At 46.2% G+C, this 72,089-nt stretch overlaps 2 protein-coding genes and 1 pseudogene across 2 annotated transcripts; all 3 read left to right on the plus strand.

Annotated features, from left to right (window-relative positions):
- Positions 1–28,568: 28,568 nt before the first annotated feature.
- LOC144259687 (olfactory receptor 52N2-like) lies at positions 28,569–29,508 on the plus strand (annotated as a pseudogene).
- A 10,959-nt stretch (positions 29,509–40,467) lies between these two features.
- LOC144278980 (olfactory receptor 52P1-like) lies at positions 40,468–41,958 on the plus strand. Its single transcript, XM_077840385.1, has 2 exons — positions 40,468–40,513; positions 40,976–41,958. Exon 2 carries the CDS (start codon positions 41,020–41,022, stop codon positions 41,956–41,958), a length of 939 nt encoding a protein of 312 aa, XP_077696511.1. The 5' UTR covers positions 40,468–40,513; positions 40,976–41,019.
- A 13,732-nt stretch (positions 41,959–55,690) lies between these two features.
- LOC144278989 (olfactory receptor 52P1-like) lies at positions 55,691–57,183 on the plus strand. The gene is made up of 2 exons (XM_077840397.1): positions 55,691–55,736; positions 56,201–57,183. Exon 2 carries the CDS (start codon positions 56,245–56,247, stop codon positions 57,181–57,183), a length of 939 nt encoding a protein of 312 aa, XP_077696523.1. The 5' UTR covers positions 55,691–55,736; positions 56,201–56,244.
- The last annotated feature ends 14,906 nt before the right edge of the window (positions 57,184–72,089 follow it).

Raw genomic sequence — 72,089 nt, forward strand, 5'->3', positions numbered from 1 at the left:
TAATTACCCGCTTTGAGCGCGTCTTTGGAGGTACGTGACAATAAGAAGGTGTGGCCTACAGCCCCTTTCTTGTGGAAGCAGCCTTTTCTCAAAGCCTCCCTGTGTGAGCCTGGGTCCAGTCACCACTGCGCTCAGCCATGTCCGTGTTACAGGGCCAAAGTGTGGAGCAGACCTTTGCCCTGAGACTGCTTTCTCCCAGCCAGACCATCTTAAATGAGGCCCCCATGGCCTTTGCTTCATTGTTTGGCAGTTAGACCCATTAAGCCTCAATGGCTGGCAAACACTGGTCGGGTGACTGTGTTGAAATGCTCAGCATCCCTGTGACGCTCCCCTCAGAAATCCACTACCTACCCCTCACTGCTACCTCCGAGCAACCCCACATCTGCCACAGACAACACAATGCTGGAGTCAGGGAGCTTCCCAGAGGCCAGCTGTCACAGGAGGCTGTGGTAAGAGGCCTTTCACAGACAAATGTCAGGGGTGTTGCTCTGTGGAACCCTGACACCGCCCTGATCTCAGGGTCTCAGAGTATCTGAGCACCTGGAATGTATTTATCCTTCTGCCAGCACTGTGAGGCAGCGTAGGGCTATTATCAGAGACAGCCAATGACTTGCCCACAATCACACTAGGCAAGGGAATCAAACCCAGCTGTCTTGAGTCACAGAGCCATGCCAGATCACAGGACCAGCCATCTGAGTGGTGACAGGCCCGGCTGGATTCTCTGCTGCACCAGCAGAGCTCCCCCCGGCACTGCAGAAAGTGGGGATGGCCAGGAGTCAGTTGATTCCTTGGCCTGTTCTCCCATTGCCTCAGCGGAGTTTAGAGCAGCCTAGGGGTTGGGCTGACCTCTGCCTGGTGGTAACGGCTTCCAAGAGCACAGCACACACTGGCCAAGTCCCTTCTAAGGTCCTTGCAATGACTTACTCTCAGCCTGGGATATTTAAAACAAGAGTCCGCTTTGTGGGGTAGCATTAATTCAGTTTTCTCCAAAACACAAGGTCTCCTACCCTCCAACTTCTCCCTCCTCCTTTACTCAGGAGCCCCCGCTTGCTGGGGTCAGTGTTGGTTCAGTCTTGCCACAACCTCTGCTCCTCCTTTTCTCCCTGAAGCCCCGCTTCCTGCCCCATCTTCCTCTGAGGTCCCATCTCTGCCCCATCTCTTCCCAATATGCCCTGCCCCCCACTCCTCCACTTCCCTTGATGCTCTGCCCCCTGCCAGGTCGAAGCCGGGCTACAGTACGAGCTACCCCAGGATCCCAGGCCACTGTGGAGAGACCCAGACTCTCCTCCTTCCCTGGGTTGTACATCCTGGGGGGTGGGGACACAGGCTGGGGGCTTCTCTTGAGCCCGCCAGCCTCCTGTCCAGAGGAGGTGGAGGGTCTGGAAATCCTCTCAGTGGCTCTGGCTACCTGGGCAGCTCTTATCATGGCCTGGCTCTGGCTTCTGCACTGGAGAGGCGGCGGAGCTTCAGGGGAAAAGGAGGAGCAGGGGTGGGGTCTCGGGGGAAGAAGATTAGTCGGATGTAGGGTGTCAAGGTGGAAGAAGAGGGGCAGGGCGGGGACTCAAAGGGGACGGGTCTTCTGCATGGGTCCCTCTTTTGCCTTTTGAAGAGGTGGTCACCCTACACTGAATTGGCTGGGCTGGAATAGGAGCCAGCTGTGCCTCTGTGGGGGAGCTGAGGCCTGTTTCCACCCCTTTGCAAGCAGCTGGGGCAGCACAAACGGAGGGGCCAGAGAGGGAACCTGGGCCTGAGTCTCTTGCCAGGACTCCTGTGTGTCAGACCCTCACTCGCACATGCAGCTCTGCCCTACCTGAGGGGCATGACAGTTGGAGAGGGGTGGGCTCAGCAGATGTGCTGTGTGCAGAGCCATCAACGGGGGGACGGGTTGCCTGAAGGGCTTCTCCTGGGGCTCCTGCGTTAATCATGTCCCTGAGACGACTCAGTCTCAAGCACCTGGGTGAGGGCATGGGGGAAGGGTGCGGGACTGTGTCCTTTGAATAGCCCCTGTCCACAGCTGGTGCAGCCCCCAAGGATCACGCAGCTCCCAGAGCGCTCAGGAAGAGGAAGCACTGTGACAGCAGAACAGCTCTGCAGCTTTTTTAATGGCCCCTGGTTGATTAATCAGATACGGGACAGTGACAGGCCAGGTGTAATTGGAAACAACATCCACGTCCCTTGTTTTTATGGACTGTAATGATGGGAATTCTGAGGTCGGAAGAGCCATCAATACAGCTCTTTATGGGCCAACATCCCACCTGTCCTCTGGCTCTCCATGAACACAGTCGCTCTGTAAATGTTGCTGGCTGCCTTGGTCTCCTTCCCCAGAACACTGTCTTCCCTCACCAGCCCCTCTCCCTTTGCTCCAGGCCTTAGAACCCATCTGAAACTTTCTCTACAGTATGGAGGTCAGAAGCTCATGTCGTCTCAGATATAAGCGTCCAGGACACACTAGGTGGCCCGTGTTTTTCATCTCCCATGTAATCAGCACTGGAGGAGGGTGATGAACTGACCCTTCACTTGACGAACACCCTGATTATCCTGGCACGAAGATGTTTGCTTTTCACGCTGTACACAATTGGATTAATCAGGGGCGGACAAGCAGGGAGACGTAGCCCAGGAGAATCTGAAGCAAGTGAGAAGAGCTATTCCCAAATCTGTGTATCACAGCAAGGCCAATCTCTGGTGTGTAGAAGAGCAGGACGGCACAGAGGAGGGAGATGCAGGTGTTCAGGGCTCTGAGGCACTCCCTGTGGGATGTGATGCTCAGCACTGTTTTGAGGATCGTCACATACGAGAGAAAGATGAGCAGTGAATCCAGCCCCACCGTGAAGAATGTAAGAAACAACCCATAGATGTAGTTGACTCTGATGTCTGAACACACCCTCTTCATAACGTCTTGGTGCAGGCAGTAGGAGAGGAGACATTGGCTCGACAGTATTGGAATTGTTTCAGGAGAAAGGGGTGTGGGAGTATTACAGCCACCCCTCTTAGTACAAGCACCAGTCCCATCTTGGCTATTCTTGGCAGGGTTAAGATGGAGGTATATCTCAGCGGGTTATGGATCGTGATGAAGCGGTCAAAGGCCATCAACAGGAGCATGGAGGATTCAATTTTTGAAAGCAAGTGGATGAAGAACAGCTGGGTGAAACAAGCATTGAGGCTGATCTCCCTAGAGTTAAACAAGAATGTGCCCAGTGTTGTCAGCATGGTGGCTATGGATAAGCCAAGGTCCGTGATGGACAACGTAGAAAGGAAAATGTACATGGGCTCATGGAAGCTTGGATCTGTTTTTATAATGAACAGAATGACTGAATTTCCTACTACTGAAATAATATACATTAAACAGAAGGGGATAGAGATCCAGAGATGGACGTCTTTCAGCCCAGGTATGCCAGTGAGAAGGAACACTATAGAGTTGGATTTGGTGTCATTAACAGCTGACATAATGTACTGGGCAGGTCTGAGGAGTTCTGAACTTTCCTTCCTGAAAGGAGAAAGAATAAGAGACTAGATGATATTTAATGAGACATTTTTCTGCTCTCAGTGGATATTTAAAGACAGCAAAGAGCTCAAGGAAGATCAGCAAAAACATAGTCTTCGATTTACACCACTGATAGTAATATAGGCATTCCCAGACTGGATCAGACTTGTAGTCCATCTAGCCCAGTATCCAGTGGCCAGTTCTAGATGCTTCAGAGGAAGGTGGAAGAAGCCCTGCAATGGGCCGCTATGAGATAACCTGCTCTCAGGGAAAATTACCCCTGACACCCACTAGTTAGACATATTTTGTGGTGTAAATCAGGAAGAGTTTATTGGAATTCTAAGACTTTTAAAAAAAAATCTTCACCAGTATAATTGGATTTTTTGGTTACCCATATAAACATCCCATCCCACTTTGAATCCTGCAAAGCTCTTGGCCCCATTGATATCTGGTGGTTTGGAGTTCCGCAGCCTACTTGAGCACTTTGTGATTTTACAATTGTGACCTTCCTACAGACACTCTTTCTGGCCCTCCACTTCTGAATGTGGCCCATTGTAGCATGACATGTGTGTAAACACATGGTAAGTGCATGGTGAAAACCGTCAATGTATTTCTCTGTCCTGCATTGAAAGTGTTTATAAATGTGTTTCGTTGCATCATTATATGTATTATTTTTTTTATTTTCTCTAGTCCTGAGAGTTCAATTTTTTCCACTGCCTCTTTGTAGCACATGGGAGAAATTCTTAGGGCCAGGTGCTTAATTCAATAACATTGATTTTAACTGCATCACGCCAGATTTACATGTGTAAATTCAATATATGTGCTGATCCCCAAGCATCCCTCCAAGAGAAGCTGAAGTGCTTTCCCTGGCCAGTGTTGACTGAATCTAGAGAGTTCAATCATCCTACAGACTTCCCTTCATCCTCACAGGATCTGCATCTTCTCCCCATAAAAGTGTTTGTAGAGATCTGGCAGGTTACAAGTTAACACAGACAGTTACTTCAGCTGGGCAGGTGACAGGTTGGCGTCACAAATGCATGCATAGTGCAAACACTTGGTCTGCACTAATATCCAGTTGAGTGTGTAAGTTACTTTAGCTAAGCTCGTATAACATGTGATAGGAGTTAATGCTGTACAACCACTATTACACTCCCCTTTCCACCACCTCAGCTCTACTCTTTGCTGAAACACAGGCCAGCAGTCCTGGCCTCTCCTGACATGTTGGAAAGACTTGCACAGGTATTGCAGAGTTATTGAGTGCACGACCCTGAATGTAAGTGTTAGAAACAGCTTCTGGTCGATTACCAGGAAATAATATCATACAGCTGTTCACTGAACAAAGAGTTAATAGCACAAACCCTTTGCAAACAGTATTTGGAGCACTTCGGAAATACTTTCTACAGTAAAAGCCATTAAGCAGTAAACAGGTTTCAGAGTAGCAGGAATGTTAGTCTGTATCCACAAAAAGAACAGGAGGACTTGTGGCACCTTAGAGACAAACACATTTATTTGAGCATAAGCTTTCCTGAGCTACAGCTCACTTCATCGGATGAATTCAGTGGAAAATACAGCCTGTTGCCAACGGTGCCCACATATCCATTCAGGGCTCACCATCACAGGGCCTAATCACATCAGCCACAATATCAGAGGCTCATTCATCTGCACATCTACCAATGTGACATGTGCCATCATGTGCCAGCAATTCCCCTCTGCCATGTAAATTGGCCAAACCGGACAGTCTCTACGTAAAAGAATAAATGGACACAAATCAGATGTCAAGACTTATAACATTTAAAAAAACAGTTGGAGAACACTTCAATCTCTCTGGTCACTTGATTACAGACCTAAAAGTGGCAATATTGCAACAAAAAAAAACTTCAAAAACAGACTCCAATGAGAGAATGCTGAATTGGAATTAATTTGCAAACTGGATACAATTCACTTAGGCTTGAATAAAGACTGGGAGTGGGTGTGTCACTACACAAAGTAAAACTATTTCCCCATGCTCCCCCACCCCCACTGTTCCTCACATGTTCTTGTCAGCTGCTGGAAATGGCCCACCTTGATTATCACTACAAAAGTTTTTTTTTTCTCTCCTGCTGGTAACAGCTCACCTTACCTGATCACTCTCATTACAGTGTGTATGGTAACACCCATTGTTTCATGTTCTCTGTGTCTATAAATTCCCCCTACTGTATTTTCCACTGAATTCATCCGATGAAGTGAGCTGTAGGTCACGAAAGCTTATGCTCAAATAAATGTGTTAGTCTCTAAGGTGCCACAAGTCCTCCTGTTCTTCTTGAGCAGTAAAGTTCCAATGCTCCTTCCCATAGAGAGATTCCAGCAACTCTTCTGCTGGCTTTCAATATACATACATGTCATGAAAGTTTGCTTTGTATTATTTGTATTACAATGTTTTGGCATAACATTCACACAACTGTACTTTAGTACACACATGTCAACTCATTCTTTCCCCTCTGATCTGCTTTCAGAGATGAGTTCTCAGGTTAGAGTGGGACTTAAAATGTAGCATCTGTCTTCTGTATTTCTTCACAACCTGAAAAGATCGCAGCATCTCACCCCTCATTCAGTCCCTTGTCAGCAAACAGAAGTCTAGTAGCTCCCCTGTCCCTGGGTTAATAGCTGACTGGTTCTCGTCAGGTTCTGTTCTGTCTGTCTGTAGTCTGTCTCCGGAGTGGTAACAGGCACTGGGATCAGTGTAGAAAATATTAATTCCCTGAGCTCTCACTCTCTAGTACGTAGTAACCCCAGGACTGGTTATTCAGGCACGATGGGGGTTTGCAGGAAGTGGATTTCAAAGTCAGATGCATGAGTATTCATGGAAATGAAACTGCATTTCACACATGAGAAGAATCTCTCTCTCTCTCTCTCTTCTCCTACCCTCTCTGCCCCCCCTCCACCCTGAATTCATAAAATAAGTAGCACCTGGGAATGGCATTGGGACAGACATGAAGCTGAGCTGCCATAAAGAATGTGAGTACTTGTGGCACCTTAGAGACTAATGTTAAGTCCAGTTCTTGGGATGTTTGCTGTGTAGCTACATTGGGTTAACTATTCGGATATTTTTGTTATGGCTATATTAGGTGAAACCAGTTTGGATCTTCTTAGTTTAATAGCAGGCTGCGAAAAATAAGCAGAAAGGGAAGCAACAGCTCAAGAAAAGCCATCACTCAGTCAGCACTTCAGGGAGAACGAGAGACAACACCAGAGCTGCAAGCTGTGAGGAGCATATTCCCAGCACTGGGAATCTGTCCACAGCTGGAGCATCTGTTGCTGAGAAACAATTCAGAGCTGACAGGCACAGAGAGCGCTGGGGAAATCTGAAGGTCCTGGGCCTGCCTGCATCCCTGTCAGAGCGGGAGGGTTTGGGGTTACAGATGTGTACAGACTGTTGTTTGAAAACCCTCTTATTCTGCCACATTATGTTTTATTCTTACTGTTCAGATTAAACAGTGTTTTGGTTCAAGAAGGCTGGCTGGTCACTCGTCGCACCACTAGTCACAGACTCCTAAAGGGAAGAACCACAGGTGCCGAATGCACTCGGTCCAGTTCGGCAATCACAGTCGTCAAGCAGTGTGCTGTAGCCCAGGGCTCAGTCTGGGGGTGGAAGAATGGAGGGATTTAGCCCCATCACAGGGAAGGCTATGAGGCCTGTCATCTGGCACTCAGAGACCAGAGAGGGGGCAGAGATCCAGGTAGCCCTGTAACCGTGAGGGGTAGCTACAGTGCAGAAGGCTGGAGACCTCAGCTAGCCAGGAAATAGAAATATGCCTCATCAGATCTGTTGTCACAAAGCAATCAGGTCTGAATTCCTGTGCTCACAATTAAGTCAGAGAATAACATCTTTGAAAATTCATTTGGTGATTAAATTTCCAGGTGCAAATAAACCTGAGGTGATTTGGGAACTAGTCACTGATATTCCGTGGGGTCATGTCTCTCTCAGCCCCTGGCAGGATCAGGCACAGAGCACAGGGCACCTCTAGACATGAGACCCCTAGAGAAATCCTGACTCGGGGAATCAGGGTTTGAACATTACAACTTTGCTCTGAATGTCAGATTTCTGTGTAGCTTGAATAGCCCACCCTGGAGCATGGGCAGATGTGGGGGAGGGGTTCCCAAGCTACCTAGCGCTGCCTGCCCTCCAGCCTTGTCACTGAGTCACCCCGACAGCCCCGCTAAGTCCTCTGCCTCTGCACAGAACATCTGCCAATGGAAACGGTTTGCAGCCTTTCCCCTTCACTTCACATTTTAAAGGTAGTGAAACCTGCCGGCGTACCCAGTTCCTGCTGAAGGGGAGCTGCTGACACCAGAGGTCTTCACCGTAAAGGACAGAGAGTCACTGGGGAGATTGCATAGGCAGCAGGCAGTATCTGTTGAGATCAGGGAGGCAACTTCCTTTATGAAGCCTGCTTACACAACTCCTTGGGAGCCACTTGGCCATCAGTGAACCTCACCTGCTTGGCTTATTGTGCACCAGATTTAACCCCCATCGTGGCCAATGGCAAACTGCAGGAGCCCAAATCACAGGGGACGTGTGGTGATGCTGCCCAACTGAACTGCAGCCCAAGCCCTGCTGCAGGTTCTGCTCCTGGAATCTGGGCTTTTCATCACAATTCCTATGGTTCTGATTCATCCCATGACTACCTCGGGGGCAGCTGAGTGGTAAATCACAGCTGTGATCTTTCTGAAATAATATAAAAGAGAATAATAATAATAATAATATAGGACTAGATTTTTCCCCAGCAGCCCCCTTCCGTGCATTACAAACCCAGGGTTCAGGCCAGGGATGGGAGAGTCCACATGGCTCCCTACATGGAAATTTCCCTCCGATCGTTCCAGGATGGGAGGTCCCCTCCCTTGTCCCTGAGGAATGAAAATGAAAAGGGGGCCCCAGGATCTATGGTCCCCAAAGTTATGCACAGATCTCAGTGATCTAGCGAGGCCCACCCAAAATCACAACCCTCTCCAGCTCCCTGCTAGCACAGGTTCATCAGAGATGTGCTACCAGGGCCTGTCACTCTAGCCACCTCCAGCAGGATCTGCTGAGGGGGCGTTGTACACTGTGGAGGAGACTGCACAGAGATGGGAGGGCTGGTTAGAGTAGCAGATGGGCACAGTACCCCAGCCACGGACTGGTCGGGAGGTTTCGACCTTTCCATACCCAGAGTGCAGCCAGAGACTCCGTCAGCAAAACCTTCACTTACATTACGAGGGAGATGCAGATGAAAAGCCTCCAATTTCTCTTGGAAATCCAGGCAGCTGCAGCTTGGCAGCATCATGTCAACTGAGGTTTCAGAGAATGATCCATTTTCTATGAAACCTCACCCCAAGAAGTGAATGAAAAAGGAAACATTTCAGTTTGGGTCAAAATATTTCGGGGGTTGGGGGGAGACTGTTTTCCAGCCCAGCTCTAGATCAGACCATGAGCCTCTGTCCTTTGTGCTACAGCACCACACCCCTAGGTGGCAGCACTAGCTCCCCATCACCCTCCCACACTGAGCAACTCCTGGACATCTGCTAGGGTGGCTAAGCCAGCTCTATAACAGAGGAAGCCCCTGGAAAAGGCTTGATTGCAGGAGCCCATCCCCCAGTGGAGAAATTTAAGAACATAAGAAAAGCCATATTAAGTCAGACCCATGGCCCATCTAGCCCAGTGTCCTGTCTTCTGACCGTGGCCTGTGCAGATACTTCAGATGGGATGACCAGAACAGGGCAATTATCAAGTGATCCATCCCCCATTGTCTGCTCTCAGAGGTTTAGAGACACCCAGAGCATGGGGTTGTGCCTCTGACCACCTTGGCTAACACCTATTGATGGTCCTATCCTCCATGAACTTATCTAGTTCTTTTTTGGATCAGTTATACTTTTGGCCTTCAAAACAACCCCTGGCAATGAGTTCCTCAGGCTGACTGTTCATTGTGTGAAAAAGTACTTTCTTTTGTTTGTTTTAAACCTTCTGCCTACTAACTTCATTGGGTGACCCCTAGCATTTGTGAAGGGGTAAATAACACTTTCCTTATATACTTCCTCCACACCAATCATGATTTTATAGACCTCGATTATACCACCCTTACTCATCTCTTTTGCAAGCTGAACAATACCAATCTCTTTTCATATGGAAACTGTTCCATACACCTAAATATTTTTTGTCACCCTTCTCTGTACTGTTTCTTATTCCAATATATCTTTTTTTGAGATGGGGCGACCAGAACTGCATGCAGTATTCAAGATTTGGGCATACCAGGGATTTATATATAGGCAATATAGTTTCTGCCTTATTACCTATCCCTTTCTTAATGATTCTCAACATTCTGTTAGTGTTTTTTGACTGCTGCAGCACATGGAGTGGATGTTTTCAGAGAACTATCCACAATGACTCCAAGATCTCTTTTTTCTCTAAAAACAGCTAATTTAGACCCCATCATTTTGTATGGCTAGTTGGGATTATGTTTTCCAATGTGTATTGCTTTGCACTTATCAACACTAAATTTCATCTGCCATTTTGTTGCCCAGTTAACCTATTTTGTGAGATCCCCCTTTGTAACTCTTCATAATCTTCTTTGGATTTATGTATTGTCATAAATATAAAGAGAAGGGTAACAACCTTCCTGTATACAGTACTATAAAATCCCTCCTGGCCAGAGGCACAAAATCCTTTTACCTGTAAAGGGTTAAGAAGCTCAGGTAACTTGGCTGGCACCTGACCAAAAGGAGCAATAAGAGGACAAAAGACTTTCAAATCTGGTGGCGGGGGGGGGAGGCTTTGTCTGTCTATTCTGGGTGCTTGCTGGAGAGAGATCAAGAAAGCAAGCAATCCAACTCCATTAGAATTAGTAAATACTAGCAAGGAAATGCATTAGTTTACTTTTGTTATGGCTTGTGATTTTCTCTGTGCTGAGAGGAAGGTCTATTCCTGGTTTTCTTTTTGTAGCTTTAAAGTTTTGCCCAGAGGGAAATCCTCTGTGTTTTAAATCTGATTGCCCTGTGAGATTAGCTTCCATTCTAATTTTACAGAGGTGCTTCTTTTACCTTTTTTCTTTCTAATAAAATTCTGTTTCTTTTAAGAACCTGACTGATTTCTCTATTGTCCTAAGACCCAATGGTTTGGGTCGGTGATCACTTTGTAATCAATTGGTTAGGATATTATTCTCAAGCTTCCCCAGGAAAGGAGGTGTAAGGGCTTGGGGAGATATTTTGGCGAATAGAAAGTCCAAGTGGTCCTTTCTCTGATTCTTTGTTAAATCACTTGGTGGTGGCAGCGTAACCTCCAAGGGCAAAAAAATTGTGCCTTGGGGAAGTTTTAACCTAAGCTGGTAGAAATAAGCTTAGGGTGTCTTTCATGTGGGTCCCCATATCTGTACCCTAGTGTTCAGAGTGGGGAGGAAACCCTGAAGTATATATTGAGTAGCTTTGTATCATCTTCACATTTTGCCATCTCCCTCTTTACCTCTTTTTCCAGATAATTTATGAATATGTTGAATAGGACTGGTCCCAGTACAGACCCCTGGGGGACACCACTATTTACCGCTCTCCATTCTGAAAACTGACCATTTATTGCTTCCCTTTGTTTCCTAACTTTTAAACAGTTACTGATCCAGGAGAGAACCTTCCCTCTTATTCCATGACTGCTTACTTTTCTTAGGAGCCTTTCATGAGGGACCTTGTCAAAGACTTTCTGAAAGTCCAAGTACACTGTGTGCCCTGTATCACCGTTGCCCACATGTTTGTTGACCCCCTCAAAGAATTATAATAAATTGGAGAGGCAGGATTTCCTTTTGAAAAGCTGTGTTGATTCTTCTCCAACAAAGTGTGTTCATTCTGTTCTTTACTATAGCTTCAGCAAATTTGCCTGGTACAGAAGTTAGGCTTACCAGCCTGTAGTTGCCAAGATCTCCTTTGGCGCCTTTTTTAAAAAATCAGCATCACAGCTCCAATCATCTGGTACAGAGGCTGATTTAAGCGATAGGTTACATACCATAGTTAATAGTTCTTCAATTTGGTATTTGAGTTCTTCAGAACTCTTGGGTGAATCCCATCTGGTTCTGGTGACTTATTACGGTTTAATTTATCAGTTTGTTCCAAAACCTCCTCTACTCACACCTCAGTGTGGGACGGTTCCTCAGATTTGTCACCTAAAAAGAATGGCTCAGGTTTGAGAATCTCCCTCACATCATCTGTAGTGAAGACCGATGCAAAGAGTCCACTTAGCCTTTCTGCAAAGGTCTTGTCTTCCTTGAGTGCTCCTTTAACCCCGCGATCTTCCAGTGCCCCCCCTCAGTATTTGGTAGGCTTACTGCTTCTGATGTACTTTAAAAATGTGCTTTTAGTTTTTGTGTTATTTGCTAGTTGCTTTTCAGATCTTTTGAACCACGTACACACGATCACCAAGCTGCACACAACAAGTATGAGTCATGCCCACCAAAAAAACCATTAGATTGATTTAAAAATAATGAGATTTTAAAATATACTAATGTGGGGTTCACTTTCATTTGCATTGGTGTCTGAACCTTTGGGGTGCACCTGCATCAGGTTTTCTAACTTTTCTGCAACTCACTTTAAAAAAAAACAAAAAAAAAACTTTTTTAAGAAAACTGAAAGCAGAGATTCCTGTGTGGTGTCTAGATCCCAGAAGTTGGGGCTTTAAGAAAGACAGGAAATAGTGGGAGACTCCCAATAAAATCCCCAAAGGGGGCGCTTCTGGCCCTACCTCAGGTGGAGCACCCATAAACGAAGGCACTGAAGGTCAGTTAGTGGACATTTCTGGTCACACAATCCATTAGTGCAGAGACGTTATTTCCCTCTGCACTGGGGTACGGAACAGGGTTATGCCACAGACATCTGGACATAACAGGTACTGTTCTGGCAGGCACAGCTCAGAGGGTCTCCTCCTCTTGATCAGGCATGAGACGTGCCTACAAAGGGTAAGCAAGGCCATGCACATTCTTAATAGAAAGGGGTGTAACCCAAGCCCAGCTCCAAATGCCTGCTGCTAACTTTCTATTGCACCAAAACAACCCCCTCCCCCTGATCCTGCTACCCCCAAACTTGGTGATGATGGAAATTTGGACGCAGGGTGTGAGGTCGATCTCCAGCGCTGGAGCAGCTCTCACTGCTCATGGAGGGGGTGGGGGTCAGGATCAGACTGAAGGGCAGCCCCGCTGGGCTCTGTTCAGCCAGGCGACACTCTCCAGACCCTTCGCTCTCTGAAACCACATCCTGATTCCCATTATTGCTGCCGAGCTGGAGGAGGGGCCCAGAACTCCCTCATCAAAGGGGGCTGTGCTGATGACAGGCCTCATCACCAAGGGGTGTTGGGAAGAGTTCAGTTCAGTTCTCCAACCAGTGCCCCAAATTATTATTATGAGGCACACAGAGCTGAAATCTCCCTAAGGCACTTAGCTCTGGCCCCAGTTATTGCAGTGTCCGAGCGCCTCTCAGTCTGTAACATATTTGTCAGTACAACACCCCATGCAGCAGGGCTGTGCTAGTAACACCACTGGGCAGATCCCAAGACCAGAAGACACCACTGTGAGCACCTTGTCCGACCCCCTGCCTAGCACAGGCCAGAGACCTGCCTCACAATAACTCCTATAGCAGAGCTGTTAGAACAACATCCTGCCGTGATTTAACAGTTTTCAGTGCTGGAAAATCTACCAGGTCCCTTGGTAAATTGTTCCAGTGATTAATTACCCTCATTGTTAAAAAAATTACTACTTAGTTCCAGTCTGAATGTGTCTAGCTTCAGCTTCCAGCCATTGGATCCTGTTATAACTGTCTCTGCAAGACTGAAGGGCCCATTGTTAAGCTTTAGTTCCCCATTCAGGTACTTACAGACTGTGATGAAGTCACTCCTTAACCTTCTCTGGACACAGTTTAGATGGGTCATTCAATCCTTTGTGCAGAGCTTCAGTAGGTAGTAATGGTCCTCCAGAGGTAAGAAGACAAAATGGAGAAGACAAAATGGAGAAGATGCAGCTGCCTTTTATAGTCTTTTGCCAGAAGGCTTGTGCTTCCTTTGTTTCAAACAGGAGCTGCCCAGCACATGGCTTGGAAGCCTTTTCTGTCCATAGGCACGCCCCTGCATGCCTTGCTGAGTCATAAGGTGTATCTGCCTTCTCTCAATGGGTCAATTGTACAGCTGATGGTCCTTTAATGGGCCATCAAGCAGGTTACACAGTGCTGATGCCAGACTGTCTGAGGTGTCACCCAGAAGCATAGCACAAGTTTGAACTATAGACATACATACATGTCTATAACTCATAATACAGAGGTGATACAAGCATATAAACAAGATTATCATATCTGGCAAATTATAACATTTTTGAAGATATCTTACATGGCATATCTAGCATAACTCATTGCAATTTTACAATATTGTTATTCATAATATTCTAAAGTGTCCCCCAGATTCCATACAGCGTCACAGCTCCATCTGAAAACAATCTCAGCTTTTGTCCCCCAATCTCCACTGGTCCTGTTGGGAGGCTGTTCCAGAACCTCCCTGCTCGGATGGTCAGAAACCTCCTTCTCCTTTCCAGCCTCAGTTTGCTCTTGACCAGTTGATCCCCGTTTGTTCTTGTGCCAACACTGTCCTTCAGCTTCAGGAGCTCGTCTCCTGCCCTGGTGTTTACCCCTCCCCTGCCCCAATGTTTTTATAGAACAATCTGATCCCTGCTCAGCCTGTGTTGTCTTAGGCTCAACCAGCCAAGCTCTTCCAGTCTCCTCATAAGCCAGGCCCTCCATTGCTCTGACTATCCTAGGAGCACTTCTCTGCACCTGTTCCAGTCTGAATTCTGCTTTCTTGAATACGATTGACCAGAAATTTACAGTTTGCCAGAGGAGGTCTCACCAGTGTCTTGTATAAGGATATTGTAGTGATGCGTGGACTCAGGACCAGCTGTCCTGTTGGTCATCCAGGGAATTAGCTGACCAACTGTCAGAGCACCCTCTGCCGGCCGATGTCCCACCTGTCGCTGACCCCATGTCTCTCCCCCGGATCCCGGTGCCCCTTCTCTCGAGGTCCTGCCCTTGGCAGTATGCCCACAGTCTCTGGGTCTCCCCTCCCTGGGAAACCCCCCAACCCTCTATCCCCACCTCGCCGCAGTCAATGGCTTCTGCCAGTCACCATCTACTGGGGCAGACTGCAGTGTACAAGCCATTCATCATCGGCCAGGAGGGTTTGGACCTGCTGCCTTTGCCTCACCTTTGGCTGCCCCTCTGCAACCCCAGTACCTGCTTTAGGCCTTCAGCAAGGCCTGGAGTTTTTTCCAGCCTGGAGCTTCCCAGCTCCTCTGGCCTATCCCCAGCCTTGCTTCACTCTAGGTACCCTGGTGAGCTCCCCAGCAGCCAGGCCCGTCTCTCTCAACAACTAGAGAGAGACTCTCCTGAGCTCCTGGCTCACAGCCTTTTATAGGGCCTGCTGTGGCCTGATTGGGGCATGGCCCCAGCTGTGGCTGCCTTCCCCATCAGCCTAGCCATTCGCTCACAGCCCCAGCCCTCTCCCAGGGCTGGCTGTAACCCTTTCGAGCCCGGAGCAGGTGACCATCGTGCTACAGATATATATATATATATATAAACACCCCACCCCCCGAATACATTCCACACATCACCAGGGGGGCCCGCCCTCAGTTTGAGAATCTCTGGACTACATGATCTAATGGCTCCTTCTGGCCTTAAATTCTATGAATTTCATGAATCACTATCCTGAGTGGATCATTATCTTGGATGCAGCTTGAACAAGTTGCTACTCTGAATCATGATAGGCACTCAACAAGGATAGACACTGGACAAGAAGAATCAGAATTGTCACAATAAAACCGGGATATATCATCCCTTTACCCTCTAAACCCAGTCTTTCCTGTCTTGGAGGAAGTCTCACAATTGTCCCACTCTTCGAGCTGGGAACAAAACCTCATCTATGCTAAACGCTTATCACCAAGCAGGTCTGACTGGACACCTTAGTCCCTTCTCTTCAGGTGCTTTAGACCAGAGCTATACAGTCACCCCCAGACTCCTTAAATCTAGTAGTTTTATTAGTAAAGAGCACAAAGCATTAGAGAAACAGAAAGTTGGCTAGATTTTTTGGCTCAAAGGGTAGTGATCAATGGCTCCATGTCTAGTTGGTAGCCGGTATCAAGTGGAGTGCCCCACGGGTCGGTCCTGGAGCCGGTTTTGTTCAATATCTTCATAAATGATGTGGAGGATGGTGTGGATTGCTCCCTCAGCAAGTTTGCAGATGACACTAAACTGGGAGGAGAGATAGATACATTGGAGGGTAGGGATAGGATACAGAGGGACCTAGACAAATTGGAGGATTGGGCCAAAAGAAATCTGATGATATTCAACAAGGACAAGTGCAGAGTCCTGCACTTAGGACGGAAGAATCCTATGCACCGCTACAGACTAGGGACCGAATGGCTAGGCAGCAGTTCTGCGGAAAAGGACCTAGGCGTTACAGTGGACGAGAAGCTGGATATGAGTCAACAGTGTGCCCTTGTTGCCAAGAAGGCCAATGGCATTTTGGGATGTATAAGTAGGGCCATTGCTAGCAGATCAAGGGACGTGATCGTTCCCCTCTATTTGACATTGGTGAGGCCTCATGTGGAGTACTGTGTCCAGTTTTGGGCCCCACACTACAAGAAGGAGGTGGAAAAATTGGAGAGAGTCCAGCGAAGGGCAACAAAAATGATTAGGGGGCTGGAACACATGACTTATGAGGAGAGGCTGAGGGAACTGGGATTGTTTAGTCTACTGAAAAGAAGAATGAAGGGGGATTTGATAGCTGCTTTCAACTACCTGAAAGGGGGTTCCAAAGAGGATGGATCTAGACTGTTCTCAGTGGTAGCAGATGACAGAATGAGGAGTAATGGTCTCAAGTTGCAGTGGAGGAGATTTAGGTTGGATATTAGGAAAAACTTTTTCACTAGGAGGGTGGTGAAACACTGGAATGCGTTACCTAGGGAGGTGGTGGAATCTCCTTCCTTAGAAGTTTTTAAGGTCAGGCTTGACAAAGCCCTGGCTGGGATGCTTTTAGTTGGGGATTGGTCCTGCTTTGAGCAGGGGGTTGGACTAGATGGCCTTCTGAGGTCCCTTCCAACTTCCCCAGCCACTCCACTCTGCCAGCTGTCCCATGAGCTGCTCCAGCTGTCCCGCAAACTGCTCCGCAACATATCTTCAGGCTCCCCCACTACTTAAAACAACACTCAGTGATTTCAGCTCTTAGTAATTTTAGCTGTTTTGTGAATTCAGCTCATAATAGGGGAGCCTCAGTGCTGGTGCACCATTGGCCCAAAGTGAATTCAGATCAGCAGCCTGTAACTAGACTCCTAATGGAATCAAAATTAGCTCTGACATTCCACAGTGGAGGGAGAAGGAGGTCCAATTGGCATGTAGGGCCCTCACCAGGGGCCCATACCACCAGGTATTAATACCTGTCCCCAGCTTCTCTCAATTAACTGCATTTTGGAACCCATGTTCCTTGCCTAGCAAGTGCGAGTCCCTCCATCATAACAAAAACAAGTACAGTTCCACTGTCCTTGATTCACATAATCAGGATAATAACAATTTATTCTTCCTGCCCCAATAAGAGAGAAACTGGGGATCTCACAGCAGCCAAAGTGACCATTTCGGCAGTTATGGGCTCATGCTAGGCGGGGTGGTGAGCCTATGCAAATGAGATCAACCCCTGAAGTTCTTTTCCACAAGTTGCCACAACTCACCACCGGTTGTCAGGGTGGAGCTCATCCTGACTTTGCTTACCCATACATTAAGCAGAAGGGGATAGAGGTCTAGACATGGACGTCTTTCTGCCCCGGTATCCTGGTGAGAAGGAACACTGCAGAGTTGAATTTGGTGTCATTAACAGCTGACATAATCGACTGGCCAGGTCTGAGGAGTTTTGAACTTTCCTTCCTGAAAGGAAAAAGAACAGGAGACTAGATGATATTTAACAAGTAGAGCTGTCAAACAATTAAAAAAAAAATAATTGCAATTAATATTGTGATTAATCACACTGTTAAAAACTAATAGAATACCATTTATTTAAATATTTTGATGTTTTCTACATTTTCAGATATAGTGATTTCAATTACAACAGAGAATACAAAGTGTACAGTTCTCACTTTATTTTTATTAAAAATATGTATGCTGTAATAAACAAAATAAATAGTATTATTCAATTCTCCTCATACACGTACTGTAATTAAATCTCTTTATCATGAAAATTGAACTTGCAAATGTAGAATAATTTACAAAAAAAAAAACACATTCTAAAATAAAAGAAAAGGAGTACTTGTGGCACCTTAGAGACTAACCAATTTATTTGAGCATGAGCTTTCGTGAGCTACAGCTCACGTCATCGGATACATAACGTGGAAACTGCAGCAGACTTTATATATACACAGAGAATATGAAACAATACCTCCTCCCACCCCACTGTCCTGCTGATAATAGCTTATCTAAAGTGATCATCAGGTTGGGTCATTTCCAACACAAATCCAGGTTTTCTCACCCTCCACCCCCGCACACAAATTCACTCTCCTGCTGGTGATCATAGAATCATAGAATATCAGGGTTGGAAGGGACCCCTGAAGGTCATCTAGTCCAACCCCCTGCTCGAAGCAGGACCAATTCCCAGTTAAATCATCCCAGCCAGGGCTTTGTCAAGCCTGACCTTAAAAACTTCCAAGGAAGGAGATTCCACCACCTCCCTAGGCAACGCATTCCAGTGTTTCACCACCCTCTTAGTGAAAAAGTTTTTCCTAATATCCAATCTAAACCTCCCCCACTGCAACTTGAGACCATTACTCCTCGTTCTGTCATCTGCTACCATTGAGAACAGTCTAGAGCCATCCTCTTTGGAACCCCCTTTCAGGTAGTTGAAAGCAGCTATCAAATCCCCCCTCATTCTTCTCTTCTGCAGGCTAAACAATCCCAGCTCCCTCAGCCTCTCCTCATAAGTCATGTGTTCTAGACCCCTAATCATTTTTGTTGCCCTTCGCTGGACTCTCTCCAATTTATCCACATCCTTCTTGTAGTGTGGGGCCCAAAACTGGACACAGTACTCCAGATGAGGCCTCACCAATGTCGAATAGAGGGGGACGATCACGTCCCTCGATCTGCTCGCTATGCCCCTACTTATACATCCCAAAATGCCATTGGCCTTCTTGGCAACAAGGGCACACTGCTGACTCATATCCAGCTTCTCGTCCACTGTCACCCCTAGGTCCTTTTCCGCAGAACTGCTGCCTAGCCATTCGGTCCCTAGTCTGTAGCGGTGCATTGGATTCTTCCGTCCTAAGTGCAGGACCCTGCACTTATCCTTATTGAACCTCATCAGATTTCTTTTGGCCCAATCCTCCAATTTGTCTAGGTCCTTCTGTATCCTATCCCTCCCCTCCAGCGTATCTACTACTCCTCCCAGTTTAGTATCGTCCGCAAATTTGCTGAGAGTGCAATCCACACCATCCTCCAGATCATTTATGAAGATATTGAACAAAACCGGCCCCAGGACCGACCCCTGGGGCACTCCACTTGACACCGGCTGCCAACTAGACATGGAGCCATTGATCACTACCCGTTGAGCCCGACAATCTAGCCAGCTTTCTACCCACCTTATAGTGCATTCATCCAGCCCATACTTCCTTAACTTGCTGACAAGAATACTGTGGGAGACCATGTCAAAAGCTTTGCTAAAGTCAAGAAACAATACATCCACTGCTTTCCCTTCATCCACAGAACCAGTAATCTCATGATAAAAGGCGATTAGATTAGTCAGGCATGACCTTCCCTTGGTGAATCCATGCTGGCTGTTCCTGCTGCCTCTCCTGCTGGTTTGTGTGTGTCTGGGGGTGGGGGGGATGTGAGAAAACCTGGATTTGTGCTGGAAATGGCCCACCTTGATTATCATGCACATTGTAGGGAGAATGGTCACTTTGGATGAGCTATTACCAGCAGGATAGTGAGTTTGTGTGTGTGGTTTTTGGGAGGGGGGTGAGGGGGTGAGAGAACCTGGATTTGTGCAGGAAATGGCCCGACTTGATTATCATGCACATTGTGTAAAGAGTTGTCACTTTGGATGGGCTATCACCAGCAGGAGAGTGAATTTGTGTGGGGGGGTGGAGGGTGAGAAAACCTGGATTTGTGCTGGAAATGGCCTAACCTGATGATCACTTTAGATAAGCTATTACCAGCAGGACAGTGGGGTGGGAGGAGGTATTGTTTCATATTCTCTGTGTATATATAAAGTCTGCTGCAGTTTCCACGGTATGCATCCGATGACGTGAGCTGTAGCTCACGAAAGCTCATGCTCAAATAAATTGGTTAGTCTCTAAGGTGCCACAAGTCCTCCTTTTCTTTTTGCGAATACAGACTAACACGGCTGTTACTCTGAAACCATTCTAAAATAAAACACTGTAAAAGTTTAGAGCCTACAAGTCCACTCAGTCCTACTTCTTGTTCAATCGCTCAGACAAACAAGTTTGTTTACATTTGCAGGAGATAATGCTGACTGCTTCTTGTTTACAATGTCATCTGAAAGTGAGAACAGGCATTTACATGGCACTGTTGTAGCCGGTGTTGCAAGATATTTATGTGCCAGATTCACGAAACATTCATATGTCCCTTCATGCTTCAACCACCATTTCAGAAGACGTGTCCATGCTGATGACAGGTTCTGCTTGATAATGATCCAAAGCAGCGTGGACCAATGCATGTTCATTTTGATCATCTGAATCAAATGCCACCAGCAGATGGTTGATTTTCTTTTTTGGTGGTTCGGGTTTTGTAGTTTGTGCATTGGAGTGTTGCTCTTTTAAGACTTCTGAAAGCATGCTCCACACCTTGATCCCTCTTATATTTTGGAAGGCACTCCGTCCAAAAGAAGATTAGTAAACCTTGGGTTGAGTGCTGTAGCTATCCTTAGAAATCTCACATTGTTACTTTCTTTGTGTTTTGTCAAGTCTGCAGTGAAAGTGTTCTTACAATGAACAACTTGCTGTGTCATCATCCGAGACTACTATAACATGAAATATATGGCAGAATGTGGGAAACACAGAGCAGGAGACAGACTATTCTCCCCCAAGCAGTTCAGTCAAAAAAGTAATTAGCATATTTTTTAACAAGAGTCATCAACATGGAAGCATGTCCTCTGGAATGGTGGCCAAAGGATGAAGGGGCATACACATTTTTAGTATATTTGGCATGTAAATACCTTACAATGCTGGCTACAAAGTGCCATGTGAACACCTGGTCTCACTCTCAGGTGACATAAGTAAATGAGAAGCAGGAAGCAGTATCTCCCATAAATGTAAACAAACTTGTTTGTCTTAGTGATTTCCTGAACAAGAAGTAGGACTGAGTGGACTTGTAGGCTCTAAAGTTTTACATTGTTTTGTTTTTGAGTGCAGTTATGTAACCAAAAAACCCATACATTTGTAAGTTGCACTTTCACGATAAAGAGATTACATTATGGTACCTGTATGAGGTGAATTCAAAAATACTATTTATTTTGTTTATCATTTTTACAGTCCAAATATTTACAGTGCAAGTAAAAATAATATAAAGTTACCACTATATACTTTGTATTCCGAGTTGTAATTGAAATCAATATATTTGAAAATGCTGAAAAAATCCAAAAATATTTAATACATTTCAATTGGTGTTCTATTGTTTAACAGTGGGATTAAAACTGTGATTAATCATGATTAATTTTTGGTTAGTTAATCATATGAGTTAACTGTGATTAATCAATAGCCCTATTAACAAGACATCTTTCTGCTCCCAGTGCAAGTCTAGAGATTCTCAGGAGCTCAATTAAGATCAGCAAAAACGTACTCTTGGATTTACACAACCAGTAGGAAAATAAGCACTGCCAGACTGGATCAGACCTGTAGTCCATCTAGCCCAGTATCCAGTAGCCAGGTCCAGATGCTTCAGAGGAAGGTGAAAGAAGCTCTACAATAAGCAGCTATGAGATAACTTGCCCCAAGGGAATGTTTCCCCGACACCCACTAGTTAGACATATTTTGTGTGTCAGTTAGGAAGGTTTAGAGCCCTTGTAGAACTGATCAATGAAATTGTTTTTAATTGTTCACTTTTGTTACGAATTACACCTGGTAGGACACGCACACAAGTGCTACGAATTACACCTGGTAGGACACGCACACAAGTGCTACGAATTACACCTGGTAGGACACGCACACAAGTGCTACGAATTACACCTGATAGGACACGCACACAAATGCTGCGAATTATACCTGATAGGACACGCACACCAGTGCTGCGAATTATACCTGATAGGTCACGCACAGTTCGAATCTAGGCTGAGGCACAGAAACAAAGTCCACAACTGCAGAGTTCCCAAAAGACACTAAGTTTATTACGCTCGAGCGTGGTGCCCCCCTGCTAGCCAGGAGGGGACCCTGAATGCAGATTATACAAAGATTATATACCTTTTAGCAAAGCATGTTGCCCTCGTGCATCGGAAACCTTAGCCAATAAACAAACCCTTGTTTTATCTACCACCTATCCCTGCTTGGTGCATTCCTCGTGCTATACCAGTATGTTAATTACACAGCATGGTCCTAAAGCCATGCATCAGTAACTTTTATTATCAGGATGGGAGGCCTCACATCAAGGCCAAGAAACCGGGAGTTAAAGACTGACAGAAACCAGATACTGGGAGACAAGGCAGGCTGGAGACAAGGAGGAGGATTTTCACAGGGATTCAATATCTAAGGATTACTCCTCCTGGTGTATGATGTGCTGGCATTTAAACAATGGTGGGCCCCAAACCAAAATGGAGTCACATGTGCTAACTTTTCCTTAACACTTTATTAATATAACTTCATAAGTAAAGTTTTATGAATGAAACTACATTCGTTCATAAAAACAGGTACCCCAATAACTGGCTAATTGAGTTTCACTTTCAATCCAATTGCTGCTTAAATCGCTGAAACTTGCACTGTTTCAACATTGTAACCTCTGCTCACTGTTTGTCGTTCATTATACTTGTCTATATTGTAACTCAAACTCCATTTTAACTTGTCCCAAACTCCATTTTGAAATGCTCACTCCATTTTGTAAAAGCTTGCTGCAACCTTCATTTTTGCAAAACCCGGCCGTAAACTTATTAGTTTAGTTTAGGTGTGTGAATGAGGTATGTATGGATAATGGAATCAACCTCCAACCCCAGCCAGACTTGATGAAATAAAGTTCAAACACCAATGGCTGAAGATGCAGACAACAGCCCTAACCAAGTAAGAAGGGTCCACCCTAAAAAGAAAAGAACAACAAAAGTACAATGGAAGGAAGATCAAAGTCAGGTTCCAGGCTGAAAGTCATGTTTGCAATTGATGGGTGATCAGTCACACTGAACCCAGAGGCAGTGTGACACAGCAAAACCTATAGACTTTGGATTCAAACTAAAAACCTTTTTCTGAAAAGTCAACACCGTATTGAAATGTGATGCTTATCTGATGCAGAGAGTAGATGAAATATTAGAATAGTTGTGAGCTGCCAGATAGATATCCACTTTAGACCTTACAAAGGGATATTGGCAAATACTTTTGATGCCAGAATCCTGGGAGAAGAAAGCTTGTTCCACACCCTTCAGCTTGCATCAATTAAGGACCACTTCATTTGGCCTTCACAGAGTGGCATTGACTTTTCAGAGGCTAGTGCACTGTATATTCCAACTGCCTGGGCAGTATGCAGCGGTACACTGCTACGATCAATTGAAAATGGTTTTTGGTCCCCTGTGTGGTAGCAGCATTCCCACACATAGTGCAGATGGCAGTACATTGCACCCAGAATAATAATAAAAAAAAAACAACTATTGTCAATTGCTAGGTTGAACAGTCTGCAAGACTCAGTTTGCCCTGACAATCTGAGCTCCTTTGTTATTGGCGAATATTTTCTTCTGTCCCGGGGGAGGCTCTCAAGCTGTAGTTCTCCAGGGTCTATTTTCTGCTCTTCCCCCTGCTCACGGAGCTAAGGGAATTGTCTGTGAGTCCTGGCCAACCAGAGAGTTCTTAGGGGAATCATAAAGGTCACTGTCCGGCATGCTGAGTGTCAGATGTGAGATTCATACACTGATACTTAGGGCTCCGCTTTCCTGTCGCAGTAAGGATATTTCCTCTCTTTGCTGAGTGGATTTTGGTGAGTTGCCTGTTTCTGCATTAAAGTTAGTGCTGAGGGTTCAGGAAGGGTTCCAGGGTTCAAGTCAAGAACCATCTAGCCAGGAATTCACCAGCGTGGTGACTTGAACTGTTTAGTATTTAGTAGTACAATACTAAACAGTTCATGAGATTTACAATGGGAAATACAAATGTATTGGAAGTAGTTTAGACAAATATTTGTTTTTCATATCAGTGCCTTGTCTCTTACTGTGTCCTTCTATCTGTCTTTTTTCTATCTATCACTTTCTTTTTTGGGCTGTGTGGTTTTACCTCTGTTCACTCAAGTTTTCCAGTTCAGCAACGTCATTGTCCTTTTAGGAAGTTCAGCCAAAGCCTCTGCAGTGGGTATCTGTGAACCAGAGTGTTCACAACAAGAATGGGTCACACACTGGCCAGATTCTGCTCTCACGTTCTGCCTTCACACTGGGCTCCCTGACAGCAAAATCAGGGCACATATGTTTTGGAATCCCCATCTTTCATGATTTTCACAGCTGGTAGCCAAAAGATGAACATTAAGGGTGAAATCTTGGTCCTACTCAGATCAACGGCAAACTCTAAACACGGCCAGGAGTTCACCCTAAATCCACATGTAGGGACTTAAATAAATGTCCTGATTTACATGGGCCATGAGCCTCCAGTGACTTCTAGGGCTGGGTGAGCTTATCTGGACCAATGATGAACTGACAGGAGAGCTGCTGAAATCTCACATTCACAGGCTTAGAGGTTCAGAACTATCAGGAGAACATTTTTTTCTGAGGGGAGAAAGGGGTCAGCTCTTTCTGTGTCCCTGCATCTCTGGAAAGGATGAGAATACCCAAAGGCAGTAATAATAACCAGGTGGTGTTGGAAAACTCACCAGGGAGTTCCCAGAATGCACAGTGTGTCTGTCTGTGTGTGTGGACATCCTGCCTTATGTACAGACCAAAGATGCATATTGAGGCCTCCTGGGGTGGGGTGTGTGAGTTAGACTGTATTGTAATTTCTACCACACTGTAGCAGAATGTTTCTCACAGCTTCCCCCATCCGGACTATCCCTCTTCCTGTGAGCAACCCCTCTACAGCCCCATGATAACATCAGCAATTGCCAACATGGAAAAGCAGCCTCAGGAAGGGGTGTCTGGGTTTCTAACGGGCTGCAATATGTTAAAGCTTCATGTCATTTTGAGAAAGAGTTACTCACACTGGATGCTTTTAGTCTCCACGTCCTCTGACCCTCCCACCAGGTCTGCCCCTTTCTCCTTCCCTGCACAGGCTGAGTTGTTGCTGATCTCCCCCTTTTCCCCAGCGCAGACACTAAGTTTAACCTCGTCTATGGAGGTATTGCTGTGAGCTGTTGCTGTGGTATCTGGCACCTGCTTTGGGTCCTGGGTGAGGGGTATCACTGTGTGGCCGTATGTGGGTTCTGGGGATGGGGGACATACATGGAAAGTTGGACAACATTGGGTACTATGGGGCAGGTGGCAGGTGGGGGTATATGGACAGGCAGGAAGAGTTGGATGTTCTGGGGCAGGCAGGGTGTACATGGACAGGAAGACAGCACTGGTTCATGTGGGGACTGGGAGCAGGGAGTACAGGACAGGCGAGCAAATGCTGGGTGTTTAGGGAGCAGGAAGCGGCATGCTCATGATGAGGCAGGCAGAGCTGTTGAAATTGAATTGTTCTTTGTGATTGTTGGTTCAAGGCCAGCACAGGGACCTTTCCTGGCCTTGAATGCATGTTGGCGGGCCTCAGAGTCTCTCTTCCCTTGCAAGCCACAGAGCTACAGCCTGGATGTCACAACCTTTATTCAGTTTTGTTTCCAGTTGTTTTTGTTATGTAACTTCAGGCATTTCACCGGTGAAAAGAACCAATGATCTTTGCTTCTCAGATGGTTCAATCTCCCATTATACTCTGACCCCCTGTCCCTTCTCTCCTACCCAACCGCGAGTGCCCTGATTCCAACAGCACGCTGGGCGCTAGTGTTTGCTCCATGCTTACCAGTCATTCCTGGCTCCCCCAACCTTCGAGCCGCCCCACACTCCCCACATATTTTCCTCTGCAAGGGGTTAGGTGCCTCCCATCACATCTGCTCCCTTGGTCGGGGGGTAATCAGTGACTGCGTCTCACCAGTGAGAATCTCAAACACCGCCTGAGGCTTCGGGGACTGCTACACAGGAACAACTCGCAAGCCGAGAAATTTGTGCAGTACATAATGAGAGCTGGAAACTCTGGGACACGTAAGGGCCTAAATAAATACAGCTGCCATGTGCAGGAGCCACTGGCAGATGCCTGAAACAATGGACCACTGGGACACAAATGTTAAACCAAGACATTCTGGGACCATTTGTTAGCCAGCTCTGTTCCTCATTCGTGGCGCGGGTTGTACATACATTCCTCAGTGCAGTGATTTTATGGGCTCAACTCATTACGTTTCTCACCTCCAACGTTCATCCATGCAGTGTGTCACGGGATCCCTCTGTCTCGTGAAAAACACACCTAGTGTCACATTTCGCGGCACCACAATCACAGGAGAATTTCTCCCCATAGGGCTAAATTCACCAGTGTCACGCATAGAAAAAATGCCTTCAGGAAGCTCAGGCACGAGCTTGCAGGCAAAACGCCTCCACCTGCCTCCTGAGGGCATGTTTGTCGTTTCCAAGGCCAGAAGGGACTGTTGTGCTCATGTATTCTGACCTCCTGCATAGCACAAGCCAGAGACGTGCCTTGAAATAATTTGCGTTTGAAATAGAGAAGATCTTTTAGAGCAGTGGTTCCTAGCAAGGGTATACGTACCCCTAGGGGTGCACAGAGGCCTTCCAGCAGGTACATCAACTCCACTAGGTATTTGCCTAATTTTACAACAGGCTACATGAAAAGTAGTAGTGAAGTCGGTACAAACTAAAATTTCATACAGACTTGTTTATACTGTTCTATATACTGCACACTGAAATGTAAGTAAAATATTTGTATTCCAATTTATTTACTTTATAAGCACATGGTAAAAATTAGAAAGTAAGCAATTTTTAAGTAAGAGAATGCTGAGTCACTTGGGTATTTTTATGTCTGATTTTGTAAGCGCGTAGTTTTTAGGTGAGGTGAAACTTGGAGTACACAAAACAAATCAGACTCCTGAAAGGGATACAGTAGTCTGGAAATGCTGAGATCCATTGCTGGAGAGAAACATCCAATCTTGATTTTAAAATTGTTCCCATGGTTAATTACTCTCACCATTTGAAAAGTGTATACCTTATCTCCAGTCAGAATGTTTCCAACTTCAACTTCCACCCATTGGATTGTGTTAGACCTTCCTCTCCTAGACTGAAGAGCTCACATTAAATATTGGTTCCCCACGTAGGTACTTAGAGACTGTGACCAAGTCTCCCCTTAACACTCTAAGGCAGGTGTTTAATTCTTTACTCATTCTGGTGGCTTGTCTCTCAACCCTCCTTCTTGGATTGTGGATACCAAGAATGGATACAGGATTTCAGCAGCAGATGCACTAACGCCAAATACGGAGGTAAAATAACCTCTCTGCTCCTACTTGGTGTTCCCTTGGTTATTATCCCAGGATCACGTTAGCTATTTTGGCCACATGGTCACACTGGGAGTCTCATGGCAATTAATTATCCCTTCACACCCCCAAATCTTGTTCAGAGTCATTGCACTTCCCACGATTGAGACCAGCATCTTTGTCACTCAGACAAAGCAGGGTGCTTGCAAGAAAGTGTCTCACCAAAAGAAACAAAGGAAGTAACAGAGGTGCAGGCCTGTAGCCCTAAATACCAAGACCCTTGTGACCTTCATGCTCATTCTGTTGGCCGCAAAGTCATAGCCCAGCAGGATAATGTCTGTTTCCATGGTGGAAACTTCCCTCCTTTCTAACATATGAACTGCATAGTGGATCAGACCTATGGTCCATTTAGTGCAGTGTCCTCTGTCTGAGAATGACAGCCCCAGGTGCTGCAGTAGAAGGTGTAAGAAACCCAGCAGCAGGTTGATAGGGGATGCCTTAACCATCCTGAGGGTGTCACCCTAATGCCTAACAGCTAGAGATTGACTGGTTCCCTGAACCACATTGGCGTATAGGCTTTCCAAAATATTTATTTCGCTGTAAGTATTGTAAATGGATAGTCTTGTGTTGTCAGAGAGGGAGAACACATTCTTTATCTACTCTCTGCCAGTCATCCCCCTGAAAACTCTCTACCAGTCAGTAATTTATAGACTTTTCTCATATCCCTCTTTTTTATCTCCTTTGTAAGGTAACAATTCCAGTCTTTTCAACTTTTCTCTCTGTATGAGAGTTTAACCAGGCCCTTGATCATTCTCACGGCCCTTCCCTGAATCCCTCTAGTTCTTCAATACCCCGTGTGAGAAGGGTGCACCGTACCTCACAGAGGAGTCTAGAGGAGAGTGAAACATAGACTAGCTGATCTCATGGCATTGTATTTTCTGTATGATTCCCCATCCCATTCTTCTTCGACACAATGTTTTTCTTAGTTTCTGCTTGCACTGTGATTAGGGTTTCACAAAGCTGTGTACCGTGTCTTGTACTGAATTCATACAATTAAATTAGAACCACGTAAAGTGTTTGAGGACCTCAAGCTTTTCCCTCTAAAAGGCATACATACTGAAGATATTTACATTGAAGTTCATCGGTCATCATGCCACCCATTCACCTGGCTTAGATATCTCCCTCTGAGGACTTCTCTTTCCTTGAATATGACCTAAATAATCTGGTGCCATAAGCAAATGTCCCCACCTCACTGTTCACCCCCATTTCTAGATTATTAATAACTATAAAATATTTACCATACTATTTGTTGTCAGATGTGTAACCCCCCTCACTGTGCTTCTCTCCCTTCACAGGCACCTTGAGCATTTCTGAACCTGGTCAACGCCTCAGCCACCTCATGGCAGGTTTCAACCTCACCCCCTCTGACCCTTCCCCATTTATCCTAATGGGCATCCCAGGCCTGGAAGCTGCCTATGTCTAGATTTCCATCCCTTTCTCTATGTTCTACATTATCAGCCTGTTTGGAAATTGTATGGTTCTGTTTGTTGTAGGAAAAGAGCAGACCCTGCACAAGCCAATGTACCGGCTGCTCTGCATGCTGGCACTCACAGATATCGGCATGTCTACCTCCGTCATTCCAAAGGCACTTTGTATATTTTGGTTCAATTTGAAAGGCATTACTGTGGGTGGCTGCCTCACCCAGATGTTCTTCCTTCACATGGTTACTGTGTTGCACCCATCCATACTTGTGACAATGGCCTTTGATCGCTATGTTGCCATATGCAACCCTCTAAGATACGCCACCATACTCACCAATGCATGAATAGATAAGCTAGGTCTTGTGGGTTTGATAAGGGCTGTTCTCTTCATTGCGCCCATGCCCCTGCTCCTGAGCAGGATGCCATTCTGTGGCAACCACATTATCCCCCACACATACTGTGAGCACATAGCTGTGGCAAAGATGTCATGTGGGGATACCACAGTCAACAGGGACATATGGTTTGGTGACAGCTCTTGTAGTCATCTGGTTAGACCTGATGCTCATTGTGCTGTCCTATGGTCTGATCATCAGGACTGTCCTCAGAATCTCCTCCAAGAAAGACCACCAGAAAGCCCTTAACACCTGCACCGCTCACATCTGTATTATTCTGATGTCTTATATTCCCTGTCTCTTCTCCTACCTGACACAAAGGTTTGGTCAAGGACTTGCTTCCCATGTACACGTCACCTTCGCTAACTTCTATCTCCTTGTGCCTGCCATGCTCAACCCTATCATTTATGGGGTCAAAACCAAAGAGCTTCGTGACAAAGTGGGCAAATACAGCTGCAGAAGTTGATTGCCGGGGGCCACTGACTTTAAAGCTGTGTGATAAGAGGGGAAAGGATATCTCCTCACTAATCAAGGGTGCTCTGTCCCAGTTTGGCTGAGCTCAGCATTATGGAAGTTCAGAGTCTGAGAAGCTCCTCACACCTAACATCTTATCCCTCCATCACTAAGCACTGCTCTCTTCATTGTTGAGTTCCCTCTCTCTGACCATCACCTGACTGCTTTCATTGTCACCCACCAGCCCCCACACACTCACCCCGTCACTTGGCCTTTCTGTGACTACCAGACTACCAGAAGATATTGCAACTTTCTGATGTAGGGTGGGTTTCCATTAGTCCCTCTCTGAACAGGGTTCTTGATCAGTTCGACAAAGTGAAGCTACACTGATGAACCAGACTGTTAGATCACCAAAGACAAAGTAAGAAGCTACAATGCTGAACTTTTTAAATCATATATACAGCTATCCAGTGAGCAAAATTTACTGTGGGAACTGAGGACATTCTTCTAGAACTTGTTGATGAGAGGTGTGAAACTGTGTTTTTGAACCAGACTGATGTGTTAAACTATGATATTGCCTTTGAGTCACATTACTTACCACTTTGTGCAGGCAATTTTTTAGTTGCTTTCAGCTGGAACTTTCAAAACACACACTAACCTTTTCCATTGTCAAAGACATCAAGAGTAGGTGTCGAAATTTCATGTTGGAGTTTCTGAAACAGGGATTATCACCAAACATCTAGGTGACTGAATTGCTTGCAGTACTAAGTCCTTCTACTGCACTCAGCCCTGCACGAACTAGATTGGCTAATATCTCATTTTTAGCATTGGTTTGTGAACACCTTGGACAACTGGAGTTTCAGTGGAGAGTTTTGTCGATGGTTCACTGGCCTCATACTCAGGACACCCAAGTTGAGCAGTTTTGGGTTGAAGTTCTCAAACACATGTTTTTTTTCTCGTTCATCTGAGAAAACAGTCTTTCAACTGCAGTGTTGCTAAAAGGTAGGGACAGCAACTAAAGAGCAAACAAGCAAAGTTCAATAAAGTCTTTGTCCCCAGTGGCACCCATGTGTTTTTCAGCTTCAATATAAAACTGCTCAGCATGGTTGTCCTCAATATGAGGCCAGTGAACCATCGGCAAACGCAAAGCCATCATTTATTTTCAAGACAAAATTTGAACTTTGACTCCCAACACTGAATGCCATTAGAAATAAATACCATAATAATTTTATTGTTGTTTTTGTACTACATACATTGTGGGCTCCTTTTGGGCTATTGTAATGTTTTAAACATTTATCAGTCCTCAACCGGGATAAAAGTACCAGTAGGGGGCTTTGGAATTTGATTGTCATTGCATAGCTTTGTTGCTAATGTGGACAAAGTCCTGCTGTGCCTTGTAGTTTTTTTTTAAAATAAATATCAAATCTGTACTAGGTATCTAATTAAAGTTTGCATTTGTTACTTGATGTATACATGAATGTGTTAATTTAAAAAAAAACCCCTTTGCTGAAAGAAGTGCATTGGACTATTATCAGGTTAGTTTTTAAGTGATATTGGGCTATGAATGTAGTAGAAATCTGTCATCCCCAGACCAGAGGGTCCAGAAAAACAGCCCAGAAGGCAGAGCTGGGACTGAGGCAGAGCAGCAGCACTGATGAAGAAGGCAGAGGTGGGGAGCAGTAGCAGACCAGAGCCAGGATTTGGGGCAGTGTGGGAGCCAGGGCAAAAGTATAGCAGGGAACTGCAGGGCCAGAGCCAGGATAGTGGATGCTAGCCGCAACACAAGTAACAGGGGAGCTGAGAACAAAGAGCATCTGGGAAGAGCAAGGTAAGGAGCTTATATGCAGAGGGACCATCACAGGGAGAGGTTGCTCGACAGGAGGGCTTTGAAGGCTGGACTCAGAAGGGCATGAATCTGATGGAAGGGCAGATGCTGGGGAGAAGGTTCCTGCCACCTAGAGCCCGAGGGCGTGTGGCCATTGCCAGAGCAGGTATCTGACCTGCGGTATCACTGCAGAGCAGGCTGGAGACTTTTGCTGGAGCACCAGATGGTGGGGTGGGGGGTGCAGAGAAGGGACCATGACTCTCCCACTTTTGAGAGTGGACGGGCTTGATCAATATGCTTTTTGCCACATGTCTGAACCTCTGCCCTTCCTCTTCACTCTGAGGTTATGCCCCTGGCCAGGCCAGAAGGTGGAGCCCAGGCCAGGTGAAAGCAGCCCAGGACCCTGGGCAGCTGTGGGGATGGGGGGGGACAAGAGAAGCCCCATGCCCATAGCCTTCCCCCCTGCCCCTCCCCGCCTCGGGCAGATGGAGGGTCCACAGCTCCCCAAAGCTGCCAACCCCAGGCAGCTCTTACCACTCTTCCGCCACTGAGGTCCTACGTCCAGGCCAGGTCGGAAGCCAGAGGCGGGTCAGTATAAGAGCCAGGCGGGCATCTCTGGGGAACCGGACACCTTCCATCATCTCTGAACAGGGCTTTCCAGGGGCAGGGACATGTGTTGGAGGCTGCTTTTGGCCCCCATCCCCACCCCCAGAGGCCCAGGCCCTCCAACACAGATCTGGTTTCCAACTTGGCCGATGAGGGGTATTGAGGGGAAAAGGAGGGTTAGGGACAGGAACACGGAGGGGACAGGGCCTTGTGGCCCTCCAACTTTTAGTAATACTCTATCGCCACTGGGGTTTGGGATGTGTGAGGATCAGACTTGCTGGAGGATTCTCTGCTCCTTGAGGTCTTTAAACTACAATTTGAGGACTTCAATAGCACAGATATAGGTGTGAGGTTTTTTTTGTAGGAGTGGTGGGTGAAATTCTGTGGCCTGCGTTGTGCAGGAGGTCAGACTAGATGATCATAATGGTCCCTTCTGACCTAAATATCTATGAATCTATGACTGTGAACAGACACCTATCTGTGGTGTCTCCCTGCCCATAGGTGAATTGACCCTCAGAGGGAAGCCAGAGGAAAGGGTGAATAGGAAGACTGCCAGAGAAAAAGAGAGGGCAAGAGCCAACAGATGAACTGTGCACGATCTGAGGGGGGAGACCTGTTGTAAAGGGACGAGACCTGGCTGTGCTACTACCATGTAAGGTGGGAAAGGACTATCTGGAGCCCAGGAGGACTGGAGGCCCCACAGCCCAGGGAGGGGGGAGCAGCTACAGCAAGTGGCAGCCATGACAGGGACTACCAGAGATGGGAGCATAGATTCATAGAAGTTTGGAGTTGGAAGACACCTCAGTCCAGTCCAAACAACTGCTCAAAGCAGGACCAACTCCAACTAAATCATCCCAGCCAGGACTTTGTCAAGTTAGGCCTTAAATACTTCTAAGGATGGAAACCAGCTCCCCAGGTAATGCATTCCAGTGCTTCACCACCCTCCTAGAGAAATAGTGTTTCCTAATATCTAACCTAGACCTCTCCCACCACAATTTGAGACCATTGCTCCTTGTTCTGTTATCTGCTACCACTGAGAACAGCTGAGCTCCATCCTCTTTGGAGCCCCCCTTCAGGTAGTTGGAGGCTGCTATCAAATCCCCCCTCACTCTTCTCTTCTGCAGACTAAATAAGCCCTGTTCCCTCAGCCTCTCCTCGTAAGTCATGTGCCCCAGCCCCATAATCATTTTTGTTGCCCTCTGCTGGACTCTCTCCTATTTGTCCATATCCCTTGTGGAGTGGGGGCCCCAAAACTGGGCACAATACTCCAGGTATGGCCTCACTAGTGCCGAGTAGAGGGGAATAATCACTTCCCTTGATCTGTTGGCAATGCTGCTACTAATACAACCCAGTACATCATTAGCCTTCTCGGCAACGATGGAACACTCTTGACTAATATCCAGCTTTGCGTCCACTGTATTCCCCGGGCCCTTTTCTGCAGAACAGCCGTTTAGCGTGTCGGTCCCCAGCCTGTAGCAGTTCTTGGAATTCTTCCATCCTAATTTCAGGACTCTGCACTTGTGCTCATTGAACCTCATCAAATTTCTTTTGGCCCAATCCTTTAATTTGTCTAGGTCACTCTGGACCCTATCGCAGCCCTCCAGCGTATCTACCTCTCCTCTCAGCTTAGTGTCATCTGCAAACTTGCTGAGGGTGCAATCCACACCATCCTCCAGATCATTAATGAAGATGTTGAACAAAAATGGCCCCAGGAATGACTTCTGGGCACTATGCTGACACTGGCTGCCAATTAGACATTGATCAATGAATCACTACCTGTTGACCCCGATGATCTAGACAGCTTTCTATCCACTCTATAGTCCATTCATCCAGCCAATACTTTAACTTGCTGGCAAGAATACTCTGGGAGACTATATCAAAAGTGTTACTAAATTCAAAGATATATCACGTCCACTGCTTTCCCCATATCCACAGAGCCCTTTATCTCATCATAGAAGGCAATCATGTTGGTCAAGCATGACTTGCCTTTGGTGAATCCACGTTGACTGTTCTTGATCACCTTCCTCTCCTCCAAGTGTTTCAAAATGGTTTCCTTGAGGACCTGCTCCATGTATTCCACAGTATTTTTGCTAGCAAGTTGCCCAAGTTACAACTCACTTCTACTTCCCCTACCAATTCTTCCTGTTTGTGAGCAGCATGTCAAGAGGTGCTTGACTTACTTAATTGATTTCTCCAGCACTTGTACCAGGAAATTGTCCAGAACACTCTCCAAAACTTCCTGGATTGTCTGTATTGCTCTTCCAGCAGATGTCAGCGTGATTGAAGTCCCTCATGAGAAACAGGGTCTGTGATTTGGAAACTTCTGCTAGTTGTCCGAAGAACGCTTCCTCTACCTCCTCCTCCTGGTCTGGTGACCTATAGCAGATGCCCAGCACGACATCACCCTTGTTACTCTTGCTTCTAAACTTAACCCAAAAACTCTCAACAGTCTTTTTCTCCAGTTTCATACTGGAGCTCTGAGCAATCATACCGCTCTCTTACATGCAGTGAAAGTTCTCCCCTCCCCACTGTCAGAAAGTGACTGGTTTCTCTGTTATGATTAAGATTGACTTAATTCTTCACTCCAGCCCACTGTCCATAGGGCCCTGTTGTGAGACGTTCCCTTCAGGACTCCACTCCCTGGTCTGTACAGAGCCGGTCATGCCTGGAAACAGACTCCTAAGAGGGCATAACTTTTGGGAAGAGGGTGGCCTTCTCAGCAGCTCAAACTTCCTGCTGGTTGATCCCCCCCACAGCATAGTCAATGCTGGGCCTTAAAAATCTTTAAAGATGGAGATTCCACCACCTTCCTGGGAGACAAAGGATTCCCACCTTTGTAAATCCTATTTAAGGGTGGGGAGGAAAGCAAACAGGGCTCCTCCCCTCCACGTCTGTCTGCCCAAGAAGAAAGACTGCAAGAGCCACCTGAAGGGAAGGCAAGGGGTCCAGTCTGAAAAGGAATATAACTGGAATTTTGAACCCCCAAAACTTTGCAACCTGCCTAAAATAACATTTAGGGTGAGAATTTATATTTTGTAACCTGTTTTTAAAGTATATTAAGCTTAGTTTGCCTGCTTTGTTTACTAAAAACACCTGTTATAGTTAATAAATTTATTACTGGTTTATAATATAACCCAGTTTATGTGATTTCTAATGGGGGGGGGTTGAGAAGTCGTGCATATTCTCGTCCATATTGAGGGAAGAGGGAAATTTAATATTATTTTGGGTGTGTACCCCAAGGGAGGTGGACATCTGGGTGCTGTAGCAAGTACCATAAACTGAGCCTTCCCAGAGCAGATCTCTGTCTCTCTGTGCAGCTGGGTGTAACCCTATCTGTGTGCTTGGCTGGAAGAGGCTAGTGAGCCTGGCCCAGCAAGACCAGGTAAGAAAGGGCCCAGGCTGACAGAATAGGCTGACTCAGTGTTATCTCAGCACACCAGATGACATCCCAGCCGGTCCAACCCATGACAAATGCATACTAAGCTTAAGATCTTAAAAAGACTGGTGATCTTAATGAGACAGTGTGTGGTGACATCTGCTGTGGTGTTGGGTGGTAACAAGGCCTGGAGAGTCTGAAACATCAGAAAAGCACGGTGAACAAGGGGAAGCCCAGCTGAGTGGTTAGAGAGATACAGCAGTTCCCACGGCTCCCAGAGTGAACTCCGGGGTTGACAACCCATCACACTCATACTTCCAGAGTCCAAATTAGGCCCCCAGGCACCCATCACACAAGCATGGAGGCGGGACTGTAGCCCAAAGAAATGATCCAGATGTAGCCGTTGTTTGATTCCTTTACCACTGTGTTCTTACCCCATCAGGGCACACCTACCTAAAATACCACCATAGTGCAATGGCCCCAGGGCAACAGAATAGGGAAACTCCAAAGCTATTCACTCCTAAAATGTGGGACACCATGTGAGATGAACTGCAGGTCATTTTGGCCCTGGGAGTGGTGAAGGAATCACAGAGTGGGTGGAGAAATCCCATGGTACTAGTTCTGATGCAGAACAACACCACCCATTTCTGCATTGATTTCTGAAAGATCAAAACAGTATTGAATTTGATGCTTACCCGATTCAGAGAGTAGCTGAAATATTAGCATAGTCTGAGCTGCCTGATATATATTCACTTTAGACCTCAAAAGGGGATACTGGCAAAGAGCTTTGATACCAAAATCCTGGGAGAAGAAAGCCTTTTTCATGCCCTTCAGCTTTCATCAATTCAGGATCACGTCATTTTTCCTCCACATTGTTGCAGTGACTTTTCAGATCCCAATGGACTGGATATTTCAAGGGGATGTGTGATACGCAGCAGTACGCTGCTACAGTCAATTGAAAATGGCTTTCGATCCTGTAAGTTGTGGCAGCATTCCCACCCAGAGTGCAGATGGCAGCACACTACACACAAAAAACGAACCTATTGTCAATTGCTAGGTTGAACAGTCTGCAAGACTCAGTTTGCCCTGACAATCTGAGCCCCTTTTATCCGAGAATATTTTCTTCGGTCCCAGGGGAGGCTCTCAAGCCGAAGTTCTCCAGGGTCTATTTTCTGCTTTTCCCGCTGCTCACAGAACCGAGGGAATTGTCTGGGAGTCCTGGCCAACTGGAGAGTCCGCAGGGACTGCACAGGGGAATCATAAAAGATGCTGTCCAGCTCGCTGAGTGTCAGACATGAGATTCATACACTGATTCTCAGGGCTCAATCTTCCTGTCACAGTAAGGATATTTCCTCTCTCTGCTGAGTGGGATTTCGGTGAGTAACCTGTTTCTGCATTAAAATTAATGCTGAGGACTCAGGAAGGGCTCCAGGGTTCAAGTCAAGAACCGTCTGGGCAGGAATTCACCAGCAAGGAGACTTGAACTGTTTAGTGTCAGAAACATCAAGGGATTTACCAGGTAAAATTGAAACTATAAATGTATTGGAAAGAGTTTAGACAAATCTTTGCTTTTAAGATCAGTTCCTTGTCTCTCATTGTGTCCTTCTATCTGTCTCAGTAGCTTCCTTTTTGGGGCTGTGTGATTTTTCCTCTGGCTCGCTCAAGTTTTCCAATTCAGCAACTTCACTGGCCTCTTAAGAAATGAAGCCAAAGCCTCTGTGGCAGGTATCAGTTACCAGAGGGTTCACAACAAGAATGGGTCACACACTGGCCAGATTCTGCTCTCACATTCCTCCTACAGTGGGTCACTCCAATTGACACTGGCCTCCCTGAGAGCAAAATCTAGGCCCACGTGTTTGGGAATCCCCCTTTCATGCCTGGTCCCAGAACCGCCACACAAACGGAGTTTCCTACAGATACTTTCCGAGCACAACAAAATAATGCTCACACACGAGTGGCAAATACCAGGGCACCTTTGCAGGTTTTCTTGTTGCACCCATAGACACCGCATAGAGCTTTGCGGACTGCTATACAGGAACAACTCACAAGCGAAGAAGTTTTCACAAGGAGAGTTGGAAACTCTGGGACATGTGAGGGCCTAGATAAATACAGCTGCCATGTGCAGGAGCCACTGGCAGATGCCTGAAACAATGGACCACTGGGGCCCACAGTTAAATCCAGGACACTCTGGCAGCCATTTCTAAGCCAGCTCTGTTAGCCATTCACAGTGATGCTTGTACATACATTCCTCAGTGCAGAGATTTTATGGGTTCAGCTTATTCTTTTCCTCACCTAAAACATTCATCCATGCAGTGTGTCATGGGATCCTGCAGCTTCGTGAAACACCCACGTAGTGTAACATTTCCAAGGCTCCACAGTTACAGGAGAATTTCTCCCCATAGGGCTCTATTCACCACTGTCAAGAATAGAAAAAATGCCTTCAGTAAGCTCAGGCATGAGCGTGCAGGGAAAATGCCTCCAACTGCCTCCTGAGGACATGTTTGTAGATTCCAAGACCAGAAGGGACCATTGTGATCATGTAATCTGACCTCCTGCATAACACAGGCCAGACACCTGCCCTGACTTAATTCACATTTGAACTGGAGAAGATCTTTTAGAGCAGTGGTTCTCAACAAGGGTACATGTCCTAGACAAATTAGAGGATTGGGCCAAAAGAAATCTGATGAAGTTCAAGAAGGACAAGGGCAGAGTCCTACACTTAGGAAGGAAGAATCCCATGCACTGCTACAGACTAGGACCGAGCAGCTAGGCAGTAGTTCTGCAGAAAAGGACCTAGGGGTTACAGTGGACGAGAAGCAGGATATGAGTCAACAGTGTGCCCTTGTTGCCAAGAAGGTTAACGGCATTTTGGGCTGTATAAGTAGGAGCATTGCAAGCAGATCGAGTCCAGTTTTGGGCCACACACTACAAGAAGGATGTGGAAAAATTGGAAAGCATCCAGCGGAGGGCAACAAAAATGACTAGGGGGCTGGAACACATGATTTATGAGGAGAGGCTGAGGGGACTGGGATTATTTAGTCTGCAGAAGAGAAGAATGAGGGGGGATTTGATAGCTGCTTTCAACTACCTGAAAGGGGGTTCCAAAGAGGATGGATCTAGATTGTTCTCAGTGGTAGCAGATGACAGGACAAGGAGTAATGGTCTCAAGTTCCAGCTGGGGAGGTTTAGGCTGGATATTAGGAAAAACTTTTTCACTAGGAGGGTGGTGAAGCACTGGAATACGTTACCAAGGGAGGTGGTGGAATCTCCTTCCTTAGATATTTTTAAGGTCAGGCTTGACAAAGCCCTGGCTGGGATGCTTTTAGTTGGGGATTGGTCCTGTTTTGAGCAGGGGGTTGGACTAGATGACCTCCTGAGGTCCCTTCCAACCCTAATATTCTATGATTCTATTATTCTATGTACTGGGAGGGGTGCACAGAGGCCTTCCAGGCAGTTGGTATACTCCTCTAGATAGTTGCCTAATTTTACAACAGGCTACATGAAAAGTAGTAGCCAAGTCAGCACAAACTAATATTTCATACAGACTTGTTTATACTGCTCTATATACTATACACCGAAATATAAATAAAATATTTGTATTCCAATTTATTTACTTTATAAGTACATGGTAAAAAATTAGAAAGTAAGCAATTTTGCAGTAAGAGAATGCTGTGTCACTTGGGTATTTTTATGTCTGATTTTGTAAACAAGTAGTTTTTAGGTGAGGTGAAACTTGGAGTACACAAAACAAATCAGACTCCTGAAAGGGATACAGTAGTCTGGAAATGCTGAGACCCATTGTTGGAGAGAAACATCCAATCTTGGTTTAAAAATTCTTCCCATGGTTAATTACTCTCACCATTTGAAAAGTGTTTACCTTATCTCCAGTCAGAATGTGTCTAACTGAAACTTCCAGCCCTTGGATAGTGTTAGATCTTCCTCTCCTAGACTGAAGAGTGCACATTAAATATTGGTTCCCCATGTAGGTACTTAGAGACTGTGACCAAGTCTCCCCTTAACACTCTAAGGCAGGTGTTTAATTCTTTCCGTATTCTTGTGGCTTGGCTATGAACCCTCCTTCTTGAACTGTGGACACCAAGAATGGATACAGGATTCTAGTACCAGGTGCATTGGCACCAGATACAAAGGCAAAATAATTTCTCTGCTCCTACTTGAGATTCCCCCAGTTATCGCCCCAGGATCGCATTAGCTCTTTTGTCCACACTGTTACACTGGGAGTCTCATGTTTAGCTAAGTATCCCTTCACACCCCCAAATCTTGTTCAGAGTCATTGCACTTCCCATGATAGAGACCAGCATCATTATGTCTCAGGCAAAGCTGGGTGCCTGCAAGAAAGTGTCTCACCAAAAGAAGGAGAGGAAGTAAAAGAGGTGCGGGCCTGTGGCCCTAAATAGCAAGACCCTTGTGTTCTTCGTGTCCATCTGTTGAGCACAAAGTCATAGACCAGCAGGATAATGTCTGTTTCCATGAGAGAAACTTCACTCCTTTCCAAGATAGGAATAGCATCATGGATCAGATCTACGGTCCATCTAGTCCACTGTCCTCTCTCTAACAGAGACAGCTCCTGGTGCTGCAGAAGAAGGTGTAAGAAACCCAGTAGTGGGTAGATGAGAGGATGACCTGACCATACTGAGGGTGTCCCCCTAATGCCTACCAGCTAGAAATTGGCTTGTGTCCAGAAACACATGGGGGTATAGCCTTTCCAAAATATTTATTTAGTTGTAAATATTATAACTAGATAGTCTCCTATGCACGTAAATGTCCAACTTTTCCTGATCATTTCTTAGCTCATGGCCCCAACTATGTCTTGTGACAACGTGTTCCTCAATCTAATTAGGCATTGAGTGGAAAAGGCATTCTATTTATCTGTTTTGAATTTGCCACGTTTCAGTTTAATTGAATGTCCTCTTGATCTTGTGTTATCAGACAGGCAAAACACATTCTCAATCTACGCTATACCAGTGATCCCTCTGAAACCTCTCTACAAGTCAGTAATTTATAGACTTTTCTCATATCCCCTCTTATTCATCTCCTTAGTAATGTAACAATCCCAGACTCATCAATCTCTCTCTATATGAGAGTTTCCCCAGGCACTTGATCATTCCTGTTGCCCTTCCATTAACCCCTCTAGTTCTGCAATACCCTGTGTGAGAAGAGTGCCCAGTACTACATAGAGAAATCCAGAGGAGGGTGAAAAATCGACTGACTGATCTCAGGGCATTGTATTTTCTGTATGATTTCCCGTCCCACTCCTCCTGGAACCCAATGTTTTGCTTAGTTTCTGCCATGCTTGCACTGTGAGTAGGACTTCCCAAAGCTGTGTACAGTGATGCCCAGGTCCCTGTACTGAATTCATATAGACAAATTAGAACCTCGAAAGATGTTTGAGGAGTACACATGTTTCCCTCCAATGGCATAAATGTTGCAGTTATTGACATCCAAGTGTATATGCCATCATGCTGCCCATTCCCCCAGCTTCATTAGTTCTCTCTGAGGACTTCTCTGGACTTGACTATAACCTACCTGTAAATGCTCCCACCTCACTGCACAAACCCCTTTCTAGATTGTTCATACCTATAACATATTGAAGTACTAATTCTTATAAACTATGTAACCTCCCCCACCCCTTGTTGTGCTTCTCTCCCTTCACAGGCAACTTGAACATTTCTGAGCCCGATAGACACATCGACCACCTCATGGCAGCTTTCAACCTCACACCCTCTGACCCTTCACCATTTATTCTAATGGGCATCCCAGGCCTGGAAGCTGCCCATATCTGGATTTCCATCCCTTTCTCTACATTCTACATTATCGGCCTGTTTGGAAATTCCATGGTTCTGTTTGTTGTAGGCAAAGAGCAGAACCTGCACAAGCCAATGTACCTGCTGCTCTGCATGCTGGCACTCACAGATATCGGCATGTCTACCTCTATCATTCCAAAGGCACTGTGTATATTTTGGTTCAATTTGAAAGGCATTACTCTGAATGGCTGCCTCACCCAGATGTTCTTCATTCATGCAGTTTCTGGTATGCAGTCAGCTGTCCTTGTGACAATGGCCTTCGATCGTTACGTTGCCATATGTAACCCTCTGAGATATGCCACGATCCTCACCAATGCACGAATAGCCAAGCTAGGTCTTGTGGGTTTGATAAGAGCTGTTCTCTTCATTCTGCCCCTGCCCCTGCTCCTGAGCAGGATGCCATTCTGTGCCAACCACATTATTCCCCACACATACTGTGAGCACATAGCTGTGGCAAAGATGTTGTGTGGGGACATTACAGTCAACAGGACATATGGTTTGGTGACTGCACTTGTAGTCATCTGGTTAGACCTGATTCTCATTGCACTGTCCTACGGTCTGATCATCAGGGCTGTCCTCAGAATCTCCTCCAAGAAAGACCACCAGAAAGCCCTCAACACCTGCACCGCCCACATCTGTGTGATTCTGATGTCTTATACTCCCACCCTCTTCTCTTACCTGACACAGCGGTTTGGTCAAGGAATTGCTTCCTATGTACATGTCACCTTCGCTAACTTCTATCTCCTTGTCCCCCCCATGCTCAACCCTATCATTTATGGTGTGAAATCCAAAGAGTTTCGTGACAAAGTGGGTAAATACACCTGCAGAAGGTGATCACTGGGGGCCACTGACTTCAAAGTTGTGTGACAAGACGGGGAAAGGATAATTCCTCATTAATCAAGGTTGCTCCTAGTTTGGCTGAGCTCAGCATTATGGAAGTTCAGAGTCTCACACCTAACATCACCATTAAGTTTCCTCTCTCTGACCATCACCTGGCCTCTTACAAATGTCACTCATCAGCTCCCAACCCCACACAACCTGTCATTCAGCCTTACTGTGACTACCAGACCACCAGAAGATACTCCACATTTCTGACAGAAGGTGGTGTTAGGTGAGGAAAGTTAAATATGAAACAGTTATGTCAACCTAACCAAAGTCAGGCTAAGAGAGGCTGCTGGGAAAGCCTCTGACAGCAGAATGAAGGGCTATTTGTTGAAGTTACATTGAGTGAGAGAAAAAAGGGAGGCTTGCATTCCTGCATGATTTTACTAGATGTTCTGGCTGGGAACCGTCCTTGAGATACAGAGGCGCTGTTTTCCACTCCCTGTTCCTGTGTTATGTCTGTTTTAACTCCTCATCTCCTGGTTGACACCCATACCGTTAGTGCGGCATTGTGATTTGCTGAAAGTTATATACAATAGGGGATAGAAATATATGCATAATGGAGTAAGAGGATTTTACCTAATATAGAGGAGGGGTGGGCTGCTTTATGAATAAATTTGTGACGCGACGGAACTGTTTATAAAAACCTATTCATTTTACTTAACAGGCTGCTGGTTCTCTTTGGAGACGGGCTGCTCTCTATTGTTGTGTGCACTCTTCAATAAAGAGCTTTGTGTTCGGACCTTGCCGGTGTTGCCTGTCTCTGTCTCCGGTCAGACAATGAACCGTGTCGTCTGGGGTTCGAATCCTCCACAGTGGGTTTCCATTAGTTCCTATGTGAACAGGGGTCTTAATCAGTTCGACAAACTGAAGCTACACTTTTACATAGCCAAAGAAAGAAACTACAGTGCTGAACAGTTATCCTGTGACCAAAATTTACCTGATATTTCTACTTTCAGTTCTTCTGTAATCCTGGAGAATAAACCAAACATTTCAGTTGGAAAGTATGAATGTATTAAAGTTGCTGCAGGAATTGTGGCTAGAGCTTGTTGCTGAGAGTTGTGAAAACATGTGTTTTTGACAACTGGACTGATGTGTTAAACTATGATATCACCTTTGAGTCACATTACTTAACAATTTCCACAGTCTATTTTAGATTTGCTTTCACCTGGACCTTTCAAAACACACACTAACCAGTGTCAAAGACATCAAGAGCAGGTGTAGAAATTTCATGTTGGAGTTTGTGAAACAGGTGAAACAGGGATTAACAGCAAACATCAGGGTGATTGAATCACTTGAAGCACAAGGTCCTTCTACTACACTGAGGACCTGCACGAGCTTGATTGGCTAATATCTCATTTTTGCCATTGGTTTGTGAACACGTTGGACAATTGGAGTAGCAATGGAGAGTTTTGCCGACGGTTCACTGGCCTCATACTCAGGACAACCAATCTGAGCAGTTTTGGGTTGAAGTTGTCTAACACATGGATGCTGCTGGGGACAAAGACTTTATTGAACTTGGCTCATTTGCTATTTTGTTGCTGTTCCTACCTTTTTGCAACCCTGCAGTTCAAAGACTGTTTCTCAGATGAACTTAATATAAACAAAACTGCACAATAAGACGCAAGAGGAACTTTTAGAAAACATTCTTCATGTTAGGGCATATATGTGACAACACAACTTCTCTTGTGAACAGTTTGCACCAACAAAAGAAATGATTGCACTGATCTCTACCGATGTATGACCAGAAGTATTCTACTTCCAACGAAGACGAAATATTGCATATCAGAGACTAACAGTAACATACTAATTCAACACAAAATATGGAGATTGACTACCATCATTGAATGCCATTAGAAATAAATACCATATTAATTTTACTATAGTTTTTGTACTACATACATTTTGGTTTCCTTTTGGATTATTTTATCACTGTCATTCTGTGTTTCTGTTTGAAACACTTACCATTCCTCAATCAGAATACAAGTACCAGTAGCGGGGGTTGAATTTGATTGTCATCTCATCTCTTTGTTCCTATGGTGGGCAAACTCCCGTTGTGCCTTGTAGCTTTTTTTTTTTTAATAAGTATCTAATTTGTACTAGGTGTCTATCGAAAATTTTCATTTATTTCTTGATGTATACACCAATGTGTTAATAAAAAAAAACAAACTTTGTTTAAAGAAGGATTAGGCTACTTTTACGTCATTTTTAAGTGATATTGGGCTATGAATGTAGTAGAAATCTGTCATCCACAGACCAGAGGGTCCAGAAAAACAGCCCAGAAGGCAGAGCTGGGACTAAGGCAGAGCAGCAGCACTGAGGAAGAAGGCAGAGGTGGGGAGCAGGAGCAGACCAGAGCAAAGAGTTGGGGGCAGTGCAGGAGCCAGGGTAAATCTATAGCAGGGAGTTGCGGGGCCAGAGCCAGGATAGTGGATGCCGATCCTTGCACAAGTAACACGGCAGCTGAAAACAAAGAGCAGCTGGGAAGAGCAAGGTGAGGAGGTCATATGCAGATTGCCCAGTGCAGGGAGATGTTGCTCAACAGAAGGCTTTGAAGGCTGGACTCAGAAGGGCATGGGTCTGATGGGAGGGCACATGCTGGGGAGAAGGTTCCTGCCACCTAGAGCCTGAGGGCATGTGCGACTGCCAGAGCAGGTATCTTACTCATGGTTTCACCACAGCACAGGATGGACACTTTTGCAGAAGCACCAGATTGGGGAGGGAGGTGGAGGTGGGACCAAGGTCCCCTCATATTTGAAAGTGAAGGGGCCTGGGAAATCCACCATGCTTCACAGTCCCAGACCCCTGCCCCTCCCCTCCAAGGTTACGCCTCCAGCCAGGCCACAAGCTGGAGCCCAGGCTGGGTAAGAGCAGCCCAAGAGCATGGGCAGTTGTGGGGATCTGCAGAGCCTCCACTTATCCAGGGGTGGGGGGACCCCGGAGCACCCTCTGGGCCGTATCCTTGCCCCCTGGTTCTCCCGCCTAGGGCAGATGAAGGGTCCGCAGATACCCACAGATGCCCAGGCAGCTCTTAACATGTCCCGGATTTGGCTTTTCAGGTACTGAGGTACTGCCTCCAGGCCAGGCCAGAAGCTGGAAGCAGGTCAGCGTAAGAGCCATGTGGGCAGTTATGGGGAGATGCGGACATCTGCTTAGGGGGTGGAAACATGAGTTGGGGGCTGCTCTTGACCCACACCACCATTGCAAGAGGCTCAGGCTCTTCGACCTGGCTCTGACTTCCGACCTTGCCAATGAGGGGTATTGGGTGGAAAAGAAGGGGCAGGGGCCAGGACATGGAGGTCCCACTTTTAGCAATACTTCATCTCCCCTGAGCCTGGGACATGTGAGGAACAGACTGTGAACTTTTCTTATGTCCCAGAGACAGCTATCTATGGTGTCCCAATGCCCATGGGTGGGTTAATCCTGAGAGGGAAGCCAGAGGAAGGACTGCATAGGAAGAACGCCAAGAAAACAAGAGAGGGCAAGTGCTGGGAGGTTAAGGGTAGACAGTCCAACTGTGCATTGTCTGAGGGGGGAGACCTACAGTAGAGGGATGATTCCTCGCTCTGCTGCCGCTGTGGGAGGACTAAGTGCAGCCCAGGAGGGCTGGAAGCCCCTCATCTTAAGGAGGGAGGAGCAGCTACCGAAAGTGACAGCCATGACAGGGAATATCCAGAGATGGGAGCAAAGATTCACAGAATCATAGAATATTAGGGGTGGAAGAGACCTCCTGAGGTCATCTAGACCAACACCATGTTCAAAGCAGGACCAACCACAATTAAATCATCTCAGCCAGGTCTTTGTCCAGCCTGGCCTTAAAGTCCTCTAAGGGGAGGATAGCTCAGTGGTTTGAGTATTGGCCTGCTAAACCCAGGGTTGTGAGTTCAATCCATGATGGGGGCAATTTAGGGGTCTGGGGCAAAAATTGGGGATTGGTCCTGCATTGAGCAGAGGGTTGGACTAGGTGACCTCCTGAGGTCCCATCCAACCCTGATATTTTATGATTCTATGGAGATTCCATCACCTCCCTAGGTAACCCATTCCAGTGCTTCACCACCCTCCTAGAGAAATAGTGTTTCCTAATATCCAGCCTAGACCTCACCCTGATCCACTGCAATTCGAGACCATTGCATCTTGTTCTGTCATCTGCCAGCACTGAGAACAGCCAAGCTCCATCCTTTTTGGAACGCCCCTTCAGGTAGTTGAAGGCTGCTATGAAATCCCCCTCACACTTCTCTTCTGCAGACTAAACAATCTCAGTTTCCTCAGCCTCTCCTCATAAGTCATATGCCCCAGCCCCTGATCATTTCCGTTGCCCTCCGCTGGACTCTCTCCAATTTGTCCACATCCCTTCTGTAGTGGTGGGGACCAAAACTGGAGGCAATACTCCAGAAGTGACCTCATCAGTCCCGAATAGAGGAGAATAATCCCTTCCCTTGATCTGCTGGCAATACTCCCACTAATGCAGCCCAATCAGCCACCAACCTTATGGGAAAGAAGGGCGCACTGATGACTCATATCCAGCTGCTCGTCCACTGTAATCCCCTGTAGAACAGCTGCTTAGCAAGTCAGTCTCCAGCCTATATTTGTTCATGGGATTCTTCCATCATAATTGCAGGACTCTACACTTGTCCTTGTTGAATCTCATCAAATTTCTTTTGGCCCAATCCTCCAATTTGTCTAGGTCAGTCTGGACCCTATTCCTACCCTACAGCTTATCTACCTCTCCACACAGCTTAGTGTCATCTGCAAACTTGCTCAATGTGCAAACCAAATCATTAATAAAGATCATCAACATAAATGTCCCCAGGAAAGACCCCTGGGGCACTGCGCTTGATACTCGCTGCCAACTAGACATAGACCCATTGATCAATACACGTTGAACCCGATGATATGGCCAGCTTTCTATCCACCTTATAGTCCATTCATAGAATCCAATCTTTTTTAACTTGCTGGCATGTGTACCATGGAAGCTGGTAACAAAAGCTTTGCTAAAGTCTAGTTATATCACGTAAATCATTTTCCACATATCCACAGTGCTAGTTATCTCAACACAGAAGTGAATCAGGTTGGTTGGGCATGACTTTACCTTGGTGAATCCATGCTGACTCTTCTTGATCACGTTCCTCTCCTCTAAGTGCTTCAAAATGGATTCCTTGAGGACCTGCTCCATTATTTTTTTCTTGGGACTGAGGTGAGGCTGACCGATCTGTAGTTACCGGGATTCTCCTTCTTCCCTTTTTTTAAAGATGAGCACTATATTTGCCTTTCTCCAATGGTCTGGAACCTCTCCTGATGGTTCTGAGTTTTAAAAGATAATGGCTAATAGCTCTGCAATCACATCAGTCAACTGCCTCAGCACCCTTGGATACATTGGATCCAGAATCATGGACTTGTGCATCTCAGGCTTTTCTAAATTGTCCTTAATCTGGTCTTTCAACACAAAGGGCTGCTCACCTCCTCCACACACTGTGCTGCTCAGTGCAGCAGTCTGGGAGCTGACCTTTTCTGTGAAGACCGAGGCAAAGAAACATTGAGTACTTCAGCTTTTTCCACATCATCTGTCACTAGCTCACCTCCCCCATTCAGTAAGGGTCCCACACTTTCTTCTTCTTGCTAACATACCTGTAGAAACCTTTTGTGTTACCCTTCACATCCATTGCTAGCTGCAACTCCAGTTGCGCTTTGGCCTGCCTGATTAAACCTTTGCATGCTCAAGCAATATTTTTAGACTCCTCCCTTGTCATCTGTCCAAGATTCCACTTCTTGTAAGCTTCCTTTTTGTGTTTAAGCTAACCAAATATTTCTATTTTAAGCCATGCTGGTTGCCTGCCATATTTGCCAATTTTTCTGCATATTGGGATGGTTTGTTCCTGAATCCTCAATAAGGCTTCCTTAAAATTCTTTGCATTGCTCCAGTCATATGAGTTACCCCACCAAGTCTCTGTTATTCCAATTCCTAGGGGAGCATGAGAAGTAACTGTGGGTTCTGCACTTGGAGGTGAAGGGACCTGGGTGAGCTGTGTTTGGTCTGATTATGTCATTGAGGGGTGTGTGGCTAGGACACCTGGGTCTCTCAGACCAGGTATCTGAAGTGAATGGGGTTAATCACTCCTCGCAAGAACAGATCTTGGATTTGCTGATCTTCTACCTGGACCTGGAAGCAGTCAACAGTGGAGACCTCCTCTTCCAGGTTTTACTGTCCCACCCTCATCTCCCTGCCCTAGAGACAGAGGGCCCGTCACCAGAGATCGGTCCTAGCTGGTGTCAGTCTAAGATCTTCTGGACAATTGGTATCAGGACTGGGAGCACAGCAATGCTTCTCTCACATCTGTGGCCCCATTGTAGAGTAAGATAACTGTGACCTTGGACCACGGGCAGAGACCATAACGAGTGAGACAGTGCAGCCCTGCCATGCACAGAGTTCATAGACAATGGCTATGTTTCCTAGGTGGTTACCATTGTTTGCTGGTGGGAAAATGAGAAAAGTTTGCCTAGAGATGGGTTTATTTTGAAGTTTGTACATGCGCAGTGGGTCGTTTGCCTCGGAGCACAGAGAGCAGGACAGAGGAGAGTTGGTTTGTTCCTCAGACAGAGAAGGACAGCAAACAAGGGACCCCTAGCCTTGTGATCCCGAGGGCCTTGGTAGCAAGAACAGAGTTAGCATTATGGCAAACCATATAGAGCATGTTTTTACTATTGTGTATGTGTGCTAAAGTATTACTCAGGAAACAATGTGTGTTTTATGGAGCGGGTCTCCTAGTCTCTTAACGAAAACCCCTTGGTGCAGAAACCCATCCTTACCATCAGGGTAACACCAGGAGGTCATGAAACCTCATCAGACTTTCCCTGGCACTGGCCAAAACAGCCATCAATCGATCCAGGAAGATAACACTTCCCAGGGAGTTTCCCTCAAAAGATGTGAAGCCACCAAGCAGTCTGACATGTGACAAGGCCTGGAAATGTGGCTACTTAACAGTCTTCACAGCAGGTGCATTTAAAGACTTCAGTGATTTGTGCCTGAGAGAGCAAACCACACCCAGCATTCCACAATCAAACGCAGAGGCACAAACCGTGGCACCAACGGCTGCTAAACAGGATCCTGGCCACCGGGATGGGGTCAGTGTTCCCTGTAAGCTGCATGCCTGCACAACAGTCCATCAAGGGCCACACCCTTGATTATTACAGCCACGTCCATCCTCAGCGACAGCGACTTGTGTTTACCTTGTTAGTTTCAGTCAAAGAAAGGGAGAGGGTGAAGGGAAAACCCTTTCACACCCGGTGGCTGCTGTTTGAAATTTGATGATTTACGTAATCCCTTGGGTAGCTCAGTTTGGGTGTGTGGTGACATTTGCTGTCCTGTTGGGTCATAACATGGCCTGGCGAGGCTGAATCACCAGCAAAGCAGTATGAAAAAGGGCCAGCTCAGCTGGGTGGTTAGAGAGGAATAGCAATTTCTAGGGCTCCCAGACTGAACTCTGGGGCTGATAACCCATCACACTCATACTTTCTGGAGCCCAAATTAGAGCCCCAGGCACCTGTAATACAAGCATGGAGAAGGGATTGTATCCAGAACAAAATATCCAGATATAGCAGTTGTTTGATTCCTTTACCCCTGTGTTCTCATCCCAGCATGGTAAAACACCACAGTGAGTGGAGAAGTCCCATTGTACTAGTTCTCACACAGGATTTCACAACCCCTTTTCTGCATCAATTTCTGAAAGATCAACAGAATATTGAAATGTTATGATTACCCTATGCAGAGAGGAGATGAAATATTAGAAGGGTTTGAGCTTCCAGATGTATATCCACTTTAGTCCTCACAAACAGATACTGGCAAATAGCTTTGATACCAGAATTGTATGAGAAAAAAGACTTTTCCATACCCTACATCTCTCATCAATTAAAGATCACTTTGTTTGGCCTTCACAGAGTGGCATTGACTTTGCAGCTGCTAATGCACTGTATATTCCAACTGCATGGGCAGTATGCAGTGGTACACTGCTATGATCAATTGAAAATGATTTTTGGTCCCATATCTTGTGGCAGCATTCCCACACACAGTGCAGTACATCATCATTTGCTAGGATGAACAACAGACAGCAAGACTCAGTTGGCCCTGACAATCTTGAGCCCCTGGTATCAGCAAATCATTTCTTTGCTCCCAGGGGAGGCTCTCCAGCTGAAGTTCTCCAGGGTCTATTTTTTGCTCATCCCACTGCTCACAGAGCCAAGAGAATTGTTTGGGAGTCCTGGCCAATCTGAGAGTCTGCAAGGACTGTACAGGGGAATTATAAAAATCGCTGCCCAGCATGGCGAGTGTTAGACATGTGAGATTCATACCTTGATTCTTAAGGCTCTTCCTTCCTGTTGATGTAAGGAGATTTCTTCTCTCTGCTGAGCAGGATTTTGGTGAGTTGCCTGTTTCTGCATTAAAGTTAGTGCTGAGGGTTCAGGAAGGGTTCCAGGGTTCAAATCAAGAACCATCTGGGCAGGAATTCAGCAGCACGGTGACTTGAACTGTTTAGTATTGTCAGAAACACCAAGGGATTCACCTGGTAATATTGGCACTACACATGTATTGGAAATAGTTTAGACAAATATATATTTTTAAAATCAGGTCCTTGTCCTTTACTGTGTCCTTCTATCTGTCTCAGTAGCTTTCTTTTTGGGGCTGTGTGGTTTTTCCTCAGGTTCGCTCATGTTTTCCAGTTCAGCAACTTCACTGGCCTCTTAAGAAGTGAAGTCAAAGCTGCTGCAGAGGGTTCACAACAAGAATGGGTCACACCCTGGCCAGATTCTGCTCTCCCATTCTGCCGTCACTGGGTCACTCCAGATTGACACTGGCCTCCCAGAGAGCCAAATCAGAGCCCATGTGTTTAGGAATCCCATCTCTCATGCTTGGTCCCACAAGGTCACATAAACTGGGAGTTTCCTTCAGACTCTTTTCGAGCACAACAAAATAATGCTCTCTGTAGCAGGACCCACTGAGATCTATGGCACACTCCCAAAACAGCCACTCTAAATCGACATGTATGGACTTAAATAAATGTCCTGATTTACTCCGGCCACAAGCCTCCAGTGACTTCAGCTGGAGTGGTCCTGTGGCCTCTTAGCATGGGTGAGTTCATTTGGACCAAAAATAACAACTGACAGGAGTCTTGCTGAAATCTCACACTCACAGACGTATAGGTTCAGAACAATCAGGATAACAATTTTTTTGTGTGCGGAGAGGGGTCTCCTCTCTCTGTGCCCCGGCATCTCTGGTTCTGGAGGGGACAAGAATAATGAAAAGAAAAGCATCTTTCTGGCTTAGAGGAAACCAGGCGGTGTTGGAAATCTCACCACGGGAGGTCCCAGAACGCACAGTGTGTGTGTGGTGGTGGGGGAGGACGAGGGGGGGATGTACTGTATCCAGATCACAGTGGTGTGGGGTCCTGAAAACGGTCGAAATAGGGAACGGACATCCTGCCTAATGCACAGACCAGCAAGGCGTAATGAAGCCTCCTGGGCCATGGGGGGTGTCTCAGACAATAATGTAATGTGGACTACACTGTAGCAGATTGCCTCTGACACCATCCCCCACAGGGACCACCCTTCCCCTGTGAGCAACTGCACTACAGCCTCGTGGTGACGTCAGCAATTGCCAAGATGGAAAAGCAGCCTCAGGAAGGGGTGTCTGGGTTTCTAACGGGCTGCAATACGTAAAACCTCTTTTGAGGAAGAGTTACACAGGCTGGTTCTTTTTAGTCTCCACGTCCTTTCTCCCTCCCGCCGGGTCTGTCCCTCTCTCCTTCCCTGCATAGGCTGAGCCCCTGCTGCTGGGGTTCCCTTCACCCCAGTTCAGGCGGATCTGCCTCGTTGCCCTGTGCAGGCAGACAGTGAGTTTTTACCCTAGACTGAGGAGGTATTTCTGTGAGCTGTCGCTGTGGGGTCTGGAACCTGGTTCTTGTCCCGGGTTAGTGGAATCACTGTGTGGCAATAGTGAGAGTTGTGGGGATGGGGGACATACATGGACAGGCAGGAGGTGTTCGGTGTTGTGGGACAGGCGTGAGGTGTACACAGGCAGGCGGGGAGCGCTGGGTGTTGTTGGGCAGGCAAGGGCTGTACACAGACAGGCGAGCAAATGCTGGGGGTTGTGGGGGCTGGGACCAGGGTTTACACGGACAGGTGGGAAGTACTGGGGGTTGTGGGGTAGGCAGGAGGTGTTCATGTACAGGTGGGCAAACGCTGGGGGTTGTGGGAGTGGGGTGTATATGGATAGGTGGCCAGTGCTGTGGGCAGTGGGGCAGGCAAGGGTTACACGGACAGGTGGACAGTACTAGTCCGTGTGGGGATGGGGAGTTTGTGTACAAGGACAGGTGGACAGCACTGGTTCATGTGGTGACCGGGAGCAGGGAGTACATCGACAGGCAAGCAAACACTGGGTGTTGTGGGGGTGGGGAGCTACATTTACATGATCAGGCAGACAGAGCTGTTGAAATTGGATTTTCCTTTGTGATTGTTGGTCCAAGGCCAACTCTGGTAACTTTCCTGGCCTTGAATGCATGTGGGTGGGTCTCAGGGTCCCTCTTCCCTGGCAAGCCACAGAGCTGCAGCCTGGGTGTAAAGAGTTGTCACTTTGGATGGGCTATCACCAGCAGGAGAGTGAATTTGTGGGGGGGGGTGGAGGGTGAGAAAACCTGGATTTGTGCTGGAAATGGCCTAACCTGACGATTACTTTAGATAAGCTATTACCAGCAGGACAGTGGGGTGGGAGGAGGTATTGTTTCATATTCTCTGTGTATATATAAAGTCTGCTGCAGTTTCCACGGTATGCATCTGATGAAGTGAGCTGTAGCTCACGAAAGCTCATGCTCAAATAAATTGGTTAGTCTCTAAGGTGCCACAAGTACTCCCAACCTTTACTCTGTTTTGTTTCCAGTTGTTGTTGTTGTTAAATAACTTCAGGCGTTTCACCGGTGAAAAGAACCGTTGATCTTTGCTTCTCAGATGGTTCAGTCTCCCATTATACTCCAAGCCCCTGTCCATACTCTCCTTCCCCATCTCAGGGTGCCCTGATTCCAACAGCACGCTGGGCTCTAGTGTTTGCTTCATACTCCCCAGTCATCCCTGGCTCCCCCAACCTCCGAGCTGCCCTATGCCCGCCACAACTCTTCCTCCGTAGTGGGTTAGGTCCCTCCCGTCACACCTGCTCCCTTGGCTGCGGGGAGATCAGTTACTGCATCTCACCAGTGAGAAGCTCACACACGAGAGGCAAATACCAGGGCACCTGTGCTGCACCCATAGACACCACATGAAGCTTCGGGGACTACTACACGGGACCAACTCACAAGCCGAGAAGTTTTCACATTATATAAGGAGGGCTGGAAACTCTGGGACACGTGAGGGCCTGGATAAATACAGCTGCCGTGTGCAGGAACCACTGGCAGATGCCTGAAACAATGGACCACTGGGAGCCAGACGTTAAACCCAGGGCACTCTGGGATCATTTCTAAGCCAGCTCTGTTAGCCATTCATGGTGATGCTTGTACTTGATATATTCCTCAGCGCAGAGATTTTATAGGCTCAGGTTATTCTTTTTCTCACCTAAAACATTCATCCATGCAGTGTGTCACGGGATCCCGCAGCCTCATGAAATACACACCTATTGTCACATTTCCCAGGCACCACAATCACAGGAGACTTTCTCCCCATAGGACTAAATTCACCTCTGTCATGAACAGAAAAAATGCCTTCAGTAAGCTCAGGCACGGGTGTGCAGGCAAAATATCCCCAGCTGCTCCCTGGGGACATATTTGTAGATTCCAAGGCCAGAAGGGACGTTTGTGCTCATGTATTTTGACCTCCCGCATAACACAGGCCAGAGACCTGCTTTGAAATAGTTTGTGTTTGAACTAGAGAAGGTCTTTTAAAGCAGTGGTTCTCAACAAGGGTATACGTACCCCTAGGGGTGCACAGAGGCCTTCCAGGGGGTATGTCAACTCCTCTAGATATTTGCTTAATTTTACAGCAGACTACATGAAAAGTAGTAGCGAAGTCAGTACAAACTAAAATTCCATACAGACTTGTTTATACTGCTCTATATACTATACACCGAAATATAAGTAAAATATTTGTATTCCAATTTATTTACTTTATAAGTACATAGTAAAAATTAGAAAGTAAGAATTTTCCAGTAAGAGAATGCTGTGTCACTTGGGTATCTTTATGTCTGATTTTGTAAACAAGTAGTTTTTAGGTGAGGTGAAACTTGGGGTACGCAAAACAAATCAGACTCCTGAAAGGAATACAGTAGTCTGGAAATGCTGAGACCCATTGTTGGAGAGAAACATCCAATCTTGTTTTAAAAATTCTTCCCATGGTTAATTACTCTCACCAGTTGAAAAGTGTATACCTTATCTCCAGTCAGAATGTGTCTAACTGAAACTTTCAGCCCTTGGATAGTGTTAGATCTTCCTCTCCTAGACTGAAAAGCTCACATTAAATATTGGTTCCCCATGTAGGTGCTTAGAGACTGTGACCAAGTCTCCCCTTAACACTCTAAGGCAGGTGTTTAATTCTTTCCGTATTCTTGTGGCTTGGCTATGAACCCTCCTTCTTGAACTGTGGACACCAAGAATGGATACAGGATTCTAGTACCAGGTGCATTGGCACCAGATACAAAGGCAAAATAATTTCTCTGCTCCTACTTGAGATTCCCCCAGTTATCGCCCCAGGATCGCATTAGCTCTTTTGTCCACATGGTAACACTGGGAGTCTCATGTTTAGCTAATTATCCCTTCACACCCCAAATCTTGTTCAGAGTCATTGCACTCCCCATGATAGAGACCAGCATCATTATGTCTCAGGCAAAGCTGGGTGCCAGCAAGAAAGTGTCTCACCAAAAGAAAGAGAGGAAGTAACAGAGGTGCGGGCCTGTAGCCCTAAGTAGCAAGACCCTTGTGCTCTTTGTGTCCATCTGTTGAGCACAAAGTCATAGACCAGCAAGATAATGTCTGTTTCCATGAGAGGAACTTGACTCCTTTCCAACATAGGAATTGCATCATGGATCAGACCTACGGTCCATCAAGTCCAGTGTCTTCCGTTTGACAGTGACATTTCCCAGTGATGTAGAAGAAGGTGTAAGAAACCCAGCAGTGGGCAGATGAGGGGATGACCTGACCATCATGAGAGTGTCTCCCTAATGACTAACAGCTAGAGATTGGCTTGTTCCCAGAAACACATTGGTGTATGGGCTTTCCAAAATATTTATTTTGCTGTAACTATTGTAACTGATCTCACTATCCATGTAAATGTCCAAACACTTCCTGATTTTTGCTTAGCTCATGGGCCCAGTTATGTCTTATGACAATGAGTTCCTCAGTCTAATTAAGCATCAGGTGAAGAAAGCATTCTTTTTTTATCTGTTTTGGATTTGCCACGTTTCAGTTTAATTGAATGTCCTCTTTATCTTGTATTATCAGAAAGGCAAAACACATTCTCAATCTACGCTCTACCAGTCATCCCTCTGAAACCTCTCTACAAGTCAGTAATTTATAGACTTTTCTCATATCCCCTCTTATTCATCTCCTTTGTAAGGTAACAATCCCAGTCTCATCAATCTCCCTCTATATGAGAGTTTCCCCAGGAACTTGATCATTCTCGTTGCCCTTCTGTGAACCCCTGTAGCTCTGCAATACCCTGTGTGAGAAGGGTGCCCAGTACTACACAGAAAAGTCCAGATGAGGGTGAAACATCGACTGACCAATCTCCGGGCACTGTATTTTCTGTATGATTTCCCATCCCACTCCTCCAAGATCCCAATGTTTTCCTTAGTTTCCTCTGTGCTTGCAGTGTGAGTAGGACTTCCCAAAGCTCTGTAATGTGACACCCAGATCCCCGTACTGAATTCATATAGACAAATTAGAACCTCATGAGATGTTTTAGGAGTACACATTTTCCCCTCCAATTCCCTCCAGTTCTTGAAATCCAAGTTTATATGCCATCGTGCCACCCATTCACCTGGATTGGTTAGCTCCTTCTGAGGACTTCTCTGGACTTGAGTATCACCTAAATAATCTGGTGCCATCTGTAAATGTCCCCACCTCACTGTTCACCGCTCCTTCTAGATTGTTAATAACTATAAAATATTGACCGTGCCATTTCTTATAAATTGTGTAAACCCCCTTGCTTTGCTTCTCTCCCTTCACAGGCACCTTGAGCATTTCTGAGCCCAATCGATGCATCAACTACCACATGGCAGCTTTCAACCTCACCCCATCTGACCCTTCACCATTTATCCTAATGGGCATCCCAGGCCTGGAAGCTGCTCACATCTGGATTTCCATTCCTTTCTCTACATTCTACATTATCGGCCTGTTTGGAAATTTCACGCTTCTCTTTGTTGTAGGCAAAGAGCAGATCCTGCACAAGCCGATGTACCTGCTGCTCTGTATGCTGGCAGTCACAGACATTGGCATGTCTACCTCCGTCATGCCAAAGGCACTGTGTATATTATGGTTTAATTTGAAAGGCATTACTGTGGGTGGCTGCCTCACCCAGATGTTCTTCATTCACGCAGTTTCTGTTATGCAGTCAGCTGTCCTCGTGACAATGGCCTTCGATCGTTACGTTGCTATATGTAACCCTCTGAGATATGCCACGATCCTCACCAATGAACGAATAGCTAAGCTAGGGCTTGTGGGTTTGATAAGAGCTGTTTTCTTTATTCTTCCAATGCCCCTACTCGTGAGCAGGCTGCCATTCTGTGCCAACCGTACTATCCCCCACATGTATTGCGAGCACATGGCTGTAGCAAAGATGTCATGTGGGGACTTCACAGTCAACAGGATGTACGGCTTGATGGTAGCATTTGTGGTCATTGGGTTAGACCTGACGCTTATTGCTCTGTCCTACAGTCTGATCCTCAGGGCTGTCCTCAGAATCTCCTCCAAGAAAGCCCACCAGAAAGCCCTTAACACCTGCACATCCCACATCTGTGTGATGCTAATGTCTTATACTTCCTGCCTCTTTACCTACCTGACACAGAGGTTTGGTCAGGGAATTGCTTCCCATGTGCATGTCACCTTTGCTAACTTCTATCTCCTTGTCCCTCCCATGCTCAACCCTATCATTTATGGAGTTAAAACCAAAGAGCTTCGTGATAAAGTGGGCAAATACCCCTGCAGAAGGTAATTGCTGGGGGCCACTGGCTTCAGGCTGTACCAAAAAGTGAAAGGACATTTCCTCATTAATCAAGGGTGCTCTGTCCCAGTTCTGCTGAGTTCAGCATTATGGAAGTTCAGCATCTGAGAAGCTTCTCACACTTAACATCACGAAGCCCTGCTCTCTCTGATGCCGAGTTCCCTCTCTCTGACCATCACCTGATTTCTTTTAGCAGCACCAATCAGCCCCCAATCCCACACACCCTGTCATTCGGCCTTTCTGTGATTATCGGACCACCAGAAGATACTCCACTTTTCTGACAGAAGTTGGGTTTACATTAGTTCCTGTGTGAACAGGGTTCTTAGTCAGTTCGACAAACTGAAGCTACACTTTTACATAGCTAAAGACAAAGAAAGAAACTACAGTGCTGAACAGCGATCTGGTGAACTAAATTTACTGGATTTTTCTACTTTTAATTTTTAATATTTCAGTTTGAAAGTGCAAAGATAGTAAAGTTGCTGCAGGAATTGAGGCTAGAGCTTGTTGGTGAGAGTTGTGAAACTGTGTGTTTTTGAGAACTGGACTGATGTGTTAAACTATGATATCGCCTTTGTTTCAAGTTACTTACCACTTTGCACAGTTTCTTTCAGCTCGACCTTTCAAAGCACACCCTAACCACTCCCATTGTCGAAGATATCAAGAGTAGTAAATTGTTGAAATTTCATGTTGGAGTTTGTGAAACAGGTGAAACAAGGATTATTACCAAACATCCAGGTGATAAAATCACTTCCAGAACTAAGTCCTTCTACTGCACTCAGCCCTGCACGAGCTTGATTGGCTAATATCTCATTTTTGCCATTGGCTTGTGAACACCTTGGAAAATTGGAGTAGCAGTGGAGAATTTTGCCAATGGTTCACTGGCCTCATACTCAGGACAACCAAGTTGAGCAGTTTTGAGTTGAAGTTGTCAACACATGGATGCTGCTGGGGAAAAAGACTTTATTGAACTTGGCTGTTTCCTCTTTTGTTGCTGTCTCTACCTTTTTGCAACACTGCAGTTCAAAGACTGTTTCTCAAATAAACTTGATAAAAACAAAACTGCACAATAAGATGCAGGAGAAATTTTTAGAAAACATTCTTCATGTTAGGGTGTATAAGCATTGACACAACTTCTCTTACGAACAGTTTGCACCAACAAAATAAATAATTGAATGGTTTCTGCTGATGTATGACCAGCACCAGAAGCATTCTTTTTTCAACTAAGACAGCGAGGATGAAATGTTGCATTTCAGAGACTAACAGTAACATACTAATTCAACATAACATATGGAGATTGACTACCATCCTTGAATGCCATTAGAAATAAATACCATAATAATTTCACTATAGTTTTTGTACTACATACATTTTAGTCTCTTTCTGGGTTGTTTTATCACCATCATTTTGTGATTTGTCTGAAAAAGTTACCAGTCCTCAATCAGGATACAAGTACCAGTGGGGTGGGGTGGAGAGTTGAATTTGATTGTCATCTCATAGCTTTGTTCCTAAGGTGGACAAACTCCTTCTGTGCCTTATAGTTTTTTAAAGAAAATAAATATCTAATTTGTACTAGGTATTTAATGAAAATTTTCACTTGTTACTTGATGTATACACCAATGTGTTAATAAAAAATAAAAGGTTTGTTTAAAGAAGGATTGGGCTTCTTTTAGGTTAGTTTTTAAGTGCTATTGGGCGATGAATGTAGCAGAAATTTGGCAACCCCAGACAAGAGGGTCCAGAAAAACAGCCCAGAAGGCAGAGCTGGGCCGGAGACAGAGCAGCAGCACTGAGGAAGAAGGCAGAGGTGGGGAGCAGGAGCAGATCAGAGCCAGGAGCTGGGACAGTGTAGGAGCCAGGGCAAGACTATAGCAGGGAGCTGCAGGGCAAGACCCAGGATAATGGATGCCGACCGTGGCGGAAGTAACATGGCAGCCAAGAACAAATAGCAGCTTGGAAGAGCAATGTGAGGACATGTGCATTGGGTCCAGCAGAGGGAGATGTTGCTCGACAGGAGGACTTTGAAGGCTGGACTCAGAAGGGACGACTTGAATCTGATGGAAAGGCAGATGATGGGGAGAAGGGTCCTGCCACCTAGAGGCTAAGAGAATGTGGCCACTGCCAGGATAGGTGCCTGACATGTGGAGGCTGAAGTCTTGGGCAGAAGCACCAGATGAGGGAGGGTGATGGAGAAGGGACCAAGGTCCTCCCAGTTTTGAGAGTGGACGGGCCTGGGAAATCCATCATTCTCCCCAGGCCCACGCCTCTGCCCCTCCTCTTCACTCTGAGGTAATGCCCCCAGCCAGGCCAGAAGCTGGAGTTCAAGCTGGATAAGAGCAGCCCAGGAAGCTGAGGGGAGCTGCAGAGCCTCCACCTGCCTGGGGTGGGGGGAATCAAACCCTGGCCCATGTCCCTTCCCCCAGGACCCCACACAGAGGGCAAAGGGAGGGTCTTACAATGGCCCGGTTTCAGCTCTTGGGTGACTGAGGTCCCGCCCGCAGGCAAGACCAGAAGCTGGAGGTGGCTCAGTGTAAGCCATGAGGGCAGCAGTGGGGAGCCATGGACCCTCCATCTGCTCTGGATGGGGCTTTCCAGTGGGTGGAGACATGGTTGGATGCTGTTTTTGGCCCACACCCCCACCCCAAGAGGCCCAAGGCTCTCTGACACTGCTCTGGCTTCCAACTTGGCCAGTGAGGGGTATTGGGTGGAAAAGGAGGGGCCATGGAGGTCCAAATTTTAAGTAATACTCCATCACCCCTGGGCCTGGGACATGTGAGAAATGGACTGTGAACTTTTTTTATGTCCCAGAGATGGCTATCTGTGGTGTCCTGGTGCCCATGGGTGGGTTAATCCTAAGAGGGAAGGCAGAGGAAGGGCTGCATAGGAAGAATGCCAAGAAAACAGAGAGGGGAAGTGCTGGGAGGCTAAGAGTAGACAGCCAAACTGTACATGGTCTAAGGGGGAGACCTGCAGTAGAGGGATGATTCCTGGCTCTGCTGCCACCGTGGAATGACTATCTTGAGCCCAGGAGGGCTGGAAGCCCCGCATCTTAGGGAGGGAGGAGCAGCTACAGAAAGTGGCATTCATGACAGGGAATATCCAGAGATGGGAGCATAGACTCATAGAATCATAGAATATCAGGGTTGGAAAAGACCTCAGGAGGTCATCTAGTCCAACCCCTTGCTCAAAGCAGGACCAACCCCAACTAAATCATCCCAGCTAAGGCTTTCTCAAGCCAGGCCTTAAAAACGTGAAAAGATGGAGATTCCACCCCCTCCCTAGGTAATGCATTCCAGTGTGTCACCACCCTCCTAGTGAAACAGTGTTTTCTAATATCCTACCTAGACCTCCCCCACTGCAACTTGAGACCATTGCTCCTTGTTCTGTCATCTGCCATAACTGAGAACAGCCGAGCTCTGTCCTCTTTGGAACCCCCCTTCAGGTAGTTAAAGGCTACTGTAAAATCCCCCCTCAGTCTTTTCCTCTGCCAAGTAAATAAGCCCTGTTCCCTCAGCCTCTCCTCATAAGTCATCTGCCCCATCAGCCTCCTCTTATGTCATTGTCATAAATATAAAGGGAAGGGTAAACCCCTTTAAAATCCCTCCTGGCCAGAGGAAAAATCCTCTCACCTGTAAAGGGTTAAGAAGCTAAAGGTAACCCCGCTGGCACCTGACCAAAATGACCAATGAGGAGACAAGATACTTTCAAAAGCTGGGAGGAGGGAGAAAAACAAAGGGTCTGTGTGATACTTTTGCCAGGGACAGAACCGGAATGGAGTCTAAGAACTCAGTAAGTAATCTAGCTAGGTATGTGTTAGATTATGATTTCTTTAAATGGCTGGGAAAATAGCTGTGCTGAATAGAATGAATATTTCTGTCTGTGTGTCTTTTTTGTAACTTCAGGTTTTGCCTAGAGGGATTCTCTATGTTTTGAATCTAATTACCCTGTAAGGTATCTACCATCCTGCTTTTACAGAGGTGATTCTTTTTTACTTCTATTAAAAGTCTTCTTGTAAGGAAACTGAATGCTTTTTTCATTGTTCTAAGATCCAAGGTTTGGGTCTGTGGTCACCTATGCAAATTGTTGAGGATTTTTACCAAACCTTCCCCAGGAAGTGGGGTGCAAGTGTTGGGAGGATTTTGGGGGGAAAGACGTTTCCAAACTACGTTTTTTCAGGAACCCAGATAAAGTTTGGTGGTGGCAGTGGAAGTCCAAGGGCAAAGGGTAAAATAGTTGGTACCTTGGGGAAGTTTTAACCAAAGCTGGTAAAAGTAAGCTTAGGAGGTTTTCCTGCAGGTCCCCACATCTGTACCCTAGAGTTCAGAGGGGGAAGGAACCTTGATAGTCATATTCAGTAGCCCCTAATAATTTTCATTGCCCTCCTATGGTCTCCCTTCAATTTGTCCACATCCTTTCTGTAGTGGGGGGCCCAAAACTGGACACAATACTCCAGATGTGGCCTCAGGAGTACTGAATTGAGGGGAATAATTACTTCCCTTGATCTGCTGGAAATGCTCTTACTAACGCAGCCCAATGAGCAGTCAGTCTTCTGGGCAAGAAGGGAACACTGCTGACTCATATCCTGCTTCTTATCCACAGTAATCCCCATGTCCTTTTCTGCAGAAAAAGTCACCAGCTTGTAACAGTGAACAGAATACTTCCTTCCTAAGTACAGGACTCTAAAATTGTACTTGTTGAAACTCATCAGATCTCTTTTGGCTCAATCCTGCAATTTGTCTGGCTCACTCTGGACCCTACCCCTACCCTCCAGTGTATCTACCTTTCCCGCCACCTTAGTGTCATCTGAGAACTTGCTCAGGGTACTATCCATCCCATCATCCAATACATTAAGAAAGATGATGAACAAAAATGGCCCCAGCACAGACCCCTGGGGCACTGCGCTTGATAGTGGCTACCAACTAGACATCAACCCATTCATCATTCCCTGTTGAGCCTGACAATCTAGCCAGCTTTCTATCCACCTTATAGTCCATTCATCCAATCTGTATTTTTTTAACTTGCTGGCAAGTTTACTATGGGAGACAGTAACAAAAGCTTTGCTAAAGTCTAGATATATCATGTCCTCCGCTTTTCACATATCCACTGGGCCAGTTATCTCATCATAAAAAGAAAAGGAGTACTAGTGGCACCTTAGAGACTAACCAATTTATTTGAGCATAAGCTTTCGTGAGCTACAGCTCACTTCATCTGATGCATTCAGTGGAAACTACAGTGAGGAGATTTGCATACACACAGAACATGAAAAAAGTGGGTGTTATCATACACATTGTAAGGAGAGTGATCACTTAAGATGGGCTATTACCAGCAGGAGAGCAGGGGGTGGGGGGTATTCTATCTGCTACCCAAGATCCATAAACCTGGAAATCCTGGATGCCCTATCATCTCAGACATTGGCACCCTGACAGCAGGATTGTCTGGCTATGTAGACTCCCTCCTCAGGCCCTACGCTACCAGCACTCCCAGCTATCTTTAAGACACCACTGACTTCCTGAGGAAACTACAATCCATCGGTGATCTTCCTGAAAACACCATCCTGGCCACTATGGATGTAGAAGCCCTCTACATTCTACACCCTCTACACCAACATACCACACAAAGATGGACTACAAGCCATCAGGAACAGTATCCCCGATAATGTCACGGCAAACCTGGTGGCTGAACTTTGTGACTTTGTCCTCACCCATAACTATTTCACATTTGGGGACAATGTATACCTTCAAATCAGCGGCACTGCTATGGGTACCCACATGGCCCCACAGTATGCCAACATTTTTATGGCTGACTTAGAACAACGCTTCCTCAGCTCTCGTCCCCTAATGCCCCTACTCTACTTGCACTATATTGATGACATCTTCATCATCTGGACCCATGGAAAAGAAGCCCTTGAGGAATTCCACCACGATTTCAACAATTTCTATCTAACCATCAACCTCAACCTGGACCAGTCCACACAAGAGATCCACTTCCTGGACACTACGGTGCTAATAAGCGATGGTCACATAAACACCACCCTATACCAGAAACCTACTGACCGCTATTCCTACCTACATGCTTCCAGCTTTCACCCAGACCACACTACATGATCCATCCATCTACAGCCAAGCTCTATGATACAACCGCATTTGCTCCAATCCCTCAGACAGAGACAAACATCTACAAGATCTCTATCAAGCATCCTTACAACTACAATACTCACCTGCTGAAGTGAAGAAACAAATTGGCAGAGCCAGAAGAGTACCCAGAAGTCACCTACTACAGGACAGGCCCAACAAAGAAAATAACAGAACGCCACTAGCCGTCACCTTCAGCCCCCAACTAAAACCTCTCCAACGTATCAGCAAGGATCTACAACCTATCCTGAAGGACGACCCATCACTCTCACAAATCTTGGGAGACAGGCCAGTCCTTGCCTACAGACAGCCCCCCAACCTGTAGCAAATACTCACTAGCAATCACACACCACACAACAGAACCACTAACCCAGGAACCTATCCTTGCAACAAAGCCCGTTGCCAACTGTGCCCACATATCTATTCAGGGGACACCATCACAGGGCCTAATAACATCAGCCACACTATCAGAGGCTCGTTCACCTGCACATCTACCAATGTGATATATGCCATCATGTGCCAGCAATGCCCCTCTGCCATGTATATTGGTCAAACTGGACAGTCTCTACGTAAAAGAATAAATGGACACAATTCAGATGTCAAGAATTATAACATTCATAAACCAGTCGGAGAACACTTCAATCTCTCTGGTCACGCGATTACAGACCTAAAGGTCATAATATTACAACAAAAAGACTTAAAAAACAGACTCCAACGAGAGACTGCTGAATTGGAATTAATTTGGAAACTGGATACAATTAACTTAGGCTTGAATAGAGACTGGGAGTGGATGTGTCATTACACAAAGTAAAACTATTTCCCCATGTTTATTTCTCACCCCCCACCCCCCACTGCTCCTCAGACGTTCCTGTTAACTACTGACAATGGCCCACCTTGATTATCACTACAAAAGGTTTACTCCCCCTCCCACCCCCGCTCTCCTGCTGGTAATATCTCATCTTAAGTGATCAGTCTCCTTACAATGTGTATGATAACACCCATTTTTTCATGTGCTGTCTGTATATAAATCTCCTCACTGTATTTTCCTCTGAATGCATCCGATGAAGTGAGCTGTAGCTCACGAAAGCTTATGCTCAAATAAATTGGTTAGTCTCTAAGGTTCCAGTAGTACTCCTTTTCTTTTTGCGAATACAGACTAACATGGCTGCTACTCTGAAACTTATCTCATCATAGAAATGAATCAGGTTGGTCAGGCAAGACTTGCCCTTGATGATTCCATATTCACTGCTCCTGATCACCTTCCTCTCCTCCAAGTGCTGCCAAATGGATTCATTGAGAACCTGCTCCATGATTTTTCCAGGGACTGAGTTGAGGCTGACAGGTCTGTAGTTTCCAGGATTATCCTTCATTACTTTTTTAAAAGATTGGCAAGATATTTGCCTTTTTCCAGTCGTCTGGAACCTCCCCTGATCGTTCTGAATTTTCAAAGATAATGGCCAATGGCTCTGTAATCACATCAGCCAACTCCCTGAGCACCCTTGGATATATTAGATCCAGACTCATATACTTGCACATGTCCAGCTTTTCTAAATGGTCCTTAGCCTGTTCTTTCACCCCTCAGGGCTGCTCACCTCCTCGCCATACTGTGCTGCCCAGTGCAGCAGTCTGGGAGCTGACCTTGCCTGTGAAGACTGAGGCAAAGAAAGCATTGAGTACTTCAGCTTTTTCCACATCACCTGTCACTAGGTTGCCTCTCCCATTCAGTAAGGGTCCCACACTTTCCTTGACCACCTTCTTGCTGCTAACATACCTGTAGAAACCCCTCTTGTTACCCTTCACATCCCCTGGAAGCTGCAACTCCAATTGTGGTTTGGCCTTCCTGATTACACCCGTGCATGTTTGAGCAATATTTTTATACTCCTCCCTAATCATCTGTCCAAGTTCCCACTTTTTGTAAACTTCCTTTTTATGTTTAAACTCATCAAAGATTCCTGTTTTAGCCAAGCTGCTTGAATATTTGTTATTTTTTCTGCACATTGGGGTGGTTTGTTCCTGCACCCTTAATAAGGCTTCTTTAAAATACAGCCAGATCTCTTGGACTCCTTTCCTATTCATATGAGCTTCCCAGGGTGTCCTGCCCATCAGTTCCCCAAGGCAGTCAAAATCTGCTTTTCTGAAGTCCAGGATTCATATTTTGCTACTCTCGTTTCTTCCTTTTGTCAGGATTCTGAACTCAACCATCTCATGGTCACTGCTGCCCAGGTTGACACCCACTTCTACTTCCCCTACCAATTCTTCCCTGTTTGTGAGCAGTAGGTCAAGAGGAGCATGGCTCCTAGATGGTTCCTCCAGCACTTGCACCATAAAGTCATCCTCAGCAGTGTCCAAATACTTCCTGGATTGTCTCTGCATTTCTGTATTGCTCTCCCAGCAGCTGTCAGGGTAATTGAAGCCATGAGAACCAGAGCCTGTGATCTGGAAACGACAATTAGTTGTCCAAAGAAAGCCTCGTCCACCTCATCCTCCTGGTCTGGTGGTTTATAGCAGACGCCCACCATGACGCTCACCTTTGTTGCTCTCGCCTCTAAATTTAAGCCAAAGACTCTCAACTGGCTTTTCTACAGTTTCATACTGGAACTCTGAGCAATCATAACACTCCCTTACATACAGTGCAACTCCTCCACCTTTTCTCCCCTGCCTGTCCTTCCAGAACAGTTTATACCCATCCATGACAGTGCTCCAATCATGTGAGCTACCCTACCAAGTCTCTGTTTTTCCAATTACAGCATAGTTCCTTGACTGTGCCAAGGGTTCTTATTCTTCCTGCTTGTTTCCCAGGCGTCTTGCATTTGTTTAGAGGCACCTAAGATAACTGGTCGATTGCCCTACTTTCTCAATATGAATCAGCAGTTCCTGTTGCACCCTCCTCCTTGTGTATCCTCCCAGTACCCCAATTCCCCATTTACCTCTGAGCTTAGCTCACCATCCCCTGTCAAACCTAGTTTAAAGCTCTCCTCATTAGAAGAAAAAGAGTACTTTTGGCACTTTAGAGACTAACAAATCTAAGGTGCCACAAGTACTCCTTTTCTTTTTGTAAATACAGACTAACACGGCTGCTACTCTAAGTCCTCACTAGGTGAACAAACCTGCCTGTGAAGATGCTCTTCCCTCTCTTTGTTAGGTGGATCCCATCTCTTCCTAGCAATCCTACTTCCTGGAACAGCATCCCATGGTCAAAGAATCCAAAGCTCTCTCTCCGACACCACCTGCATAACCACACATTTACCTCCACCATTTGATGGTCCTTACCTGGGCCTTTTCCTTTAACAGGAAGGATGGACGAGAATATGACTTGTGCCTCAAACTCCTTTATCCTTCTTCCCAGACCATGTAGTCTGCAGTGACCTACTCAAGGTCACTCTTGGAAGTATCATTGGTGCCCAAGTGGATAAGTAGGAATGGATAAATCTCCGAGGGCTTGATCAGTCTTGGCAGACACTACGTCACATCAGCACCCAGCCAGAATGGGGTGGAAAGGCCCAGAGTTAACGATGGCCAGTGGCATCCCATCCCCTCTGCATCTGGCACGCACATCAATGTGGCCATGGCCAGATCCCACACCACCCCCTGGGATTAGGAATCTGCTGATCCAGCTTGCCTCAGTGGCTGGGTCACATCCAGCCCTGGGCAGCAGCCTCTGTGTGATGGCCACATGCACCCCCTACTCAGAGATTGGGAAAGAACGTGAACCCACTGAGGAGACACAAGAGATCCTAATGGATAATCAAAGGCTTGCCTAACCCTTGCACTGGGACTGTGGTGGGGATTAGTGGGATCATGCTGACATCTCTGGGAAAGTGATGACTGAGGTAGGTTCCTCCCTACCATTAAAGCATTCAGGGGGTTGCACTGAGGTAGTTGCTGGGCTGGGGGTCACTGTCCACAGAGGGACTGGCTGGGTCTTTGCTTCTTCATGTTTTTCACCAATGATGTAGAGAACTTTTTTTTTTGCCCAGACTTTGATCTCCGGAGGCTGAATGAAGAAAATCACTGCAGTCCTGGGCCCTTCTTAGGCTGAGTCACAGGAAAACCTTTGTAGTATAAGGAAAAGTCATAGTACAAGATCAGAATAGGAAACCTGCCAAGGGGAGCTCAGTTCAGAGTCACCATCACCCACTTGTCTCTGGCAGAAGTCCCTCGATAACCATTTCTGTGCAGGAAGGGCAAAATCCCAAATGCAGAAAAGGGACAGAAACATCACTGGACTGTGTCCTATATTGAGGCCTGGTCCACACTGGGGGGGTGGGTGAGCTAAGTCGGTCTAAGTTACACAACTTCAGCTATGAAAATAGCACAACTGAAGTTGACGTACTTACCATGGTGTCTTCAGTGCGGTAGGTCGACCGCTGCCGCTCCCCCATCGACTCTGCTCTGGTGGAATACCGGAGTCGATGGGAGAGCGCTCGGTGGTCTATTTATCGCGTCTTCACTAGACCTGGTCAGGGGCCCCATTTCACATTTTGGGGGGGAGGGTGGGGGGGGGCAATTTGAATCATGATTCCAGGGGCTACTTGGGCACCTGAAATCTCAAATTAGCTGACAGGAGCACTAATTCCTATATAAAGAAAAGTAAATAAATATTAGACTCACTCAGCTCTAATATTCACATGTTCCATTATCTTCTGGTAAGTCCCTTAAGTCAAGGGACACGGGTTAGGTTTCAAATTTTAATGTATATTTCAACTTTATTACTAATTCTTGAATACGACAATTGAAACACTCGTAGAAAAACCTAAGTTGCTTTCTATCACTTTTTTTTTTGTCATTCTCCAAGCTTGGTGTAGATCATCTAACTTTTGGAAACATGCTACTAGGGCAAGGCCCCGTGAGTTCGTACTGTTAGGGCACTACATATAGTAAACTGGAAACTGACTTTAAACAGAAGTGAAACTGACCCTTTCAAATCACTTTCACGGTATTGCCAACCCCAGACCTTCAAAAATCAGGAATCAGGCTCACCAAAAATCATGAGATTAGGTAAAAATAATAGCTTTGGTGTTCTTTTTATTTGCCGTCTGCTTTTTAAGCCTTGAAAGTGCGCTGGGGTCACATTTTGAATCTTTTTCCCCACAGCCACAAGGGCTAGAAACGTCATTTTTCTTTAAGACCTCCATGACCTCAGACCAGTGCCTTAGTAACAGAATTTTGAAGGATTTTAGGCATCCAAAGATGCAGCTAGGCATCTAGTGGGGTTTACAAAGCACCCAACCATCTAGACAGTTTTGAAAATCGCACTAGGTGCCTAAATGACTTGAAAATCTGGCTGCTAGTCTCTCGGTGCCTCAGTGCCCCACCTGTACAATGGGGATAACAGCACTGATCTACCTCACCAAGGGGCTGTGAGGGGAACTCGGTTAGACACTGTGAGGTGCTCAGATACTATGGTGATAGGGACACATATGTACCACAGGAAAAGTGGGAATTTCTCTATACCACTGATAGCCCTTCCCTCGGTTTTGGCCCCTTCTTTTCACCTATATCCCTCATGTCTCCCTCTTTTCTAAACGTAATCTTGGCTCAGAGGCCTTGGCTGTATTTCTTCTTTTGACTCCACAGCATAATCTCATCAACATCCCGCACCTCCTGCAGGGGGATTCCTGTTTTACAGGCTCACCTAAGGACTTCCAGATCCTTATTTTAATTCCCAGCACTTTCGTACCTTAATCACTGTGCCTCTGTTTGTAAACAAAACACTGAGTCCCTGCTCCAGGGACACAAGCTGGGAGAAGCACCTTTATGAAGAACTCACATTCCACACTAATGCTGTGGAATTAAGAACTTCACCTAGGAGCACACCTCTTGTACGAAATGGGGAAGGGGCAGGAGTTCTCCCTTGCCCTTGTTCCCCAAATGTCACCTCCGGTCTAGACGTCAGAGAATCCACATGGAAGAGTGAGAATCATAGAATCATAGAATATCAAGGTTGGAAGGGACCTCAGGAGGTCATCCAGTCCAAAACCCTGCTCAAAGCAGGACCAATCCCCAACTAAATCATCCCAGCCAGGGCTTTGTCAAGCCTGACCTTAAAAACCTCTAAAGAAGGAGATTCCACCACCTCCCTAGGTAACCCATTCCAGTGCTTCACCACCCTCCTAGTGAAAAAGTTTTTCCTAATATCCAACCTAAACCTCCCCCACTGAAACTTGAGACCATTACTCCTTGTTCTGTCATCTGGTGCCACTGAGAACAGTCTAGATCCATCCTCTTTGAACCCCCTTTCAGGTAGTTGAAAGCAGCTATCGAATCCCCCCTCATTCTTCTCTTCCACAGACTAAACAATCCCAGTTCCCTCAGCCTCTCCTCAGAAGTCATGTGTTCCAGCCCCCTAATCATTTTTCTTGCTCTCTGCTGGACTCTTTCCAATTTTTCCACCTCCTTCTTGTAGTGTGGGGCCCAAACCTGGACACAGTACTCCAAATGCGGCCTCACTAATGTCGAATAGAGGGGAACGATCACATCCCTCGATCTGCTGGCAATGCTCCTACTTATACAGCCCAAAATGCCATTGGCCTTCTTGGCAACAAGGGCACACTGCTGACGCATATCCAGCTTCTTGTCCACTGTAAACCCCAGGTCCTTTTCTGCAGTACTGATGACTAGCCATTCAGTCCCTAGTCTGTAGCAGTGCATGGGATTCTTCCGTCCTAAATTCAGGACCCTGCACTTGTCCTTCTTGAACCTCATCAGATTTCTTTTGGCCCAATCCCCTAATTTGTCGAGGTCCCTCTGTATCCTATCCCTACCCTCCAGCGTATCTACCTCTCCTCCCACTTTAGTGTCATCTGCAAACTTGCTGAGGGTGCAATCCATTCCATCCTCCAGATCATTAATGAAGATATTGAACAAAACCAGCCCCAGGACCCACTCTTGGGGCACTCCTCTTGATACCAGCTTCCAACTAGATATGGAGCCATTGATCACTATCTGTTGAGCTCGATGTCTGTTGAGCCCGATGATCTAGCCAGCTTTCTGTCCACCTTATACTCCATTCATCCAGCCCATACTTCTTCAACTTGCTGGCAAGAATACTGTGGGAGACTGTATCAAAAGCTTTGCTAAAGTCAAGGAATAACACATCTACTGCTTTCCCCTCATCCACAGAGCTGGTTATCTTGTCATAGAAGGCAATTAGATTAGTCAGGCATGACTTGCCCTTGGTGAATCCATGCTGACTGTTCCTGATCACTTTCCTCTCCTCAAAGTGCTTCAAAATTGATTCCTTGAGAACTTGCTCCATGATTTTTCCAGAAGAAGTAACTGTGGGTCTTTCAGTTTGAGATGAAAGGACCTAGGCGAGTTGTGTTTGGTCAGATTGTGTCACCGAGCGGGGTGTGGCTGGATCGCAAGAGACCCCAGCCTTGTGATCCGAAGGTCCCTGGTTGCAAGAAAAGAGCTATGATTACGCTAAGCCATACAGAGCACGTGTTTACTATTGTGTATGTATGCTACAGTATCACTTAGTAAGTGACGTCTTTTTTATGGAGCGGGTCTCCTAGTCTCTTACCAAAAGCCACTTGTGCAGAACCCCACCCTTACCAGCAGGGTAACGCCATGAAGTCACAAGACCTCATCAGATTCTCCCTGGCACTGGCCAAAACAGCCAGCAATCGACCCAGGAGGACGACACTCCACAAGGAGTTGCCCTGCGACTGAGGGGGTCTGTTTCTGTTCCTTAGCTGTCCTACACACCTGGGCAGCGTTCCTCTGGGCAGCCTCAGTGACTCCTTGGACTCCTTTTTCGGTACAGCCGGCACGTTCCACGAATGTCCCCATGCTGCTCCGGAGCTTAAGCCTTTCACACACCTGCCCGTTTCCGTTTCCGTTTCCCCATTTTGTCCCTGTCAAGGCTGTTTCCCCACTTGGACACTTCGAGTGCAGAAGGTGGGGGCCTGCAAAAGACCTTAAAAGTTCTTGCTGCCTATGGGTGGCATTAAAACTCCCCAAGGTTACAGATTCCCTGGCCTTGGACTATTATTGCTGCCACCACCCGAATGCTAAAACCTCCTTGAGAACCCAGGATGGCACACTTGGGAACTCCTTCCTGTGAGGTGCCCTCAAGCTCCCTGGAGAGAGCTTGAAAAAAAATCCAGCTGTTGATACCAACTGAGAAGTATGGAACTTTATTTCCTCTCAGTAATTTGGCTGAGCGGTCTTAGGCATGTGCGTGCAGAATCTCCACCTTCTGGGACACAGGAATCAGATCAAGTTCTTAAAAGAGTGATTTTTATTAAACAAAAATAAAACAGATCTGGCAAAACATTGCTTGGTTGCTAGGTGTCATAGAACAATTGAAAAAAAGTTTAAAAACCCAGAGAACTGCTTCCCTGGGATTCAGCTTGTAAAGTAACATACAAGGGGGAAGTTACATGTGCTCAGCAGAGAGACCCAACAAACCCAAAATAAAGAAATAACCTGATCGTGTCTGAATAAACATTCCCTCTTCTACTCACATATCTGTAGTTCAAGATTTTGCCATTTCCTAGGCATGGGTGTCACTGGATTCTCCATGCCTGGCTGTTGGCTTACTTCATCTCCTTCCGGCAGCCTTGCCTCCCCAACACAACAGGAACAACAGGAAAAGAAAGGGCTGTGGCTGCCAATTCAAAATCAATGCTTTGTTTTCATTGGCTCTCCTGGCCTCCTGCCAACTCACTTTCTGCTTCCCTAAGCATTCCTGTGAGTCTGGGACTCTACAATTTTAACCCTTACAGGCAAGGCAATTAATAGGTAGGTCTAAAGAATGAACAA

The sequence above is a fragment of the Eretmochelys imbricata genome, chromosome 1, assembly GCF_965152235.1.
Source record: "Eretmochelys imbricata isolate rEreImb1 chromosome 1, rEreImb1.hap1, whole genome shotgun sequence".
NCBI lineage: Eukaryota > Metazoa > Chordata > Testudines > Cheloniidae > Eretmochelys > Eretmochelys imbricata.

Excerpts from the sequence above, each read along its gene's own strand:
- LOC144278989 (XM_077840397.1), top strand. The coding sequence starts at position 56,245 with ATGGCAGCTTTCAACCTCACCCCATCTGACCCTTCACCATTTATCCTA.
- LOC144278980 (XM_077840385.1), top strand. The coding sequence starts at position 41,020 with ATGGCAGCTTTCAACCTCACACCCTCTGACCCTTCACCATTTATTCTA.